The sequence below is a fragment of the Amblyomma mixtum genome, chromosome 5 (assembly GCF_055824585.1).
Source record: "Amblyomma mixtum isolate Tamu chromosome 5, ASM5582458v1, whole genome shotgun sequence".
In the NCBI taxonomy this organism is placed as follows: Eukaryota; Metazoa; Arthropoda; class Arachnida; order Ixodida; family Ixodidae; genus Amblyomma; species Amblyomma mixtum.
The window spans coordinates 156218851-156290939 of NC_143016.1; the positions used below are offsets into that span (position 1 = coordinate 156218851).

Below are 72089 nucleotides of genomic sequence, written 5' to 3' on the forward strand. Positions count from 1 at the left end.
CGTTAGGCTGTGCAACATCTTTTGCTTTTGACACGCTACGAGATCCACTTTCCTTCAACTCCGCTGTGATCTTATAGCGCCCGGTGACGCTATAAAGCGCTGGCGCTGAGATCGGCTTTCCCGCGATAGAAGTAAATAAAGATGGACAGCGCGTGCTCGGAGCGCACGCCCGGCACGCCCGGCACGGGCTGTTCGGAACTAGAAGTCTGCCACGCTGGTCATCTTGTTCTGGTGCTCCGCTGCGACCCCGCAAATCCTCAACTGTGGTGACTCCGGCCTAAGACATGACCGACCCCAGCAACCTACCGCCCTCAGACGACCTTCCGCCTGACGCTACCTTGCGCCCACGGGACGTCGCAGTTCTCCAGCTTCGCCTACCAACATTCTGGCCCAAGTGTCCAAAGAGCTGGTTCGCCCAAGTGGAAGCCGTCTTTCATCTGCACCACGTCACCTCGGAGGCATCTCAGTATCGTCATTTACTTTCCAACCTACCTTCTGAGGTGGCTCAAAAGGTAGCGGACATTATCGCTGCACCCTTGGGCGATACCCCGTACCAGCGACTAAAGCATGGCATTCTGGACCGCACCAAGGCGTCAGAGAGCGCGCGCCTCCAGCAGCTGCTCACCTACGAAGAGCTTGGAGACCGCCGCCCCTCCCAGCTACTCAATTGCATGCGGCAGCTCCTGGGCGAAAGCAATGCAGACCCGAACGGCGCACTGTTGCGGCAGCTCTTCCTGCAACGCTTGCCGCAGTCCACCCGCTTCGTCTTAGCTGCTGCGGGCGACTTGACCCTTGACCACCTCGCCCAGTTCGCTGATCGAGTCCACGACGCGCTTTCTCCTTCCGTCGCCGCCCTCTCTTCTCCACCGGAGGCCTCCGTCATTTCACGGTTAGAGGCCCGGATCGATCAGCTGGCCGCTTCTATCGATGCCCTTTGGACGTCCTGTCATGCCCCGCACGGTTTATCCTCAACACCTCGCCGCCGTTCGTCTTCGCCGAGTGGTCCGCAATCAACCAGTCCTCGCCGTCGGCGTCTCTGCTGATATCACCGAGCTTTCCAGCACAACGCTCGCCACTGCACTCCACCATGCAACTGGTCGGGAAAAGCGCAGCGAGATCACTGACGGCGGCGTGCGACCTCGCTCTTCAACCTGGCCGCCTTTGCGTCGTCATGGACCGCATTTCTGGACTGCGCTTCTTCGTCAACACTGGTGCCGAAGTCAGCGTACTGCCGTCCTCCAAGGCAGACCGTGCTTCCAAGTCACATGGACCTACTCTTCGTGCGGCCAACTCAACCTCCATCGCAACGTATGGTCTCCGATCCCTCACTCTGGACATTGGCCTGCGGCGCACGTTTCGATGGGTCTTCATCGTCGCCGATGTACATCAACTCATCCTCGGTTCCGACTTCCTGACGCATTTTGATCTGGACGTCAGCATGCGTCACCATCGTCTCCTCGACAGCAAGACGCGCCTTTGCATCACTGGCATTATATCAGCTGTCGCTTCCACTGGCATCCGAACTCTGCTTCCGTCAGAGAATGGGTCAGAGCCAAAGGTTCACAAAACAATGTTTATACAGCAATGAGACGATACAGAGGATTTCACAATCACTAGTACAGGCACATACAAAGTGATTAACAAAATGTAACTTGTGCAAAGTTACACTTGGAGAGATTACAATACAAAATAATTATTGCCCTTAAAGTGCACTACCAGAAGAGAGAGAGGCAAACAAACAAAAGACAATTTGTTCACTGAAGCTTTAACGGCGGCGAGGGCGGTCGACGCCCTTCTTATATAGGCTCGCTTCACGTTTGCTGTTCCGCGCGCCAAGGCAGGCGTGTACATATACACAGTGTCGGCTATCGAGTCGCCTTCTTCTCCTCGCGCTGGGCGCGCGTCCTCATTGTTCAAAGGCCAGGAGTGGCTTCGAGGAACATCTGTATCTTTCTGTCGTGGCGCCGCCGCCGTCCCACGAGGGAAGAGGTGGAGGGCATCTCTTAGCGCACACAAGGCTACGCCCTCTCTGTCAACATCGCGTAGGAACGACTCGGACAGTCGAGAGCAATCGACGGTAATATCCGAGCGCGCCGCGTCGGCGAGCGGTTGGAGAGGGGCACTCACACACGCACGGCTAGTAGCTCTCCAGCGGTTCCTTCTCACCCGAATTAAGACGTCCGCCGGCGACAGCCGTCCGCGCAGCGCTGTTTTTTTTGTTTCTTGCTAAGGAGGGGACGAGGTTGCGCATTTATCCTCTCGTGGTTACAACGGACAACAGGGACAACGACGCCATGAAATGCAGAAACGATCGCCTAAGGGCTGCGTTCTAAATTTGCAATCAACCTCCTTCTGCACCTACTAAAATAACTGGCGTGGTTTAGCTCTGGTTAAACCTGGTTGTTTGTGAAAGCAATACAATGCAGAAGCAGTAGAGCAACTAGATTCAGATAAGGACTCTTCGTCGGTGACTTCCATGGCGAGACTCCTCGAGGAACGCGGCACAACCTTCTCCTCCTGGCTGCGGTGTAGAGAGCAAGCTGACGTCACGCGTCGCCGTAGAAACGGAGAGGCTAACGTCACTTCATCTGTTAGGCACGGCGGCGGCTCCTCGAGGAGCAGGGGGGCCCGCGGGGCACGGACCACACGATGAGCGGTTAGACGTGGAGTAGTATTGGTTTCGCAATATACACGCAAGCAGGCACACGCATGGTATGGTTCCTTATTCCAAAACAAGAATGGTGGAGACCTATGTGTTAGCGGGCGCCATTTTGACGTGTTTTCTATGTGTTTCTGCGAGGACCGTCCGTCCCTTTTCTTTTTTTTACGAGCGACGTGGTGCGTGTCTTACACCCCCGTGCGAGAGTCGGTGGGCGGCAGCTGCGGCGGTGCGCGCTGTGCCCCGAAGCAGCGTTCCCGTTTCGGAGGGGCGGTCGAGGCTCGGACGCTGGACCGCTCCCACTCCCCGGCGTTTCTTGGAAGAGAGGCTCTCGCACGTGTTCGTCTTTTCTCTGTGTGTTTACGTGTTTTCTGAGCGTATTTGTGTGTCTGTAACTGTGAGAGTGTCAGCTTTGATACAGAGCAGATGCCCGTTGTGGGGCCCAGAAGAAGAGCGGAAAACGAGCGAGACGGGTTTTTTCAGTGCGGTAGTGTGTGTCCGAGCGTGTGCGCGTGCGGTTCGTTGAGCGGAACGTTGTTCTTAGTGTGTGTATAAGTAGGCTTTGTACATTGTGTATATATTAAACTTGCATATTCTTAAGTGTAATTTATAGTCCATCTTTCTATCTACATATATAAATATTCCTTCATTGTATATTAGTTAGCCGAATAAGCTAACATACTTCAGAAGTGGGATTCTTCAACCTGCGCGGCATTATCCCCCTGCACGGCATTCTTCAACCTGCGCGGCATTATCCACCTGCACGGCATTCTTCAACCGTCACGGGATCTTCAACCATCAAGCCAACCTATGCAAGCGTGAAGAACGACGAGATCTACTACCCCCAAACTCGACGAGCGACGATGCTCCACGGAACAGCGGGACGTGAGTGTGCGAACTAAGCGAATTACCCCAAGCGGACTGATCACGTTCGTCGCCGAAATTGAACAATTTTGGCTAATGAACGAAATTTCTGTTTCAAGAATAACTGTGCAGACATTTCAATGTGTACCTAATTTTGTCGAACTGCCCAGTGTTTAAGTTGACGAGATACAATTGTGCGTAATCTTGCTTGTTACTTTGTGTTTTGCGTCTTTATGTTCGTTGTTGTTTTAAGTTTAATTCTACTCGAGCTAGTGCAAATCGCCTCATTTTGTTTGTGTGCTTAACGTGTGTTTGAGAGCTTTCTGTTGTTCGAATCAGTGTGTGACGGATGTGAATTGCTGATTGTTGAACTGTAGTAAAAGGAGAGATATGGCTGAAGGAGAGAGTGCGCTTTCTATGGCAGATTTGTTAAAGATGGTGAATGAGAAGAATGACATTATCAATGAGCTTCTGCAGAAATTAAGCATACCACCTCAGCCAACCGTCTCGACATTTCAGATAATGCCCGACATGAGCAAATCAATCAAAGACTTCTCCGCAGACAGAGACTCAGAATTGGCCAGCGGTTGGCTCGAAAGTCTAAATGGGACGGCGACTCTACACAATTGGCCTCCGGAATTTAAGCTCGAAACAGCTAAATCACATCTGTTTGGAGCGGTATTAGACTGGTACCGAAGCCGTCGTGCGCGCATCAAGTCATGGAAGGAGTTCGAAGACCTCTTCCGCCGGACCTTCATAAGCCAGTCGAGCGCGGCAGATCGATACCAGCGAATGAAGGAACGCGTGCAACAAAGAAATGAGAGCACGAGCGCGTATTTTCACGCTAAAGTACGTTTGTGCGCCGAGGCGCACCTGGACTTCAGTGAAACGCGTGAGCAGGTGTTGATTGGCCTGAGGTCGAGTCAGCTGTGCTCAATGCTGATGGGGCGCACACACGACGATGAGGACGACCTCATTCATGACATCCAAGATTATGAGAGAGTGGAAAAACAGAGACAGGAGCGACGCGTACATGAGATGGGGTTTGAGACGAGCTACACACATCCCAAGCGTGTTGCAAGGCAAGGATACCCCGAAGTTCCAAAAGGGCCTACGATGAGGGACACGAGACCGCCGCTCCGGAATGACAAGGGAGAGCCCAAGTGTTACAACTGCAGCCGTTTTGGGCACATTTCCAGGGATTGTCCTGAGCCGAAGCGCGAGGTAACATGCTTACGCTGTGGGCAGACCGGGCACACCCAGAGGCACTGCGGGCAACAGATACCGTAGTTGAGGAGCCCAGTACTGCACGGCGAGGGCTCCTGCTAAAACATGTGACAGTCAATGGGAAGGTGAAATTAATTGGGATGGTGGACACCGGCAGTTCAAGCTGCATAATGCGTGCTTCCGCTGCTGCCCGCTGTGGCGTCGAACTCAGGGCCGAGAAAAAACCGCTTTACGGGTTTGGAAACACAAACACCCCGGCTGCGCGCACCATTGGGACCTGCAACGCAGACCTTGAAGTAGATGGCGTCGTCGCGAGGGCTGCCCCTGTTCTTGTCGTCGCGGACGAGGCGCTATCCATTGATGTGATTATAGGAAGGACCTTCACAGAACTTCCGCATGTCACGTATGGGAGCGCGGACGGTTGCTTTCGTTTTTGGCACAGGAATCAATGCCCATTCACTCACCTCAAGGCAGCTCCGGCAGGGCGGCTGCGGCTCGTGACTTCGGAAGACGCCCAGCTTGAGGGTGAATCCGTCAACTGGGTTACCCTCACTACACACAGCGACCTAACGGGACCAGTTGTTGTAAGTCGTTTGGGGCAGGACGTGCTTGTCGATATGGTAGGCGGTGAAGTCACGCTGCCACTTTGTCCGATCGATAGCGGAAGAACGGTTATCAAAAAAGGACACCTTTTTGGGCGCGCGGTGCCGGTTGACATAGCCGAAGCGGATCGAGGGTCCCCGAGCGATGTGGAATTAGAGGAAGGGAAGGAAAGGAGCGAGGAAGTGCGTTTGGTTTTAGAGAGACGACTAATTCTTGAGCACGAGGTTGACGTCGGAGAAAGCGTCACCGCTGAGCAGAAAGCAGAGCTGGTGAAGCTGCTCAACGACTATCGAGACTGTTTTGCGATGAGCCTCGAGGAGCTGGGATGCACAGACGTGCTCGAGATGGACATCCAGGAGGTCCCGGGAAGTTCGCCGGTGGCAGTGCGTCCCTACAAGACGAACTTGGAAGAGAGAGACACAATGAGAAAAATCGTCCAGGAATGGAAGCAGCAAGGCATAGTGAGTGAGACCCATTCTCCGTACGCGAGTCCGGCGATTCTGGTCAAGAAAAAGAACGGAGAAAAACGGCTCGTGGTCGACTACCGCAGGCTAAACGCACAGACGGTTAAGGAGAAATATCCCTTGCCAATTATAGACGACCAGCTCGAGAGACTGTCGGGAGCCAAACTGTACGCCGTGTTGGACCTCGCACATGGCTATTTGCAAGTGCCACTCTCCGAGAATGCAAAGGCGAAGACTGCCTTCATAACTCCTGACGAAACAGGGCAGTTTGAGCGCATGATATTCGGGCTCACCAACGCTCCGGCGGTTTTCCAGCGCCTCATGAACAGAGTTTTGGGCACACTCAAGGGAAACGTAGCAATGTGCTACCTCGACGACGTTCTGATTCCCGCCGAGAACTGGGAAGACCTGATCATCAGATTGAGGAGGGTGCTAGAGGCTCTTAGAGGCGCAAACCTGACCCTGCGTCTATCGAAGTGCGCATTTGGAAGGGAAAGCGTCGATTTCTTGGGATTTCGCCTGAAGGTAGGAGAAGTTCACCCCGGGGAAAACAAGGTGCGAGCGATCTCAGAGTTTCCCGTTCCGACAAATGTTCATGAAGTGAGAAGCTTCTTAGGGCTGACGGGCTTCTTTAGAAGATTTATTCACAGGTACGCGCTCATCGCTGAGCCCTTGACACGGCTAACAAAAAAGCACGCGGAATTCGACTGGGGAGAAGAGCAAGATGAGTGTTTCTCAATGCTGAAGCGTTTACTTACAACTGACCCAGTTCTTGCCCTGTACGACCCGAGTGCAGAAACAGAGCTTCACACGGATGCCAGCTCAAAGGGACTCACAGCCATGCTTTTGCAGCGAAGGGAAGGTGAGGATAAATGGCGGCTTGTGTATTGCGTGAGTAAGAAGACGACCGAGGCTGAAAGCAATTACCACTCATCAAAACTGGAGCTGATGGCCATTGTGTGGGCTGTCGACAGACTGCGGTCCCTCCTACTGGGAATACATTTCATCGTCGTGACAGACTGCCAGGCTCTCGTGTACCTGAACGCGCAACGCACGCAGAAGCCACAAATCGCCCGCTGGTACGACCTAATTCAGGAGTTTGATTTCTCTGTGAAACACCGACCGGGAACGCAGATTACGCATGTTGATTCCCTCAGCCGAAACCCTCTGGAACCCGCCGAAGACACCTTGGGTGCAATCATGAATGACAAGCTGGAGGTATTTACGGTTGGGACATTCGACGACCAGATACTGACTATCCAGAGAGGTGACAAGGAGCTGAGAGAAATAATCAAGATTTTAGAGAAACCGAAACAGGAACGCACGAAGGAAGAGACTGCAAGGGTTGACGGCTACGCACTCGACAACGCTAAACTTGTGAGAATCGACCGTGGAAGCCTAGTTGGCAGGTTCGTCGTGCCAAAGTCGATGAGGAAGGCAGTCGTTGTGAGGTGCCACGACCTGCAGGGACATTTTTCAACTGACCGAACGGTTGCAAAAATCAAGGAAAAATTTTGGTTCCCTAGGATGCACCGATATGTGCGAAGGCATATCGCTCAGTGTTTTGAATGCATTTACAACAAAGTGCCAGGAGGAAAGAGACCAGGACTTCTTCACCCCATCCCGCCCGGAAGGCGACCGTTCGAGGTCTTGCATATGGACCATCTGGGGCCTTTCGTGAGGAGTAAGAGGAAAAATCAATTTTTGTTGGTTGTCGTCGACAACCTGACCAAATTTGTGAAGATATTCGCCACACGAGACACGTCTGTGAAACATGTTCTTCGCGCTCTCGAAGAACTAATATATGAGAGGGGACTACCGGCGACGGCGATAACAGACCGTGGGAGTTGCTTCACATCAAAGGAGTTTGAAAAGTTTTGCAACGAGAGGACAATAAAACACGTTCTGAACTCCACTCGCCATCCCCAGGCAAACGGACAAGTGGAAAGGGTTAACCGCACTGTGTTGCCGGTCATCACAACATTGGTTAGAGATGCTGACCATCGTGACTGGGATGAACGGATAACGCAAGCAGAGAGCTTCATGAACAATGCTGTAAACAAATCCACGAACAAAACGCCGTTCGAGTTACTGCATGGCTACAGGCCAGACTTCTACGCTGCAGCCTTGCAACAGTTAAACGCAACCACAGATCCGCGTGAAGACCCAAACGAAATTCGGGCTAACGCTCGAGCTCGGATTTTGAACGAGCAGCAGCAGAGCAAGCAAGCTTACGACCGCCGACACTTCCCCGCAAAGCTCTATGAAGTGGGAGAGGTGGTTTTTATGAAAAGAGCACCTCAGCAAACAGGAAAACCGACGAAAACACAAGTGAGATACCGAGGACCGCTTGTTATAACTGAAGTCCTGCCGTCGGACACCTATCGAATTGCTGACTTGGAAAGACGAGGCAAGAAACAATTTGCGACGACTGCGCACGTGTCGCAGCTGAAGGGATGGCCGATGACAGACAGCGGCACCAGAGATGACGACGACAGTACTTCGGACGAGGAAGATGAAGATAACGCGTGCGATGACGCGGGAGAGACCTGCTTGAGTGCTCGACCGCAGAGAACGCGACGACCTCCCGAAAGGTTTCAGCCAAACTAAGGAACAAAAAAAAGGAGAGAAAAAACTACCTGAACGAGGCGGGAAGTCGCATTTAACCAATGTTTCGTCTTTTTGTGCATCTAAATGAGTGCTGCTTTATACCGTGTCAGCAAAACAGTGTTTGATGTCTGTCCATATACGTGCATTGCAGTTTATGAAAATTGTACCCCCTGTGCTTGTTTGAGTGCTTTTGAATTTCTTTTTTCTTCTTTTGCGTGTGCTTCTGTTTAACGAGGGCGTCAAACAAGTCAGGATGCCCGAGTGTTAGCGGGCGCCATTTTGACGTGTTTTCTATGTGTTTCTGCGAGGACCGTCCGTCCCTTTTCTTTTTTTTTACGAGCGACGTGGTGCGTGTCTTACACCGCCGTGCGAGAGTCGGTGGGCGGCAGCTGCGGCGGTGCGCGCTGTGCCCCGAAGCAGCGTTCCCGTTTCGGAGGGGCGGTCGAGGCTCGGACGCTGGACCGCTCCCACTCCCCGGCGTTTCTTGGAAGAGAGGCTCTCGCACGTGTTCGTCTTTTCTCTGTGTGTTTACGTGTTTTCTGAGCGTATTTGTGTGTCTGTAACTGCGAGAGTGTCAGCTTTGATACAGAGCAGATGCCCGTTGTGGGGCCCAGAAGAAGAGCGGAAAACGAGCGAGACGGGTTTTTTCAGTGCGGTAGTGTGTGTCCGAGCGTGTGCGCGTGCAGTTCGTTGAGCGGAACGTTGTTCTTAGTGTGTGTATAAGTAGGCTTTGTACATTGTGTATATATTAAACTTGCATATTCTTAAGTGTAATTTATGGTCCATCTTTCTATCTACATATATAAATATTCCTTCATTGTATATTAGTTAGCCGAATAAGCTAACATATGCTCTTGCCCCAACCTTTCTGTGGCAATTCTCAGCTCAGAAACTCGACGCGACGGCATTTAGATTGCCAGCCGGAAAGGAGCGCCTTCAAAACTTTTTGCAGCATTAAAGACGAAAGTTGTAGCTGTAAGATAGGGCAGAGTTCCCACATTATATTTATATGCTTCGGAATATCAGCGAGAGTATTGCTTACCTTTAGAAACGATATCGCGGACATGCACAACAATGTCATGCCTTCGTATCACCGCCAAGAGTTCGGCACGAGTGCTGCGTAACCGGTGCACTTCACTAGGTAGTCACGTAGAATAATACCACCCAAGCCTTATTTTAGACCTTTAAAGCGCGACATAGGTCTCCCGTTTTTGTGCCTAAGCATTGCACAAATATGCGCGCACAGTGAAACGTTACTGAGAGCTGAAATGTACCTGCGCCATTTACGGCAGCATTACGCGAACGTGCATACTCCTGCAAGCAGAAACGCACGCAAACCACAACACATTTCATTGCTGTTTACAGTCGAAGTAGTGAGTTGCAACAAGCGTTTAAGTGCGCAGCAGCGCACGCACCGCCGTGAGGGTTAAGGCAGAAAAGTAGCTTCCGGCTGCCACCTGACGGTGACATCTAGTTTCTCTTTCAGTGTCGTTCTGAAAAACATACTTTAAACATTTCTACATTATTTTGAGGGTTATCATTGGGTATTCGGACTTATCGGTGGCCGCAGAAATCGCTGCGATTGCCAACAAATGCCACTCGTAAAAACGCGCTGACTAACGACGGCTGTTTCTTCAGATGCGGTGGAAAACTACATGAGCTCTGATGGCAGCATCACAATGCTACTTTGCTCGTTCCCGTGATGGCAGGTCGATTTGAGTTTGTATTGGGAAGATTTTATTTTCAATAATGGCAGATCAGCCAGGTCTAATAATGTACTTTTGATAATGGTCATAGATTGTGAATCATCATAAAAACATGGTGAAGTTTTCCACAACATCTTGATTGGCAGCTAGACGGGCAGGCGGCAGCCTTGAAACGCACGTCTCAAGTACAATCTTTTTGCTGTGCTGCAGTGTCTCCATGCAAGCAGATAATTCTTCGCTGAACATCGTTATTCTCCAGCTTTCGCGTGAAAGATCAGATGCCACCGCCGGTTACGCTCTGGCTTCCTCCCTGCCTTGGCGCCGCGCGTCGGTTTCATGCCATATTTTTATTTTCCCAGTAAGAATACTGGAACCCTTTAAGACCGTGCATGCACCGCAGCCCGCGAACTCAACATGAACGCTCGAGTGCGGGGCTTGGACTGATATTAGATCTGCTGTATAAATGATTGCGAAGTGATGTACCTTTTCACTCAAAAGCATGAGGCCCCACTTTAGGCCGAAACACCTGATGACATATCGTCGGCCCTTAACACCCTTTGAATATTCTAGAGGCAAATTCACACCGTAATAACACCCATTACTGAGGGTGTTAGGTGTTTTGAATAATAACGCCAAACATGTGCATTTTATTTGCAAGCGTGGTGTAATCTGTCCTCATCAGGGGGAGGACGGGGGGGTCAGCACGAAGACGACAAAGGACGAAGCAAGACGACTACAGAGACGAAAGCTGACTCTAAACTGAATTCTTTATTGAAAGGAGCAAATATATATACACAATAATCACGCAATAATCAGCAAAGAGCATTGGTCAGCAATATCAAGATCAACAACAATCGCAACTCATCCGCACACGCAGACTTTTTTGTATGAAAGTGGACGTTCATAAACTACAGAACATGCGCAATCCACCGACAGTGGTCTGTGTGAAACCTGGCATTTGAACGGACTAACTCCTAAAACCTTTTCATTGCGGTTCCTAACGGCACGGCAGAGCCCGCTCAACATATATGCTGCCGAAAAACAATGTCAACATCAAACCTTCCCGCTACATTTTTAGATTATGTTCTTCTTTGTGCATGTAGAGAATGACCACGATTTTCTTACATGCCTTCACCTTCTTTGATTTGACGAAATCCGTCCTCACCAGCCACACTAACTTTTCACACGTTGCCGAAAAAACGAAATCAGGGAATCTTGCGGCTTTCAGCCTGCTGGCCTGTAGCAATACACTCTCTTCTATACAGATAAAACACGAATTCTGTAAGCTCGAGCGAAGGGCAGAGACACAGCAATTCCATTTCTAACATTTTTAGTGTCTGGAAGAATAGTGTATCATCTGTTTCTGGGACCTTGGGGAGTAAAGCCAACAAATATGGTCGTTCTTGAATAACAACTTAATACTCAAAAACTAGAGAGAATTCCAAGAAGGTGAAGTCTGGTAGCATTAGCGGAGCATGTCATCAAGGGATATGCAAATGAGATCAAGTGGACTCGCTGACGGAACCCATAAATGTTATCCCTTTGTACCCTTGTAGAAAGAGCTTAAGCTATCGCCATTTTTTTTCTAGCCAGCTAAAATAGTATATATCCGCACTATGGTGGCGAAATGAACATAAAATTGTGTTACAAAACATGCAATGCAGTTTAGGCACTGAAAGTCTGAAGCTTTATTCAAGATACTTCCTAATTGGTCGGTGTAACTAACCAGTGAGGCTAAACAGGCAAGTGCGTTAACCAGGGAGCGCGTGAGCACAAGCGCACGTTAGTTGAAAAAGAAACCAAGAGGGAGCCTGTCAGGTTGTTGCAGTAGAGTCACAAATGCAAGTCTATCTGCTAAACAGCCAAGTTTGACACCAAAATTAACGAAGGCCTAGAAAGAGAAATCATGGCGCACGGGTATCAGTACATCGTCCACAGAACTCAGAGAAAAGAAATGAGCGTTTACCGAATTATGCGTTGATAGAAATGAAGTAGTACTCTTAACGTCCTCCGATAGAGTATACGCTTCTCCAATATTCCACTCCTTATTCCAAGACCACCCCAATTCATTTATACAGACAGCAGCGCACGCCCTTCGCAGGAGTGGTCATACTCCTTCTACTACGAAGCCTTTGAGGAAAAAAGCGGCAGCCGAGCATGTAATCGAACCGATGCACCTGGCGTCGTGAGCCGGACGCGGTACCTCTTGACTACCGCTTGAATGAGTGATGCTCTTCTTGAACAGACATATATTCATTTTCGCTGTCACGGAGACTTTCAGCGTGCATTTCGCGAGCTCTAGTTGTTGAACTCGCCAGTAATTCACAGATCGCTGCCGCAATAGACGTGGCGTAGCACAGTAAACGCTGAAACAGTCTACGCAACCGCTGCACATCGCAGAAGATGTTAAGAAGCAATTTTACGATGCAGGTAAGTTGAAATCTGGCATTTCATGAACGAGTGTAACTGCCGTCCTCTTGTATAATGCTTTGAGTTACAAATAGCTCCACTTGTGCTCACGTCGATCATGCACACTGTACTAGAACGGTTGTACGAAGCATTTAGACTGACGTTTCGCGGCAAAGCGCGAAGCCCTAAGGGGATTTGACCAAAGTGTTTTCATTGAATCCAACTATTGGTCGGTTCTGCGAAGCGTTTTTCTTCGGGAGGCCGCTATTTTAGAATAGATGCATAGAAATGTGAGAGGCACCACCGAAGTTCCTAAAATATATTCACTTAGCGATAAAGGTTGGTTGGTTGGGTTTTGAGGTTTAACGTCCCGAAGTAACTAAGGCTATGAGGGACGACGTAGTGGAGGGCTGCTATTATTATAGACCACCTGAGGTTTATTAACAGGTAGCGCTGCTCGAACACGACAAGAACTGGAGACATAGGAAAGAAAACGACACCCCGGGCACAGACTGGCATATGCTGATTGATGAATGAAAGCACATGCTATACAAACACAGAACCGAGGCGCGCAGCCACCTTTGTCCATTCGCACATGTACTGATATAAGATACAGCAGTAAGAATACTGCGCCAATTGCGGCCAGCTTGCGCCATTTCGTTGCACCTGCTACACGCTGCTTAAAATCGAAGCTGTTTTATGAACTTGCGTCGAAATGCTATTCCAACAACCAAGAACTGCCGTGAATCCTAGGTGACGCAGATACGCGCTGAGAGAGAGAGAGAGAAAAACTTTATTTGAAGAGGATTTCGGGGACGCCCCAGGCTCCCCGCACGACCCCACTGCACTCAAGTGTTTATGTTCCTAAGGTCCATAACACTGGAAGCCCGGCCGGCGGCGATGGTCTGCACGGCCGGGTCCTCCGAGCGCAGCAAGGTCGCCCCAGTAAAATGCTCAGGCATGAGAACGGCTCCTTCTCTTAAAGTATGACTAGGAAGTCCATATGCGGAGTCCAAATCCGCCGTTTCACTTGTTTACCCTTTACCGCCTACTGTTAGTCTAAGGAATGAATGTATTTAGCATATCTGCCTCGGCGCCGCTGTCATCATTGTCCGAAACGAGTAAGACGAGTGCATATATGAAAAAAAGGCCGCACCATTACTTGCCCCTCAGGGCAAATGGTTGCACACTATTAAGGTTTGCCACGTGTTACTGCTGATACCTCTGTTTCACGGAGCTCATTCATGCCCTCTGTAGTGAATTCTGTTTGACTTTCCTTCGTAGCTTCATGACTGCGCTTGGGAGGATGCTACTAAATACTTCAGTCTGTTTGCACAGTAGGGTTGTGGACATTATTATTATTTTTTTTGCCCACACTTCTTCATGTATTCACAGTGGGACCACATAACTCAATTTTTTGGGGGTAGAAATTCGGTTTTTATAAAGAGTTCTTACCGAAGCACTTACAACGATGGTTTGATTTAGTTTATTGGGGTTTAACGTCCCAAAGCGACTCAGACTAAGAGGGACGCCGTAGTTAAGGGCTCCGGAAATTTCGGCCACCTGGGGTTCTTTACTGTGCACTGACATCGCACAGTACACGGGCCTCTAGAATTTCGCCTCCATCGAAATTGAGCCGCCGCGGCCGGGATAGAACCCGCGTCTTTCGGGTTAGCAGCCTAACGCCGTAACCACTTAGCCACCGCGGTGGTACTTACAATGATGGGGTTGGCATATCGTGACGACCGAACCGTGCACTGTGCTAATGCCGACAATACGAAGCCGACACCACATGCGCTAACTTTCAATGAAACAGTTGAAAGTTGAGTTGAAAGCTTGCGCATGTGGTGTCTACTTCGTGCTGTCTCTGTTTCCGAGCCTTGCATTCTTCTTATGATGTATACAGGGTGATTTAGAGCGCAGCTCTTTGGCTCCCGTTTCTGCGTTTCGCGGTGTCGCCGTCGCCGTTGTCCGTCTCCGTTGCCCGCCGCCATCGCCGTTGTCCGTTATCCCTTGTAACCAGCAGTGTAAACCTTAGTCGTGCTTTAATCTGGGGATAAATGGAGCGGGAGCATAGAAAGCATAGGTCAAAATGGGTAAATTGGTTTTTGATGAAAGTAAATGGCGCACTATCTGTCTCACACATGTCGGTGCACACCTGCACCAGAGGGAAGGCGCATAACTGTCCTCTTGGAACAGAGTACACCTCAGTCGTGCTTGAAGCTACGTAGAGGCAATGACCGATGAGCGCTGCATGCTTTGGCATTGACAAAGTTGTGCCAGAAACGCGGCGCTGAAGCCATAGGCCTTCGGCGTCCGTTGTGTTCATTGGCGTTGGAGTCAGAACGTTTTACACTCCGATTATATTGAGGAAAGGTGGTGGTGGTGAAAACTTTATTTACAACTGGGGAGTTTGGGACACACAGGTCCGTGGGCCCCCATACGGCCCCACTGCACTCAAACGTTCATGTCCCGGAGGCTCATGACGGTGTCAGCCCGGCCGGTGGCGATGGCATGCTTGGCCGGGTCCTCAGAACGCAGTAGGGTCTCCCAAGCCTCCCAGGTGGTAAGGTGCTCCAGGCCCTGCGGGGGAGGATCCGCCGGGACGAGGAAAAGGATATGGTCTACAGTGGCTTTGGGGTGGTGGCAGAGGGTACAGGAGGGGTTTGTGTGGACTTGGTGGTAGCGCGAGCGTATATAAGGGGCGGGTAAGGTGCGTTTTTAAAGCCGCCTCCAAAGTGTCTGATGATAATGGTCAAGGGAGGGATGGGGTGGAGGGCAGAGCCGACGCTTGGCTTTGCAGGCCTGCGTCATTTCACTGAATGAGTGCATGCGCTCCCGCGAGAACCCCAGGTCGGAGGCCGCCGGTGCCCAGTTGAGATAACCTCGGGCTAAAGTGTTGGCGGCCTCATTTCCGGGATTTCCGGAGTGGGCAGGCACCCATATCAACTCAATGTGGCGGGGTGTGTGTGCGGAGAGGGAGTTCAGTATGCGAAATGCAAGGACGTGAACTCTCCCGCGAGCAAAATTTAGTATGGCAGTTTTAGAGTCGGACAGAAGATATCGGGCCTCCGTGCGTGTGATGGCCAGGGAAATGGCGGCCTCTTCGGGCTCCTCCGAAGTGACAGTAGGGGTTATGTGAAGGGTGGCAATCGGTTGGAGGGAGGGGTTCGTGATGGCTACAACCGCGTCCTCGCCCGTGCATGCAGCATCCACCCAAACGGCATACGGTTCCTTGCCATAGTGGTTGTGGAGTGCCCGTGCGCGAGCACTGCGGCGGGGTTCGTGGTACGTGAGATGCATGTTTTTGGGCAATGGTTTAATAAATAATTCGCGGCGAATGTGGCTGGGGACCTGGAACTGTGTGAGATCCGTGGCCATTAGGTGGATACCGAGAGTGTGTAGGATGTGTCTGCCGGTGGTTGTTTTCGCGAGACTTATGTATTGAGCCTGTCGGTGGGCCTCGATAAGTTTCCCTACCGTATTGTGCAGGCCTAGTTGGAGGAGTTTTTCGGTGGAGGCATTTGGGGGCAGGTGTAGTGCTGTCTTAAATGCTGTTCTGATCATGGCATCCAGGGTGGAGATTTCCGCGGCCTGGAGTTTCAGGTAGGGAAGCGTGAAGAGAAAGCGGCTGAGGACGAAGGCATGAATGAGACGACATAGGTCATGCTCCTTCATGTCCCGGGGGTGTGCAGAAACGCGGCGGATTAGGTGGGATATCGACACCGTCGTCTGCTTGAGTTTCCGTATGGCGAGTGTGTTTTTCCCGTTGTTCTGGATGTGAAGGCCCAGTACCCTGAGAGTGTATACCTCCGGGAGGTGCCGGTTTTCCAGTGTTACCATGATGGGGGCTGTGGGGCAGTTTCGGGTTGTGGGGCGGATGATAAAGAGCTCCGACTTCTCCGGAGAGCAGGAGAGTCCGATACTCCGCGCATGTGTTTGGGTGAGGTTAGCGGCCGATTGTAGAGTATTTTCTATGTCTCCATCACTGCCATGGGCGGTCCATAGCGTGATGTCGTCGGCATAAAGTGTATGACGAAGGTTAGGGATGGTTTGTAGATTGCGGGCAAGGGGAATGAGAGTGACATAGAAGAGAAAAGGGGAGAGGGCGGATCCCTGGGGGGTGCCAACCCCACTAAGGGTGTATGGGGGGGGATATGTAGGGACCGAAGTGAATTTCGGCCGTGCGGTTAGTAAGGAATGCTTGAATATAGGTGTACATACGTTCACCTATGTTCAAGAGGGAGAGGGCTGCCATAATCGCTTGATGGTCTAGGCGATCAAAGGCCTAGGAGATATCCAAGGCTAGGACAGCTTTAGTGTGACCCGGAATGAGGGGATCGAAAATGTCTTGTGTGAGTTGGAGCATGGCGTCCTGTGCCGACAGATGGGGACGAAAGCCCACCATGCTGGGCGGGTAGAGGTCTTGCTCCGCCATGTGGTGGGTGAGTCGGGCGAGTGCGACGTGTTCGAAAAGCTTGCCTAGGCATGAGGTTAGCGAAATGGGACGGAGATTTGAGGGTTTAAGAGGTTTGTGGGGCTTTGGTATGAATATGATTTTGGCGTGACGCCAGGATTGGGGAAGAGTGCCCTCCTGCCAGCATTTGTTGAAGTATTTCGTGAGCTGAGTGATCGATTGATCGTCCAAATTGCGGTGCATGGCATTAGAGATGCGGTCAACTCCTGGGGTGGAGTCAGAACGGAGAGTCAGGAGGGCCGCTTTGACTTGTGCTTCCGCGATCTCTCCGTCGAGGATGGCATTCGGGGCGCCTGTACAGGGAGGCAGGGGGTTTGAGGTACCGGGAGTTGTATGTGTGTTTCTAAGTATATTGATGAGTGCGTGAGGAGAAAGGTCGGTCTTGTGTATAAGGCGTGTGACGTGGTGTTGTGTGGCTGTTTTGGATTGTGTGGGTTCAATTAAGTGACGGAGAAGTTGCCAGCTACGTTTGGAAGACAGATTGCCAGCCAAACTATCGCAAATCTGACCCCAGTTTGATCGGCAGAGCTCCTCACCGTGCTCAGTAATTTGTGTTTGCAGCGCGGCCAGCCGCTTTTTAAGGGTCCGATTGAGCTTTTGTCCTTTCCAGCGCTCTAGGATGCTATGGTGGGCCTCCCATAGGTGGGCCAGGCGAGTGTTGAGGGTGGGTGTGTCTGATGTTGTGACAAGGGTTCGCGTGTGTGTGGAGACATTGTTCATGAGCGACGCCACCCACTGGTCGATGTCTATAATGGGAGCGTCAGGGAGGGCCGCCCGTGCGGAGCGGACAGCATCCCAGTTGGTGATTTTGTGCGTTAGGTGACGGGCCTGTCTTTGCTTGTACGGTACTGTAATAAAGAGGATGTAATGATCGCTTACTAATGTGTGACGCGTTGTGGTCCAAGGAAAGGAAGTGCGTATAACGGGCTCCCTGGGTCAGTGGACGCCTGAAATGCGCTTATAGGTACTACGTAGGGTGATGAGCGAGAGATGTGGGCTAGCCGTATGCGCTAGCGCTGACAGCTCTCGCTGAGCGAGCTATCGCGATTAATCATGAATTGCCGCCGGCCAGGGTAGTTGGGGACTTTAATGTAGACATAAAGACAAACAAACAGAAATTCCTTACCACTCATCTGGAAGAACACCCCGTTCCTTTCGTTCGTGACGCCTCCCTCGGCTGTTACAACCTCCCGAAATACTTGCATAGACCTCTTCTTTGAGATCTAGGCATTGGTGCAGCAAGTCGAGATTATATTTATCTATTTCTCCGTGCACAAAACTTCATACATGACAATCAAAAACTGTTAGAGGAGTGTATCTTGAGGAAGGAATAAAAATACTAAGGTGTCTGTAATTGTAAACACATGTCATGCTCAAATTCTTAGCCTCAATCTATCGAAAAGCTGGAACAGCTGATGTGCTGCGCTGAAATTTCGCATTAGAAAGTAACCTAATCATCGGCAATTGTTTTTACCGTTTGCAGATTTTTAAAAAGAAGGCGCTGATAGTATCGTGAATGCCGCCTTCAAGGAAAGTGTATTCGGCTCGGCGGACACAAGATAAGGACATAGTGGTCAAATTTATTTAATTAATTAGCCAAATTTTGTCCATAAACTTTTTAACGCTTCACTTTACGCTACATATTGCAACCGCAATATTGAAGACTGTAAAGATTCAAAGCTAATAACAATTTGCAGCATGTCCTTAAGTGTAACAGATATTGAGATATTCACGATTGAATTTTCGCCCTTTTTGCATCCGATTCAAAAACTGAACGCTCATAGTGCGCCCGAAATCCTGCCCACAATACTACGCACGAGATTGACGAAATCATGACGGCAACCTAGGCACCGAGGCTATAGCTGCGACTGCGGCAAGCAGGCGCTCGAGAAGGGCGCATTGTCACTGCCTCCATGAGCAGCACGCGCTCTTTTTTTCGTGATTGGCAATGTACTTGAAGGCACATTTCCTGCCATGAGTGGCTTCGGAAAAGCAGCACGGTGATAACGCGGAAAATTTCCCTTTCCGCTCTGGCTCGGCCCAGAAAGGAACGGTGTGCAAGTTGTTTGCTTGTCCTTTATTATTTTTCATCCAAAGTAATTCCAAAAGACGTGAACTGATGACTGTTTCTCCGTCGTATCTCGGTGGGTAGGTTTTGTGTATCAGTAATGTTCAAAGTGCTTACCTTCAACCGCCAAGCACGCCATGAATCTCTCCTTCATGGACTGCAGCACTCGTTTCATTACCTGCGGGGGTATATTCGCGCATGCTTTGATGATTCCTTATTTGAGGTCTGTTACGTCTTCGGGTTCAGCTGTGTAGACTTCGTTCTTCACGTAACCCCAAAGAAAGAAGTAAAATTGAATTAGGTCGGGTGACCTTATGTGGCCAGAACATGATTGTACCGCGCCCTATGCACTGAACGCGGAAGTAACTTTCTAGTCAATCCCTTGCACGCGAAGAGAAGTGCGCAGGCGCCCCTTCATGCTGAAACGAAGAGCTATGGACTTGACTTAACAGGATCTCGGACATGAAGACGCTGACAGCGCCACTTGGAATGCTCGCTGTGCATGACTTAGTTGTTAGATTTTCTTCCAGAAAGTACGGTCCCACTATTCATTTGAGTAAATGCCACACCAGACATTCACTGACTGCCGGACTTAGTGGTGGTGTTCCCAGAGCTAGTGCGGGTTCTGATCAGACCAGATTGACTTCCCTAAGTCAATCCCCCCCAAAGCAAAAGTGGGCCTCGTCCGTCCACGCAACTTTCCTAAAAAAGTCTTGCTTCCTCGTAGCATTTGATCAACGACCAGTTGCTGAATTCATACCGCCTTTTATAATCGTCTTTACTGAGATCCAGATTCAGCGATATGTAGCAAGGAAACAAACTGATTCTTGAGCACTCTCCGGACTGAATAGCGGGAGAATCCTACGGCGTGCTGGTTTCGGGGTATGCAGGAACGTAGGCGAGAACATTTATCTGGAATTCTTCGCTCAGGATAACTTCCTTTGCCTTCCTTGAATGAAGCACAGATCGCATGCTCCAGAACAGTTTGTGCATTTTAGCGAACATCGTATGTGAGGGAACCGGGCGGCCAGGATTCTCGGAGGCGTCGAGTCTAAAGGCGAGGCGAGCGTTGCCATTCGTTTCTACACAGGCGACAATCATCTGCACCTTCTCGGTCAACAGTATCGCGGTTGCAGCTGCACTGCATTCAAACGCGCATTTAGAGTTCATATGCACACTCGCCGTCAAATATAAATGGAAGGCGACTTTCTAATAAACAACTTAGTTTCTTTAAATCTCAAGCGTAATGGACCATGTTTGTTGGTGCACACTGCAATTGGCACAGTCACAATTAGGCTGCACATATGTATTCAATGATGCATGCAAGGATGCAAGGATGCAAGGATGCCGGGAAATGATTAAATTTTTTTGTTACTATCGCCTTCAATTTACTTCTTACGGCATCTGTACAGTATTGGAGCAGCATTGTTTGTTTTGTACGAGAATCGACCGCCGGCAGCGGACCAGTGGAGATTTCGGTGAAAAATAATAAATCGCAAGCCGATAAGCGACCGGTCCTTTCTTGTTCAAGGCAGAGCGGAAAGGGAAATCGCGCCTTATCGCCGTGCTGCTTTTTCGAAGCTGCTGACGGCAGAAAACCTGTATCTAAGTTCAATGCCAATGACGAAAAAAGAGCGCGTGCTGCTCACGGAGGCAGTGACTATGCGCTCCTCTGGAGCGCCTGCCTGCCGCAGTCGGAGCTAGCCTTGGCGTCGTCCGTTGTCATCATTTCGTCAATCTCTTACGTAGTACCGTGGGCGGTATTTCCGGCGCACTCTGAGAGTTCAGTTCCGGAATCGAATCCGAAAAGGCTGAAAGTTCCACCACGAATATCTCATTATCCGTTGCGCATAGGGACATGCTGCATATTGTATTAGCTTCGAATCATCACAGTCTTCAATATTGCGATTGCAATATGCAGCGTAAAATGAGGATTTAAAAACACAATTAACACAATTTGGCTTATTAATTAAATAAATTTGATCGCTATGTCCTTATCTTGTGTCCGCCGGCCGAATATACATTCCGTGAATACAGCGTTTACAATACTATCAGCGCCTTCTTTTTAAAAATTTGTAATCGGTCAAAAGAAAACACCCTGTATATGCAAATATACTTTTTAAAGTGTCCTTCAGCGCCCTCCGGCTTCCTATATACCACGTTGACAACGTCCTCGTCCCTTCTCGGCTACCTGAGTCGCAACTATGCAAAACGCAAACGCTCCTGTGAGTTGAGCGATGTCAGTGCAGGTTAAGGAACCCGAGGTGGCCTAAGTTTACCCAGAGCTCTTCACTGCAGCGTCCCCATAGCATATGTCTCGTTGGGATGTTAAACCCGACAATTAACAATCTGAGTTAGTGTCAGTGCAGGAAAATCATCCGAACAGAGTCTCGTCATAAAGGATTAATATTTTTTGCTTCCCAGTAAAGCTAGAATCACTTTCCGACTTTGTTGATGCTCGTACAACAGCGAAACATGTGTTGATTGCTCAGGATGTTGCATTTAAATGTTTTTCCTTCACTCGATTCAAACTCGACCCGTATAGTTCGAATTAACTCTGCTATCTCTGTTTTGAAGGAAATGGCACTGCAGCCTAGTCTGTGGGATTCGCGCCTAAATTAACGACGACGCTCTGTTTATTTTCAAAATTCGCTGGTGGTGGCAACGCCTGTTTCTATTTTTTTGTCTTGTCTAGCTTACAAGAGCTCCGTTCGAAGTGAAAGCTTTTGTCGTTAGAACAAGATGAACTGTCAATGGAGGCCAATTTGTCAGTCCTTGGTGTCCCTTAAATTAAATATTTAAGAATCAGTGAAGCACGTGGCACACGCTTGGCATGTCCGAGACCATGAGCGGAGGAAAATGGCACTGTTCTTTAGTCAAAGGCCATGCATGTGGGACAGAACTCTTCCTTCGTGAGCGGCTAGGCCACATTGGATTGCCGGAAGTTATCTGTGCTATACGGCATGGTTAGGCTGGCTTTGGTGGCTACCATGGCGTGAGCACTCCTTCGCAGCACCTCAGTTCCCGTGTTCATCCCGGAACGCTTGCTGTGACCCTTGCCGCGACTGGTGGCGGCCTATTTATTAAGACGTAAGTGTTTCTTGGCCCATGAGTGGCGTTCGAGGAAGTTGTAGACGGATGTTTGTAGGCGGAAGCTTATGGACGGAAATTGTCCGTACGAACTGTCAATCATAAGTATATGGTGAATAAAGTAAAATGTATAAGCTGATTAAGCAGCAGTTGGTAAACAACGTATATGTAATGAAGTAAACAATAACAATTAAAAAATAAAATCAAGATAAATAATGCACACAAATGTAATAAAACAAAATAATATATGGTTTGGTTTGGTTTATGGGGTTTAACGTCCCAAAGCGACTGAGGCTATGAGAGACGCCGTAGTGGAGGGCTCCGGAAATTTCGACCCCCTGGGGTTCTTTAACGTGCACTGACATCGCACAGTACACGGGCCTCTAGAATTTCTCCTCCAAAGAAATTCTAGCCGCCGCGGCCGGGATCGAACCCGCGTCTTTTGGGTCAGCAGCCGAGCACCATAGCCGCTGAGCCACCGCGGCGGCCAAAATAATATATGGAGAAAGAAAGAGAGGGCACGGAAAATATTTCCCATTTCAGCTGTTAAGCAGCCAAAAGCAAACCTGTAATTTTTTGCTCTGACTTTCCGAAACCAATCCCCTTCAATCAGAACAGGTGTGAGCGTGTCAGCTAAAATTGCGACGCCGGGGTGAACAGTCTCGAAATACTTTTCAAATCTTAATGAAGCCACTAAATTTAAGCAGACGAAAACGAAAACGGCATTTCTCAACCTTCTTTCTAGCTTTCAGGAATAAAGTTTAGCACCAGCATCAGCAATACAAATGTCAGAAAATTTATCTTTGACGAGAAACTGCCATGTTGGGTCCATTAAAAAAAATATGTGGACCTGGTCAAAACGGCCGCCTACAACCCGGCACTGTTGATTCAAATCTGCACGTAGAGCGTTGTTTTTTTAAACGTTGGGACAAGTTAGTTGAAACATCCTGTATAATCGCATCTCAGGATTATATCTCAATGTCGTGCTCCTGCTAAAAAAAATGACGAAGTTGCTCCAAATCGAAATTTCCCCTGCTACAAAGCCTGCTCCAAAATGTTCTCGGCGATTGTGACCACCGAGGATAGCACACACTAATCATATTTTTCTTTCCTTAGGCAAACAAAAGTGTAGAACAAAATCAAATCAATAATGTGCTTTTTTGAACCGTTTTTTTGAACCGTTTCTGAACCGGACTACAAGGTTGTAAAAGTAGTCGGCGCGTTTTATCAGGCAATGGCTCTCGCCCTCATGTTTCCTCACACGTACCTTGGTGTTTCAATGCCAAGAGGAAAGAAATCTCTTCGCACGTGTCCACTCCCCCGCAGTGCTCACGAACACGTGGTTTCGGGCAGGCAAATTTTTCAACATGAAATTATCTGACTGTGGCTGATAGGAGTTTCTTTTTTGCTATCCTTTGTTCTTTGTGTCCCTAGTTGACTTCGGAATGAAATCAATGATTAGGACTGGTGGTTTATTATTTCTTCGTTGAGACCTAAGACGAGACAAGACAGTTTGCTTCGCCAGAAGGGAAAATTCCTGTTTTCAAGCAATGTTATTCAATTAGTCCACAAGTGATTCTTCTTTTTCACAATTAAGGCATTGTACTTCAGCCGCCGCGACGGTTCAGTGATTATGGCGTTCAGCTACTGACCTCAAAGACGCGGGTTGGATCCCAATTGCGGGGGTCGAATTTCGATAGAGGCAAAATCCTAAAGGCCGGCCCGTGTACTGTGCGATGTCAGTGCACGTTAAAGAACCCCAGATGGTCGAAATTTCCGGAGCCCTTCCCTACGGCGTTCCTGATAGCCTTAGTCACTCTGGGACGTGTAATTACACCCAATAAACCAAACCAAAAGCAGGCATTGTACTTCAGGGTTAAGATTTCTGGTATTGTATCACAGATCGTTAACCGCGGTGCAGATAGGCTAGCTATGATTTGACCAACTTTAGCTGAGGTTGTCTTAATTTGACAGTCGTGCTTTCCTATGTTTACAGGCCGTGCACAATTCTCATTCCTGGGAAATTTTGCCATGTCACAGCGTTAACCGAACCGTTCATAGGCAACGAAAAGTTCATACCCCTCTCAGGCGGAAGGTACTTAGCGTTTTTACTCTTGTTGCTATTTCCGCCAGAAAGCAAATGACAAGTGAATTCTCATCGACTTTTGCGGCTGACAGTCTTTCCATAAACACGTACCGCTTTCAGCAAGAGTACTGTATCCACATAACGGGGACGTAACTTCGAGTCGGATGCCGGAATAGCGCAGCATGAAGCCGTACATAGAAACAATTTTAGAAAGGTGATAATTTCATCGTGAAGATAAAATCCCTAAGGACTCGAGAAGGACTCGAGAGAGATTTTTTGACAGTCAGAAAGTTGCTTTGGCTACGGAGGAGCCGGGCTAGACCTTGAAAATCGAAATATTTTCTGATGCGGCACCTTCAAAATAGTCATAAAATCTTGATTGCTGACGTATCGAGCCCTCGATTGAAACTTGCAGTGCCCAGCCCAACACAAATTTAGGTACCTGAGAAGGACATATTTATTGTGGCATGATAACAGGGACAAAACCGATAAATACAATGCATCGTCTTCATCATCCTCAGCGTGACTACGCCCACTGCAGGGCAAAGGCCTTTCCCATGTCTCTCCAATTAACTCTCTCCTACGCCAGTTGCAAACATCGTATCCCTGCAAGCTTCTTAACCTCATCCGCCCACTAACTTTCTAAAGTGCATAAAAACTATGCAAAAAGCTAAAAAACCATAAAATGCACAATTAGTAGCAATGGACTTAGTAAGGTTTAAACTGAGCATATTATGGTCAGAGCTATGCCCCGGCATTTTGTAGAACATTCCACAGTGCATAAGGAGCAGAACAGACCTTGAACGCTCGTTGTCCAGCGATTAACGTCACCTTAAAATGAGGCAGGCAAAGCCTAGACTTAGCCTTGCCGTTGTAAAAGGGATAAGAATGACGCAAGAGTTGTGAAGATCTACCAATGTGCATGCTCAAGAACCTATGTTTCCGGTTACTTTTAACAACACAAGATGAGTCACTCGAAGTGCTCGGCAATTTGCGTGTAGTATGCATGGTAGCATCCTTCACGAGAGGACTCAGGCATATGAATTGGGTCTTGTACAAAAGGCAGCGGGATTAAAACCGACGTGGCCCACAGTTCCGCGGCCTTGGGACGGAGACGAGGTTGTGCGCGTCGCAGAGGACAAGAAAATCGGAGGACAGCAATGGTTCCATGTACCATGCCCCGTCGTCACCGTCTGGCGCGACTGCGGGAGGCGCGACGAGAGTGACGCGTTCCAGCTCAAAGCCAGGTCGCCATGTGTGCAGGTGTATGTAGTCGGTGGCCGGAAAGACACGGGCCAAGAGGAGAGTCAGGTGTTCCCACTCACTCGGCATTATACCGATCGACGTGACACAGAGCCGGCGAAGCCGCGGAGCGTGCCTCGGCCCTCGTCTGACGAAGGACCAATCCAAGGGAACGACGCTGCTCTCCAGTTTCAGGCTTTGTACCTGCTCCGTCACCTGTAATGCGCAACGCCAGAGTTTTGAGGCAGGTATTCGAGCAAATTTTCGAGCAAATTTTCTTCAAGTTCGCAACAACGCGGCTGAAGGCGCGGTGTGCCTTACTACATTCAACCATTTGTAAAGCACCGCTCCGGCGGCCTGGGTCGACATGCTCAGCATTCTAAAAAAAACGGCAGCTTCTTTTACTACCACACACAGCTTACAACCATCGCTTCCATGACTTAGCTGAAACGGTGACAGTGTCGCTGCGAGTGGCGAAGTTTTTTAATGCGAAAGCAGCCTGACTGCCCCCACTGCAGGGCAAAGGCCTCTCCCATGCCTTTCCTGTCCTTAACCCTGTCCTTTGACAGCTGCGACCACCGTATCCCAGAAAACTTCTTAATCTCATCCACCCACTCAACTTTCTGCCGCCCCCTGCTACGCTTGCCTTCTCGTGGAATATATGAGGATCCATAGCGCACAAAATTACCTTTAAGTACTAGTGTATACCTTGCCTTCGCGTAACCTGCGCTGCCCAGGCTCTTTTCTTCCGCTAGATTTCTACTAGGATGGCATTAGCTCATGTTAGTTCCCACCCCCACTCTGCCCGCTTCCGGCTGCTATCGTTATACCTACCATTTTTTTTCACAGCTATCAGCCTTGTCCTTAACTTTAGCTAAGCCCTTTTCCGTATCCTCCACGTTACTGCCCCATGGGTTAGTAAGATAGAGCTGCTGTATATTTTCCTCTTGTTGAATATTCGCGAACTGGCATTCATGATCTGAGAGACCCTGCTATATGCGCTCAACCTCATAATTACTCTTCAAGATGTTTTCCTCTCATGATCCGGATCAGCGGTCACTACCTGCCCCAAGTGAACATATTCCGTGACCACTTCCCACATCTCGCTACCATTTCAACTGTTGTTCACAATTGTGCTTTTGCATAGTGCGAAAGCACTACTGCCCTCATAAACCTAGAAAACGCCACGGTGTAGTTAAGCTTGTGAAGTTTGTCACGTGGTCCTGGAAAATGGCGGGAAAGAAACGAAACTGAATGAGGATGACCTTGCCCAACTCGGATAGGTAACAAACGCTCTCGAGACAGGATTTCGCACCGTCGGCGGCAAGGACCGATCAACTTCGCTGGTCACTGCTATCGCTGCAGCCAATCATGCATCGTGCTCAACTGCACCTCACTCTCGCGCTGAGCATTGCTCGTCGTCGTCTTTGTCAACTTCCTGATGTGCGCAATTGCGAAAAGAAAGAAAACGCGCCTTCAATCGCGCTTTCAGCAGCAAGTTGTGGGTGTCCCCTTGCAAAAACCTGTTTTCGGACTATATTTCATGGTTGTCCGTGCTAAACAGCCAGCATTTTTTTGTTTCTTTGCTTCATAACAAGACTTCATGCACCGGAAACAGGCTATTTCAGAATATATGCAAAACGCGTGTAGTATAAACACCGCCTGTTAGATATGTTCAAAACATTTCAAACTGCATCAAGTATAGCTTGGCCCTTTCATGTGTTCAATATTCTCAGCACATTCAATCCTCAAGCTTTATTTGCTAGAATACAGTCACAGATTGATCTTACTAGACGCAGCAGCACTAATGCAAAGAAACTGTAAAATAAAAGTCATTCCATAATTTACCAGGCTAGTGCCATCACACACACTCTACCGGCTCAGTCTAAGAATGTGTCTACTGGTGCTTACCTTTGCCAGAACCGTTGCGGTTTCTTCACCTCCAAAGCCCCCGAGGCCAAGGTTGCGCAGCCTGAGCTCACAGACCACGCAGCCCTCGAGGAAGCGTATGTCATGTACGTGCGGCAGGTCACACAAGGTGAGGCGCCCCAGGGGACACAGCAGCTGCATCGACTCGAACGCTTGTTCTGTGCATGTGGTAGGAGTTTTGCAAACGGTGCAAGTTAATCGCCGCACGCTCGGAGCCATGCGCACGTCTAGCTCGTTCAGCCTGAAGCGCGCCCTAGCCAGCTGTTCGAGGGACCCGCGCGAATAAAGCGCGCACGGGGGGAGAGCCAATGCGCGCAGTCCGATGAGTCCTGCATCGGCCAGAACAGAGCAACAATCGAAGTTCACCCCAAAATGGAATGACGCAAGATTGAGCTCTCTAAGGTTGTGGCATCCTGTGAAGAAGCTCAGGAAGGATGTAGCATCCCTGGCAGAGGCGAAACCTGTGGGCCCCACGGACTTCGAAGGAGACGCCTCCAACTTCAACGCCCGAACGGTGCGGTGCCAATGGCAACGAGCCGCTGCTTCCAGAGTTGCAAAGGCGTCATCGTTGACGGCGATGAAGAGGTTCGAAAAGTTTTCCGGCACTTGGTGTGCCGTCCTGACGTCCAAGACCACGCAGTTCGTTGCTGGGCTTGGCTTCTGCCTCACAATCACGCTCGAAGACATCTTCAGGCTTGCCCTAAACACGTCGAGAAGGGTTTTGGAGGCATGGGTCGTTCTCACCGCTTCGTTTGGTGCAGGGCGGCTGTCGTCAGTGAATGTGAACGTTTCAAACTTTCCTGCCGTGCCGTCATGGAAGCTCTCGAGAACTCTGTGCACGGCTGTTTCAACACCAGTGTTAAGCTTCCGCTCGTGGAAGTGCAAGTTGCGAAGGCTGGAGCCATGCTCAAGAATGATGCGCAAGAAAATGATGTTGTGCAGGGTTGGTATCACCTCAACGTACATGTCGCGCAAGGTTTTAGGGATCACGGCCGTGGGGATACTGTCGGGCAGCTTCCATAAAAAGCTGCGCAAGTCTTTTCCGTGCCTTGCGCTTGCTAGGATTGACCATTCGAGGAGCTGCAAACAACGAAGCCTGTCTCGAAGGAGGCGAATCATGGCGGATGGCAGAAGGCGGGTGTTCACGCAGCGCAGTGTGGTCAGGTTAACGCAGCTGTGGGCGCACCTCTCCACTGTTCTTGATCCGGCGGCCAGGAAGTCGTTCATGTCGAGTTCAGATATTGCCATCGCCCGACTCTCGTCGAGGTAGTCTCGGAATGAGCCTGCCGAGTAGCCCGGGAGAAACTTCGTGGATCGCAGCACGTACGAGACCCGAGTCAGCGCTGACATTTCGCGCGAAGTTCTTTCGACGGCCATCAAGTCTTCGGGACCAAGGAAACTTAAGATGCGGACAATCATCTCTTTCGGCAAACACAGAAGGCAGCACGTTTCTTCGTCAAGTTCCATATTCGCATACGGGAGTGCTTTTGTGGTTTCCTTGGAGCTAAATGCCCTGCTTGGTGATGTCGCATAACGGGCCCGGTGCTGGCAGAATACTTGTAGGCTAACCGCGAGTGTATCGCTTCCTTCCGCAGAATCAGAGTGATGCCAGTTCTGTTGCTCAGAAAATGATATGAAGGGCGCATGCGTAGCCTTCCTGGTATAGGAAACGGCCGCCTCGAAAGTAGTGTTCAAGGTGGAGCATAAATGATGCGGCATTTTAAAAGCATGAAATGCTTCCTATCGTCTTTAGAATGTTGTAAGCAAAGTATTGTGATGTGCACCCGAGTCGGCTTAAATGGGCGCATTTCGCTCTCAACTCGTTTCGCAAAAGACGCGAATCAGTCTTAAAATATAAAATAGAATTATTGATTAGGTAGCATTTGCAGTGTATGTATTCTGCTTGTCACTCTTCAGTGAAATTTCAAAGATTTGAGAGCCAAAATATTTGTGTCAGAACAAACGACTGATACTGCGCTTACATACTGGCTTCACACCGCACCTGTATAAGTCTACCATACTTTCAGAGCGGCATTGTTTGATGCGAAGCCAAATGAATGACACAAAACGCATCCCTAATAAACGGATCGGCCACTAGCTCTGCCATATTTTCTTTCAGTGGTAAAAATGAAATTACTTCCTTGATAGAGATATATTCATGCGTAATAATGCCATTAAAACCGATAGTGAAGCCGTAATGTGGCACAAAGTTAGGTGGGTGGATAAATGCATGGATGTTAGGTTGGTTTTGGTTAGGGTTATGGGGATTAAAGTCCAAAAGTGACTCAGACTATGAGAGATGCCGTTGTGAAGGGCTCCATAAAATTTGAGCACGTGGGATTTTTGATAATGCACTGACATCGCACAGTATACGGGCCTCTAGAATTTCGCCTCCGTCGAAATTCGATCGCCACGGCCGAGATCGAACCCGCGTCTTTCCCGGTAGGAGCGGATTGAAGGCATGGAATATTTTGTTATCTTTTCTGACATTTTTTTAAAGCTATAACTACCAATAAATGGATGGCTGCATCGGATATGCCTTTTGAAATCCTCTTACCGGCAGTCCTCTTGTTTTTTAGTCACGTCTGCCGAAGATGCGCTTACATCAACATTCTTTACTCGTAACCCAAGCAGTCCAGGATACCGACTTACTAACATGGACACCTGCATGAATTTTACAAGAGTGAGTTCACATGCTAGTTGGTTATGCATGGCGAATGTACAGAGCAAGGCACAGAGGTATGAAAATAAAGACTGAAAGCGCTCCTGTGTCTTTTACTCTTTCTGTTCCTGTGTGTTGTGGCTTGCGCTGTATATTTACCATCTGAATGGACGGTGTTACATTCTAAAAAAAATATATAGCCTACCATATCTTCAGAGCTACTCTATACTGCGCATGTATCATAAACTTGGCGATACTTTTGTTTCGTGCAGTTTCGAAGCAACACAAGTTCGATGGAAAAAACGCAATACGGACGGCTAAGCTACAATCAAGGAATTCCTTTGCGATTTCTCTTTACTCCTTTGTTTCTGTGTGCGGATTAAGATTTCTTTTTTTCATCGAATTCATCGCTTCTTCTGCCGCTTTTTGCCTTCATTTAGCGCTCTTTAATGTCCGAATATGGCTTTCAGCATGTCTTTTGGTTACTTTTCTGCTCCTGTTTGTCCACTGTCAGCCAAGGCTGTTTGTGTGAAAATTCTTGAATATCTTATCTGAGCATCTTATGCTATAACACCACCTGGAATGTTGCATGACGAACGGAATGCTGCCTGACCACATTGAGGTCAACCAGTGATGACATCGCTTGGCATTTCGTCTGCACCTGCGATATCTCTTGCTCAAACCAGCGTTGTCGCTTCGGCGGACGCTGTTTTGCGTCGCTTGTCTCTTTGTATCGCACCTCTTCTCTCCCGTGTGTACAGGGCAGCGATTGTTACCCAGCTCGGGTCTGACGTCATCACAAAATATTGCGTCATGTCACCTGATGTTGGTGGGACGTCATCGCCGAATTTACACTAATTAGTAATTGGTTATTAGGGACACCAATTAAAATTATTACTCAAATTAGTTACCATTCGTTAATAAGTAGTAGTAGTAATAAGTGTTAATTAGCCACCCTTATTAATAGTCGCTAATTAGTCACGCTGATTTGTAGTAACGGCATTACTTCAACTCACTAAGCAACTCTTTCTCAATTGCTTTTCCTCATTAGATAATTACTTTAATAAATTCGGTGATTAGCATTCTGACGTCATAGTTTCTATTACATCACATACAACATTCATTAATTCATTCCTCAACACTATTAAACTCTTAAACATTCATTCAAACTCAGTGACGTCATCGCGCGGACATAATTTGCGGACAAGTTATACGTGCGAAATTTAGCCATGTAATGCTCTCGCATTAATAAAATAAATATTGTCGCGGCTGGGATTAGAAAAGGCGGCGGCGCAAGCAGATCAGTTTCTCTGGCCACTGCACGACAGCGTTACGCTAACGCCGCGGACGATCACGCCTCGTGTTTAACTGCAACACACTCTGGCGCAGAGCACTGCACATAGTCGTCTTCATCGACTTCCATCTGCTGCGTGAACAGATCAGATCAGCATAACCTCGATCAAAGCTTAACCTGAGTCCAATATTGTCATCAGACCACCAGACTTGCCAACAACCCAGCAAAGCAAAACCCTGATCTGATCGCCCTAAGCGCATGCCTTCACACGTCTACTCGGTTTTACCACGTGAAAATCATGCCATTTTTTTACCGCACTCAAAACTTACGCCTGAGGCTGCTGTGACGACAATGTCAGACTCCAATACCAGCGAATGTTTATTATCGTAAGAGCCACAGCGTGCCCCCGCAGAAAATTTACTGAAGTAGTGCTTTCTGCACTGCGTGGAAGTTACGTTTATTTTCGGATTTTTTTATTAAGGATTGAGGCAACAAATTCAAGAATGCCTTTTCATAATAATCTGATGCTCACTACTTCCCGCGCAAGTGTTTTCCGCCTATCACTGCTCGATTTCGCAGAAGCATGGAGTCCAGGAAGCTGTCAGTGAACCTCTACTTCACGTTTCCCTGATTCTGCACCAGATTCTTGACTTTCTACAGGGCGCTGCTGGCTTATGTGTCCCTATGACGATGGGCGATGTTTATCCAACAAAATTCAATTAAAATAATCTCAGAAGACTACCTTGGTCACTCAGTAAGGTCCTATGTGCTCTTCTTCATCGGTTTTTTCAGAAGCGTGGAAGAGTGTCTTCCGTCTTAATTCCATTTATTTATTGATACTGTTAGCCCTTTTTGGGCTAACAGTTAGCCCTTTTTGGGCTAACAGTAACACATATCCAGATCTAAAATTCCTACATGCCAGTGGAACCTTAATCTTTTCAAGAATGCACTGATCAACCTCTTCGCTCATGGTACGTCGAACTGAGTAAAGGCGAGAAGCTCCACCAGCGGAGAATCAGCCCCGTGCTATAATGTTCCCGCGTTTGTAGTTTAACTTGGAAAGTTTATAACGGGGTCCAATAAATTAGGTCTGGGGTGACGTATACACCGAATTCCATCATTCCTGAACGCATAGAACAGCGATTCCTCCAACGAAATTAGTCGTTTCTATTTGCCACCCGTTCACACCAGCTGTTCCTCCTTTGTCCTTTGTTTTCGTCGCCGCCGAGTCATTCATTTGATTGTGGGCGCACGTCAGCCCTATTAACAGTTTTTTCTGGAAGCCTTCTTGCGCTTTCTTCCTCAGTGCTTTCATGCCGTCACCACAACATGACAATATTAACTGTTAAAAGCGCAAAATTTACTCCATCTGCATCTTATGTAGGACGAAGTTTATGTGATATTGCATCCCAGTATTTCGTTTCATGTAACCCCCACACGAGAAATTAAAGTGGGTATATACTTGAGGTGAACAAGGTAAACATATGCCTGAGGAGGGAAGAAGACTACCAAGACACAAACACCATACAAATAACACACAGGGTGCTTAGGGAATAGAGTAGACATGAAGTGCTTGCGAATATCTTGAAAAGTGCAGTGTTGCAAGCGCGTGGCCTGCGGCAAGCAGTGTCACGCATAAGATGAGATGTGCAACCGAGGTTGCAGTTTAATTCATGCTGACGATTTTGTATTCTTGGCTGATAACGAAAGATATCTTCTGGGAGATTAGCTTAGGCGCTGCCGGTAATACGGGGCAGCGCACTGCGCCGTGTGGTGCTCACCGTATCAAGGGCGTAGTGATGGAATTCTTGCGCCATTTACACCTAACTGCACCAAATGGCAGATTCCCCCCCCCCCCCCCCCCATGTTGCCGCAGAGTCGAGTGTTAGTTATTTCTGCTTCATGCCTGCGCCAAATGGTCGTTAAGAGTAAAATTTGAACAGTGTTGTGCTCAGTCTCAAATTTTACCACGAGATTCCATTTTTAAAGGTACAGAAGCCAAAACATCTCGAACAAATCTCTGTTTTTCTGCTACAGCATTCGAAGTGGCTGCAAAGAAGCTCTATTTTCTTCTGCAGAAAATCCTGCTGTCAGAGCCCTGGTTTTAATTCTCCTACTACGTGCGGGAAGCATAGCGTGAACTCTAAAATGGGGAGAGGCTAACAAACAATCAAGGAAATGGATGGGCAGCAAACACATTTAAGGATTTCCACGGAAAAAGTAATGGATAGCAGCGGCGAAAAAGAAATTTAACACTAACTAATACACAGGTGGGACACCCGAACGGGTAATAAAAAGGGCTAAAAACAAGGTGGAGGAGGGAGGTGCTGTGATCATTTCAATAAAAAAGAATCTCTATGCCATCTCGAATAAAAAGAAGAAATGAGAACTAAAGACATTATTATTTCACGATAATTCAGCCGGCAGTACCGCTTTCTTTTATGCGAGAACACAACGCCTTATGAAAAGAAATATGCCAACATGGTGTGCAGTAAGTCAAGAAATAATTCAAACTTTTTCGTTACCTTAGTGAACGAAGGCAACGTAAACGCATCAGCGTTAAAAGTGCGTAAAAACCAACAAGAGACTCGTGGCTTGGCTAGATCAATGTCCTCATTCGCAGGGTGTACAAGATAGCACTGGGTCTACCCGAGTCTACCAGCACGCATCGCTTGCTCCAGCTCGGACTTCACAACACGCTTAGCGAAATCGCCGAGGCGCAGCGCACTTCACAACTGGAAAGATTAACGGGAACGGCAGCAGGCCGCCAGATCATGGAAAGTCTCGGCATCCGTTACCACGTACAACAAGACTAGAAAGTCGCCATTCCAAACGCGATCAGACAAACGCTAAGAGTCGACCCGATTCCACGAAACGTCCACCCGGAACACAACCGGGGAAGAAGAGTGGCCAGGGCCAGAGCTCTCCTGCACAGCCATGGAGACGATACGGGGACAAGGTTCGTTGACGCCGCGGAATACGCAGAACGCTCGCGATTCGCGGTTGCGGTCGTCGATTCGTGCGGCAAAACGCGCATAACCTCAAGTGTAGCGTGCGAACGCGCAGAAGAGGCGGAGGAAGCGGCGGTGGCACTCGCCCTCACGAATCCGACGTGCACCGTGGTTCTCTGCGACTCGCGTCAGACGGTTAGAAACTTCGCCAAAGGATGGATCTCACATAGAGCGGCCCAAGTCCTGAGGAACCGGCAAGTCCAGCAGGAGGTAGAATTCCAAACCAGAATTCAATGGTTCCCGGCGCACATGGGAGAAGTATCGAGGACGTATCGCAACCGCAACGAGACGGCACACACCAAGGCGCGCGAGCTCGCGAACCGCGCCGGCGACCGTCGCCCGTGGAATAGCACCAAAGACTGCTTGACTAGCTACAACGAAATTACCAAGGCCCTCTGCCTGGCCCGCCGAACCTTCCCTCCGCCCAGCGACAAGCTGGACAGGGCGCACGCGGTGACCCTCAGACAACTGCAGACGCTCACGTACCCCAACCCGGAACTATACCACAGGCTTTACCCCGGTACATACCCGACAAATATATGCAAGGTCTGCAACGCCAATGTAGCCACTTTAACTCACATGCTCTGGGACTGTAACAAAAACCTTCACGGTGCTAATTCCGGAACCCTCCCGCCGCGGTTGGCCGCTGCCTTGCGCAGCCCCAGCCTCGGGGACCAACTCTGGGCCGTCCAGCAGGCCCGCGAGGCGACGGCGAGGCAGCGCCTCGACGTCCCCACGTGGGAGACCTAAGGCCCCGTCGGCGAAAGCTCTGCAGGACTATGAATAAAGTTGTTACCAACCAACCAACCAACTCGTGGCTTCAAAGCAGAGAACGTCAGTTTATTGGTAGCTGTGTCATTTCATTGCAATAAGAATTGCAAAGACGTATCTTTCAGGGTTCAGAAAGAAGTTACGAATATATGCGAATATTTTTTACAGCCTTCTGGCTGTTGCTATCACCCCGTTTCAAAGTGCTCTAACCATCAACGTGTTTATCCACCACGGGGCGAATTTCCTGTGCCGAATTAAACTCCTATTTCATAGTTAAACCAATTATACTAGGCCTGGTTTTGTCCTTACTAGGTAATTAATGTGATTTATACCATTAACTGAAAATAGACTTCGCTCAGTTTCCGGCTCATATACTGGACATGCGTGCGTGCCAGTCGCCGTGACTTTGCATTCAACAGTAACGCTCTGAAATTTCCTTAGGAATATGCAGATATGGCAAGAAGCTCCTGTGATAAAAATTTTGATACGGACAGCACTACTAATTGGTTTTTGAAACAATTAATATTCGCTCACCAATGCGCTAGAATGCGTCTAAAGAGTAACGAGCACTATACTTCCAGTGAAAATGCTACCTAATCGTCATTTTAATTTTCAGACGCTTGCTTCACCATTTATATGTGATTTTAGTAGAGCAAGGTGAAAGATGCACATCAAAATGATTTGTTGATAGCAAGCTAGAGAGGCTGCAAACGGTGTTCGATTATCGCCGTAACGTTTATGTGAAGTAGAAAAATGTCCTCATAGGCTGCTGCTGTTCGTTTGCAAGGCAACGCATGCGCCGAGCCGTGATATCTTGTACTGGTTGACAAGCTTGGCTTCACTCCAGTTCTGCGTAAGCGCGAGGTGAATAGGCGCTTCGCCTCCGAGTGCTCTGCATTCACCGGGCCTGTAAGGAAGTATCGGCAGCAAGGGAAGTGAACTACGCGCAAACCACTGAAGCCCTGACGCTTGCCGGAATGGCACCTGTCAATGAGACCTTCAACCTTCTGCGGCTGCCGAGAGAGATAATTACCAACATCTTGACGTTCCTGGATCCCGAAGACCTCATGGCCGTCGAAAGAACTTCGCGTGAGTTGGCAATACTTGCTCGAGTCCAGTCCGTGTTGCGAACGACGAGGTTCCTTAGGAGCAACTCAGCCCGTTCCCTTCGAGAATACCTAGACGAGAGTCGAGCAATGGCGATAAGAGAGCTCGACTTGAATGATTTCCTGGCAGCCAGTTCTGAAACAGTGGAGTGGTGCGCTTATACCTGCGTCAATCTCACTACACTGCGCTGTGTGAACACCTGCCTGCGGCCCACAGCGATGTTTCGCCTCCTTCGAGACAGGCTACGTTGTCTGCAGCACCTCGAATGGTCAATCCAGGGAAGTGTACTTCCGGAGGCAGATATAGATAGCTTTCTACGCAGGCCGCCGGAATATGCCACACCATCAATATTTCCGGAATCCCTGAGACGTATGTACGTGGAAGCGATACCGAGCGAGCGTTACGTCAGTTTTCTGTGCTATGTTCTCAAGCATTGTTCAAGCCTTCGGAAACTGCATTTCCACGAGCGTAGGATTGATACGCGAATTAGGGCGCTTGGCATAGCTGCATCCAGGTTGCTCGGGAGCTTCCACGACGGCACGGCAGGAAACTTCGAGACGTTCACCTTCACCGACGACTGCACCTCTGTGGCCCTCAGAGCGGAAATAATGGCGTTAGTAGACGCAGGAAATACAGTGCGCAACCCCGGAAGTCTTCTCGGCGTGTTCGAGGCAAGCCTGAAGATGTCTTGGAGCGTGATCGTTAGGCAGAATCCAAGGCCGGCAACGAACTGCGTTGTCTTAGACAGGAGAACGGCACATCTTGTCCCAGAAAAGTTTTCCAATCTCTTCATTGTCATCCAAGATGACGCGTTTGCAACACTCGAATCAGCAGCTCGTTACGACTGGCATAGAAGCACACGAGCGTTGACGTTGGTGTCTTCGAGAGTGGCTAGTGCATGTTCTGGAACTGCCGTAGATGCCGCGTGTTTCCTTACCTTCCTCAGAGGATGCGTCAGCCTGAGTGAGCTTAATCTCACTTCGTTCCATTTCAAGCCGAACGTCGATTGCTGCTATGCTCTGGCCGAAGCCGGCCTCGTCGGTCTGCGCGCACTTGCCTTACCCTCATGTGCCCTAAGCCGACAAGGGTGCCTCGAACAGCTTGCCAGGGCGCGCTTCAGGATGGAAGAGCTAGACGTGCGCGCCGATGTGAACGCACGGTCATCGACTTGCGCCGTCTGCAACGCTCCTTCCACATGCAACGAAGAGGTGTTTGGGTCTCTGCACCTCCTGAGCTCTCTGAGGCGTCTCACCTTGTGCGATCTGCCGAACGTCCAGGATCTTCGTTTTCTCAGGGGCTGCGTTTTCCGTGAACTCAGGCTCCGGAACCTTGGCCTTGCGGGCTTTGCGGGTGAGGAAACCACAGCGGCCCTGACGGAGGTAAGCGCTGGTAGAAATTTGGCCAGACTAAACCTATAGAACTGTGCTGTAGCACTACGCTATAAAATTAAGCTAACAATATTTTCCTTGCACTTTCCATACGTTCGCGCACCTCTGTGCGCAAAGAGGCAGATTTGGCATAATTTTGTAGATAAAGAACGGCATTTAGATCTGTTGCATACATTGACTCATGAAAGCTTCAATCTGGGCTTGGTTAATTTTTCAATGTTCTTATTGTGTCTGTCCCAATCTCTCTAGTTTTTGTCATACTAGCAGGTTACATAAGATGAATTCTGAAACCCCCGTTTATTCGGAGCGCAGCATGAAGAACTGGTGGTTATTATAATAGTGCTGTTGCTGAGAAATTCGCAACCATTTACTCCGCCGCAGTGGCTCAGTGATTACAGCGGTCGTCTGCTGACACTAAGTACGCGGGTTCGACCCCGGCCGCGGCGGCCGAATTTCGGTGAAAGCGAAATTCTAGAGCCCAATATGCGGCGCAATGTCAGTCCATGTTAAAGAGCCGCAGGTGGTAGAAATTTCCGGAGCCCTTCACTACGGCGACCGTCATGGCCTGAGTTCCTTCGGGACATTGAACCACAATATACCAATACGCAACCATTTGCAGGTACACCAATGTAGTACCAACTACCTCATGTATGGTAGGTTCGTAAAATTTACGTCATTCCAAAACAAGTTGCATCATTTGCACGGTCACTTTTTTTCTTAATTGCAAGCAATTTGATCGAGGGGACCGTCATGATGCCATGCCTCAAAGGTTGAGGCATACGAAGTATTTCACCATGTTATCAAATTTTGCAAATCCAACATTCTGGGAAACAAATTTTAAGTATTGTAAAATTGTAGGAACTGTTGTGGAAATGTTGATTGAAGTGGTCCATTCATCTTATCAGCAGCGATATATTTTTGTATCGCTCACACGGAGCGGTTAAGACTGCCACAGAAAAACAGTGGGAAATGCTTTTGGCGATCGCGGAAAGGTTAATAGGAAAAAAAAATGCAAGCCTGTTGACAGGAGATCTGCGCATATATTGATCTATATACTGGAATCTTACAATGTATGAAAAAAAAATTGTGCTCATAACCTGCGTTCAAAAATGCTTACACACGATTTCCGCAATGCGCATCACAGATGATGGAGCAAGTGTGCAGCCTCAAGCTGGAGAGCTGCATCGTGCCCCTGGACCTGTCTTTCCTCGGGCGAGGGCTCAGGAGGGCATCGCGGCTGCGCCGGTTCTGCATTACGTCGATCGGGATTTCGCGGAAGCAGCGGCAAGACCTGATGGATACTCTGAGTCATCTCTTCCCAACCGCCGAGAGCATTCACGTACACACATGGCTGTCCGGAATGGCGTCAGCGCCCGTCACAGTTGTCGTGTCCCGCGCCATCGAGGGAGACAGCGGCAACGGGGTAGTGTATCCGGATCCCGCGCTTTCCGCCGACCGAATTGTCCTCTGCGATACGCGCAACCTCGTTTCTGCTGAGAGGCCACACAACTGCGAACCACGTAGGTTTTAAGCCCGGAGCCTCTAGCGTATGGCGGAAAACGCCGCCTTAAGTCCTGCCCTCATCCACGGCAGCATAAAGTGTTGGCGCCCAATGCTGAACGACGAGAGTACAGCCATGTTTTGTCATCCGATAGTAACCTGGAAGATACGTTCTTGATGACGCAATTTGGTGCTTCTTCTCAAGGGCCGCGGCATTCTTTGCTCTTTTGAACGGCAATGCTCCGACCAGGCTTTATAAGCGTCGTTTTTAGCTTCTCTTAAGTGTACGACAACGAACATTGATGGTCCATTCTGCTCTCTCTCTACTTCTTATTGCTGCAGCTGTGATAATAAAATCATTTGCATCTTCAGGCGCTGTCACATTAATCGTTTCAAAACCTTTATCTGACGACGATAAACATAGGCTACTCAGGCGTCTAAATATCTGGTAGACCTACAACTGGATTTAACAGTTGAGGATTCGGAACCTTAGCTGCTTAATTTTAGTGCCGATATTGAAAGTGTCGCTGTACAAAAGATGTGCCTGTTGATGTTCAAACTGTGTTCTTGCTGAGCCTCAGCTGCTTCGCTACCGTGAACAGATCGAAGGTTTCACTTTCGTGCGCCGTTACTGATTACATCTTTGAAGCGAAAGATTGCCCTCACTGAAGTGGTTTCAGAACATCTGCTTCCCCTAGCATATGATTGCTTTCGGCTTTCTTCGGGGTTATAGCGCGAACTTAGGTTCCTGTTTGGCGGATCTAGTATTTTCGGTGATTGTAACTTGTGTGTCTGCGAATACTGCCAGCTAGAACGGTCCCAAAAATGTATTTGTGTCTTGTTTTATGACACACATTTCCAGCAACACTGGTATAAACCTACTTTAAACCAGCACATGTGATTTAGTTTGAAGTGCCTATATGCTGGACACTTAACGCTCTATCAAGGCAAAATTGCTAAGTTCGGTCAATAGTGCGCGATACGATGTTGTTAAACGCTGACTATGCCCATAAATGCATGGTCTGTAATGACGTTTTTACCGGTCCGTAACGCTGGTTTTTTCAATAAAGCTGTTGTGAGAGCATTTTTAGGCTTCCAGAATGTTTCTTTTAGTATTCCCTTCTGTTTGCACGAATATTAAGGCTGCGATAACGTAATATAACGGAGAGTTGAGCTTGTTGGTACAAGCGTGACAAGAAACATGGCGCAGGGACATGGGACGAAAAAGAATGCAGAACTTCAGTTTTATTTAAAGGAGGAGTCCACGCATTTTAATTGAAGGAACTGAAATTGTTAAAACAACAATCTTTCTAATGCAAAGCTAGGTTGGAAGAAAAAGCATCTTTTCAACCAATCAAAGCAACAAAAATGGTGGCCGAAGAAAAAGCTGCTACACTGCAGCTTGATTAGGCTCCAGCTACCCATCAGCAGTGGACGCAGCGAAAATACATTCGCCAGTAATAAAGCGCGATAAAAAATAAATCAGAAATACATTACAAATCAAACGCGCACCGAAAAGGACATATCAATATAGACTAATGAAGAATCACTAAAGAGAATGTACGTGATAATAGAAGGAGACGCAGATATGATGCACACCAGTTCTACATGAAAAGCAACTAAAGAAACAAAAAAACTTGCAACAAATGGTGTGAAAGGCAACATTCAATCTCGTACACAGCACCTGCCATATATTGAACCATACTGAAACAGTACTGAAGCATTCTGACGCACATAAAAAAGCGTAAACGCATATCTTGGGAAATGGTGCTAGTATGACAGGAAATATCGCACACATAAATATAAATATGGAATCGTCACCACAGAACATAAATATGGAATCGTGCCCTATAGAAATACACACGAACAAGTGCCAAATTTTTTAAATGTAAATAAACTTAGTATATGTTTTCGTGAACGTGATGATGTCGACATTATGTGTGTAATAGAGGTTCAACCTCGTAGGCAGTTTATGCTGAATTCTCTCTCGTCCGTAGTGCGTGCGAGAAAAACGAACAGGCCAAAGCGGTGGTCAGTGAAAAGTATATGCTCTAGGAGTGTGCTCAGGATGTGCAATGTAAAAAAAAAACATGTAGTCAACCGTGAACCGCCTTCTTGTAAGAACATAGAAGTGTGTAAGTGTACAAGTCCTGAACTCTAATGATCTTATGTTTTCCGAAAACCGGCCCAGTGTGTTCTAAATAGGAAGCATTTGATACCCGGCCGACTGCGTTTTTTGCATTAGAGTGAGCTTGCGTAAGTTTTCAGCGGTAGTGCTTCCCGAAACCAGTAGACAATAACACAAATCAGAGCTGAACAGGACATTATAAAGTAATCGCCTAATCGTCACCGGGAGAATTGGTCTTTGGTTGTTCATTATGCCAACTGCTTTGCTTAATTTACCCAATAACGACTGAATTGGCTGGTTCCAGGGCATATGTTCATTAAATACTACGCCAATTGTTTTCACACTTTTTTGATTGGAAACATTGTACGGACCAAGAATAAGAGATTCAGGAAGTTTATCCGACGTTCCTGGCGCACGAAACAGAACACACTTTGTTTTGGTTTTGTTCAGCGTCAGGCAATTTGCCTTGCACCATTCGTTTAAACTCTAGCAAAATGCATTGGTCTCGACAGTGACGTGCGCTAGGTCTTTTCCTCCCCTTACAAAAATGCACATTGAGATGCAATTAACTGTTTATAGAGTATTTGTTGAGTCAATAAAAAGTCTATTCATACTCAAATCTTAATGACTTTGGTCTATAAAAAGTCAGTATGTTCTTGACTGGTATGACCCAATATAAATTTAATTGACTACAAGTGAATTAAAACTCAATCAACAAAAATCAATTTACATCGGTTTCTCACTGTCATTAAAAAGTCAATAAGTTCTTGACTGATATGGCCCAATATAAATTTAAATAACTACAAGTGAATTAAATGTCAAGCATCAAAAAATCAATGTACAGCCCATTTCTCACCGTGTCATTAAAAAGTCAATAAGTTCTTGACTGATTTCACCCAATATAAATTTAATTGACTTCAATTGAATTAAAAATCAAGCAACAAAAATTCCATTTACAGCCCATTTCTCACGACTCATTAAAAAGTCAATATGTTATTGACTGATATGACCCAATATAAATTTAATTGACCACAAGTGAATTAAAACTCAAGCAACAAAAATTCCATTTACAGCCCATTTCTCACGACTCGCTAAAAAGTCAATATGTTATTGACTGATATGACCCAATATAAATTTAATTGCCTTCAAGTGAATTAAATCTCAAGCAAGAAAAAATCCATTTACAGACGATTTCTCACGAGGCATTAAAAAGTCAATATGTTATTGACTGATATGAGCCAAAATGAATACAACTGACTACAAGTGAATTAAAACTTTAGCAACAAAAATTAAGTTTACAACAGATTTCTCACCAATTATGGAACCAACCGCAACAACAGCTCAAACGATTCCCATTTCAGCTGAACAGCCTTTATTCATATTATATCTGCTATGGGAGAGGTCATGATGTTGAAGTTGGTTGTAGGTTGTGACTCGGAAAAACACTGCTCATGAGGTCGCTTCGCAGTGTAAAATTTAACGTATAACTGAACACAGTATTCTTTTTTGGTACCAAGTGAGAAATGTGGTATGAAACTCTCCTTAGGTTGGAATTAAATTGCACAATGTAAGGGAGAGCTAACTTGAGTTACTGATTCATAAATGTGACAGCATAATGGTGCGGAGGCAGCATTACCTGAATACCGGGCGTTTCAGCAATCACTTTCAAAAATTTTCAAAAATAGGCTTTTTGGGGTAAACATATCGTTTGTGCTATCACCAGTGTTGGCGGACAGCAGAAAGCCGGTAAATTGTCTTCAGTAAGCTGGTTTAATAATTTTTAATAAATAACTTTTTAATCAGTAGAGTTAGACGCCTAGTTGTTATCAGAGATTTGTAGCTGGTCGTAATAACCATATCAGTTTTTAGAATTTGGAAAACGCGATTACCCTTGGGGCTGCGGCTCGACAAAATTTGGCTTTTTCGACTAGTTACATGCACTGGAGGGCTTGCTTTGCCTGCATGCTTTCGAAAGCGAATGTATTTGCGCACGATGCATCCAAATTTTGTCGAGCCACAGCAGCAAGTGTAATCGCGTTTTAGAAATTCTAAAAACTGATATGGCTACTACTAACGACCGGCTACAAATCTCCAATTGCAACGAATTGCCTATCTCTGATAGTTAAAAAGTTAGAAATTAGTTTACCAGCTTACTACCTAAGACAATTAACAGGCTTACCGGTGTCCAGCGATACTGGTAATAATGTGCCGCAAAAGCCATGTTTTTACCCCAAAAAGCCTGTTTTTGAAAATTTTTGAGTCTTCCCTGAAAAACCTGATATTTATTTTGATTGAAGATGTCAGTCCAATCGGGGATTTTTACAGGTGTGGGTTATAAGGGCCCGTACACATTTGCTCACATAGGGAGCATTCACACGTATGTACACGAGGTTAACTAAAGACTATTACAACAAAAAGGAGGCAAGCGCGTGAAATACAATGGCATCATCTTGATTGGACCATAGAGTATAAGAATACAGGCTGTTGAAATGCCTCGTGAGACCAGTATTCAACACACCTATTCAGAAACCAATATACAGCATATGTAGAGTCTTTGTCAAAAGTAACCAGGCTGCGTGGTTTACTTCTAGCTCATGCAGTGGAGCTCTTAAGGCCGGTTCACATGCAAGCGACTGAGCGATTGAGCGACGCGTCGCAGCGAAAATTTCCAACTTGTTGAAACTTCGCCGCTCGTCGCAGCGACGACTCAAAAACAGGTTTTTCCGCCGCGGCGACAGGATTCGCTAGCATTTTCGCTGTCATGTGAAACAGGCTTTACAGCTTCGCTGAAGCTGGAATGGTCGTTAAAGGTAAGGACTGGGGGTCTTCTTATCTTCCAGCACCTTTTGACCTTAAATAAAGCCACGAGGGCTCCACTATACAAGTTAGAAGCAAACCATGCAGCCTGGTTACTTTTGACAAAGACGGTACCTTGCGCCAGCGCCGCGCTGACTTGCTAACTTTTTGTTTTTTCACCGGAACAGCGCGCACTAAGACACGGACAAGAAGGGAGACACGACACACACTCCCTTCTTGTCCGTGTCTTAGTGCGCGCTGTTCCGGTGAAAATGAGTTACCAACTTGCCCAAGCATCTGTTTTAACGACTTGCTAACGCCGTTCAAATCAAGCGCGCAGGCTGGCAGGCCACGTGACAAGACGAACACATCCGGGCACCACGCGACCACGCGGGTCGTTCCGGCTTACTGCCGTTTGTGCTCGCCGCTCGCTCGTTGGGGCATGTTTTGTGTTGTATTTATTTCAAAATCGCTGCTTCAAACTCGTGTTTGGGTTGACTTGTGATCATAGCTTTTGGCACCGCTGGCAGTACAATTTCCAGCCCTTCGTGTGCTTCGTGAAAAAAGTGACCGCGCCGGGAAGCCTCCTGGCTTTTCGTCATGACAGCACGTTGGACTTCACCGATGGAAGCTGCTGCGGCTTTTATCTACCGGAACCGCCTTACAAAAGAAGAAAGCGATTACTGGAAGGCGTCGAGTCTTCGTTTTCAGGTAAGACCTGTAATAAGGCGCAGGAATGCGCGCAATTTGCCACCACGAAAATTAACCACCTAGCACTAAGGCGAGAAGAAGCGGAAGAGATGAGGCGCTGCCGGCATTGTTAACCCGCCCGACATTGTGCACGGTTATTTCTGCTGTGGCAAAATGCACTCTACATTGAGTCACTAACTAGCTGTCCTGTCTGTGTTCACAGTGTATCCGTTGCGACGCGAACGCCGTGAAAATAATTTAAAAATTACGAGGAACTTTAGCGGCTAAAGTGGTGAAAGGCGAAAGCCTGAGTGCTGCTTTCTGCTACGCGATTGTTCACTGTACATTTTGTTGGCGCATTAATTAACTGCCAATTAATGACGCTTAAGCTTCGCCTTTAGGAGTGGAACGCGACAGCGTGTTGTAGCGCTGCCACGGAGTCCAAGGAACGCCACCACCCCTTCGGCGCGATGCGTTGCCCTTTGAACGCAACGCTTTTTGAGGAAAGGAAATGGGGCTGTAATTCTCTGTCATCTCGGTGGACACCTGAACCGCACCGTACAGGAAGGGAGGAAGTGTGAGTGAAAGAAGAAAGAGGGGTCGTAATGAAGAATATGAAAATTGTATTTTAGGAAAGGAAATGACGCAGTAACTATTTCACATATCTCAGTAGACACTAGTCGAAAATTGTATTTGAGGAAAGGAAATTGCGCAGTAACTGCCTCACATATTTCGGTGGACGCCCGTCAAAATTTGGGAGCGCGGACAAATACGCCTTGCTCGTCGGTAAATTGGTTTTTGAGGAAAGGAAATGTATCTGGCTTTGATATCTCGGTGGACACCTAAACCTCGCCGTAACGGGAAGGGAGGAAGATGGGAGTGAACGAAGACAGCGTATTCACTAAACGCACCTTTGTTCATTCCAAACCATTGAGCTGGCATGGCTTGTATATAGTTCATGTACATAGAACATTACATCATTGTAATAAATACCATATTGAAGAAAAAAAAAGCTGGCATGGCGGGGTGGTACCGGGCTAGGCTCGCACTCCGGAGACCGGGGTTCGATTCCCAAGCTCGGCCAATTTCCTACTCGGTTTTATTTATTTATCTGGTCTGACTAGAAAGGTTAATTAGACTGATTGGTTGAGTAAGCAATTAACTAAGCTCAGTCAAACTTACTTGCAGCATCACTATACGATCCCTTTAATTGGTTGCATGGTTAGTAGCCAAGGTACAATTGGCCCCGTTTGAAATTCGCGCACTGTGACGTCACGACCGTTTCGACCAAATGAAAAGCGTGACATTTCTGTCGATAGGTCCTGCTTACATTAAAGGCATTAAAGGCTTCTGCCTTAAAATCATTGTTCGACGTGGTTGTGCATTTCTGCCTGCACGCATGTTTTTCGTCGCTATCCGCTCGCAGCGGTTTGACGATAGTGCACGCAATTTTACCTGTTTAGCGTTGCATTATGTGCTGCGCGTACGCGCGTCGATACAATTTCTTGAAGTGGCTTCGTAAGCTTTGAACACACCTATGCGAGACGATTAAACCTGCGGTCGAGCTCTAGGGGTATGCTGTGTTCGCTCTGCATTCGACGCAGCTAACCCATAGCTGCCCGCCTTGGTGGCCGGTAGTGCGCGTCATTCGGACTCTGGCGCTGCATACTGCGCTACCCGAGTACGCGTCAGGGCTCGGCATTTGGCATACTCTGCTCGATACGACATCGAGTCGTGTTCGCTGCAGCGGACTGTGCGGCACCAGACCCGCCGCGGTGGCTCAGTGGTTGCGGCGCTCGGCTGCGGACCCGATAGACGCGGGTTCGATACCGGGCTCGGCGGCCGAATTTCGATGAAGGCGAAATTCTAGAGGCCTGTGTACTGTGCGATGTCAGGGCACGTTAAAGACCCCAGGTGGTCGAAATTTCCGCAGCCCTTTACTACGGCGTCCCTTATAGTCTGAGTCGGTTTGGAACGTTAAACACCAATAAACCAAACCAGACCAAGCGATACGCGCTACTGGCCACTGTGGTGGGCGGTTAATCGCGTTGGAATCAAAAGCAGACTGAATACGTCGTCTTCCAAGGCTGAACTGTCGGTGCAATCGCCTCGCAGTGGTGTCTTACAAGCTCAAAAAGCCACATCCAGTAACAGGCTGTATGAACGCGTATTCGCGTAAATAGAGGAGTGATGCGGCTTCCCCAATGAGAAAACTGCCTGTTCGATCATTAGTGTAGCCGTAAAGTGCTTTTAGTGGCAGGCGACCGTGAAGAAAAATCATTGTTGGATGTTGAAGAATAACCAGTCCAAAAATAGGCTCGAGCGCTTTGCAGCCTTTTCATACAGCCCTTTCAGATTAAATATTTCTGAAGAACCCTAAACAGTGCAGAGCTTACCGTGGATTCAAGTGTGAGCAAGTTAACTTTTTTTCTGTTTAAACTTTGCCTTGTGTTTGTGTGAAACTGGCAATACGAATTCTTACCCATTAACACAGTCATTGTGGGTACTTCATCTTCCATAGATTGCACAGGTGAAATTCAAATTATGATGTTATGCAGGTGAAGTGCCTGCTGTCCAATGGTGAAGAGGTCTGAAAAGGATGTCTCCGCTGTCCAACTGTGGGGCTGTCTTCCTTGTGTGTGCCCGTTCAACGTGTATTGCAGAACACATGTAAGTAATGAGTTTTCTAAAGTGCGTTTTTCTAGAACTCTGTGTTGAGATCATTGTGTTGCACCACTGTGCTTTGAACCAGTGTTGACGGCATATGTTGGCACTTCCCTTTGAAATAGTATATGTGTGTTTCTTCTCAATAAGGCGTCATCCAATACTGCAACTTTGATTCTGGATTTGAAGTGGCGGGCTACAGAGCAGCATTTTAAGGCGATATTACAGCAGGAGGACAGCCTTGTTATCCTTCTACTGTAATACCTGTGTCACATAGCACTCCTCCTTAACAGTTGTAGCAGTAGGATAACTTTCATTCTTCTACTGTAACGCCAGTGTCGCATGACACTCCTCAGAGACCCATTGTAAGAGGCTGCGCAAAAGAAACCAGGATGAAAGGGAAGACACGTATACCAAAGGACGAGCGCTGAAGTACCAACTGGTAGTTCAGCGCTCGTCCAACTAGAATTTGGTAGTTCAGCGCTCGTCCTGTGGTATATGTGTCTTCCCTTTCGTCCTGGTTTCTTTTGCGCTGCCTCTTACAATGATGCTTAACCGACTAGCCCACACGAAGTTATTGATCCTCAGAGACCTTTCCAGCGAAGGCATCTGATTTCACTTGAGGGGCGAAATATGAAAGGCATTATATTGCAGCTGAAATAGTAATTTAACTGTAAACCTTAAGATTTTTGCCATTTCAGTGAGTATACTTGCTCTAATCCACATATATTTGTCTAGGAGATTGTAGCAACCTGGTTGACTCAGATTTTTGGCTTGCTACCTGATGGCATGGCTAAACAACTTGGAAAGAATAAAATATAAGACATGAATGCATGCTGCACTAACATCTGTTTACATTATCAGTTTTCCACATTATCTGGGTTGCACTGTATATACTCAGAAATAGAAAGGAGCCAAGTACAAAGAAAAGCAAACAAAACAACAAAAAGGTAAAATGCGAAATGTCAGTCCTGTCCTGTTGTGTGTGTTGTCTCCGTTTTTTAGCGCCAGTACGCCTTTTCTGTTAACATGTCATGCTACAACCAACTAGCTCAAATCAAAGTATTGCGAAATGTTACCCTCTTTTTCTCATGCACTTAGCAGCAATGGTCATAGTGAAAAATGGCATAGCAATAAAGAAGCACTTGGCTTGTAACATGCACACCTTTCTGGAAATACTAGAGTGTAGTTGTGCTTTTGCCACTCTTAAGAAACTGGATTGTCTTACATGGCTCTGCATCTCAATGTGACTAATTGCATCATGTTTTGTTATGAAGGCTAGTGCGTTTTAGTGCTGGTTATTGCATTACTATTTCTACTTCCTCTGTCTACTAGTGAGTCGTCAGTTTGTGTTGCACTTCCTTCTTTATCACATTTAATTTTTTTAGGTATTGCACATTTCAGTGTTGTGTCAAGGGCATGTGGAAGAGCTGGAATTACAGAATTGCTCTTAGCAGGCCCAGCCTCTTGTGTGATATACAGGCAGTGCTCCTACTGTGGCATACTATTTTTATTTTTGAATATTTGCTATTACACGCACTAATCTGTGATTTTCATCGGCATGAAATCATTTTCCCATATGATTTGTGCAGTTAACGTTATAAAAAGGCAAAGTACACAATTACCGTTTTCACTTCTTTCTTACATCGGAACCTACTACTATTGCATGACACCATTATTGTGAAGGTGTAAGTTTTGTTTTATTTTAAACAACTACATGATTTCTGACTTGCATGCTTCAACAGGCATGAAAGCATAGCACCATATGACACTATGCAATCAACAAATGCAATTCGATCTTGGCCGCGCCGGTGTAATGTCGATGGAGGCGAAATCTAGAAGCCCGTGTACTGTGCGATGTCTGTGCATGTTAAAGAACCCGAGGTGGCCAAAATTTCCGGAGCCGTTCACTGCGGTGTTCCTCAAAGCCTGAGTCGCTTTGACGTTAAACCCGCAATTAACGTCTCATTCCTGGCTGTGACTGTAGCATAGAAATTTTATTCCTGTGTTCTGGTTCCTGCAGGTGCATGCATTCATTTATTGTTTCGAGATTGAAAGGGCTGTGTACAAACTCTGGACGGAATCCAGAAGGATGCAGTATTTCTGAAGTGGGCCACCACAACTGTATGGTGAAGAGAAGCAGTGGTACAGCGCAGCTTCATTGGCAACTGCTCAGGAGAAGGATATTGGAAGGCAAGGAAAAGGCTCTACAGAAGGCACTCAGGCAAGTGAAAATGGATGCACTCACAGGTGATTACTGGTTCTAGCTGGATTTAGCACAGATGTATATATTCACTCCGTCAATGTATTCGAGAATTTCAGTAAAACGGCGAGTTGAGCGAGTAGGTACATCTTGAGAAAAAAACAGCGCAGGAACAGGGACACAAGAAAAGAAGACGACGGGACAGGCGCTGACTAGCAACTGAAGGTTTATTGCACGGAAAACGAAAAAATATACTCTACAAACAACCAGGAGCACGCATGATCGACGCCAACAACACTGATTAGATGTTACAATCAGCCATGATCTTCAAGAAACGATATCTCACAGTCATGAACGAGGACGGATGGAGTGCTTACGCATGTGTCGTGGTTTTTCTGAATATGAAATGCTTCGCTAATTTCCCTAGTTAATCTATCTTTATTATTGTACAAGACCGTTGTGTCGTTAAAAAGTGGAAAACATTGTTGGGCAGCAGGCGCGGAGGTGCTGCTATTACATTATTTGTAGTGCAAGGCTAGGTTAGAGGAAGCGGCCCCTTTCAAAGAGCTGTTATGTTCACGCAGGCGGGAATTTAGGCATCTTCCCATCTGGCCTATATAGTTCTTGCCGCACGTGAAGGGAACCCTGTACACCCACACCCTTGGCACAAGGGACGAACTTTAAATCATGATTTACTTCACTCTTTTTTTACTTTGTTTTTTGTCTTTTTTGTTTTTCTTCTCTGCTTTCCCTATCAACCCCGGCGCAAATTTTGCCCACCTTATTAGGTGCTGAAAAAAGCACATCTACCCCATATCTGCGGCCTACCTGCTTTAAACGGTGGAAGAACTGGTGAACGTAGGGCCCGACAGCAAATTTCTTTTTAACCTGACCTGAAGGCTGCGGTGTCTCGTGCCTACAAGAGGACTTAGTTTTTTTAAGTATTTTATTGCATGCCAGTATTGTAGCATCATCCGGTAAGCCTGCTGACCTCAGCCTCTGAACTTGTTGACTAAAACTGTGACTGATAGCATGCACGCAAGACTTGTTAATCGCAGAACCTAAACAAGAGACGGCTATACCACATTTGACTATCTTGAAAAGCATGGAAGTCTGTCACAAAAAACATTAAACCTGTGCGCACTGGTGTGAAAAGACATAGGCGCGAAGCATTGCGCCTACTGGAGGAAATGAACTTAGAGCGCTTTCACTCCTTGGTTAAAAAAGCAGATAAGGACTTTCTGGAACTATTTTTTTCAGCGAAAACCCGCAAACCCGACATTCCATTCCGCTGTATTGTTACGGAACACGCTACCTGGCAATGTGAGGTGTCAAGGTTTTTGCAAAAAAATCCTGTGTTCTTTGGCAATAGACGATCCGTTACTAGTGTCTAATTCCTTGAAGGTGGTTGAATACCTGAAGTGCCATAATCCCGGGTTGTGTAACGTGTTTAGTGTCGATGTACAGGACTTATTTTATTCTCTTCCGCACGATACTCTTCTGCAGTGTGTCAGCAAATGTATAATAGATGCTAACGATGAGGAAGATTTCATTTCGAAATGCGGAATCTCGGTGGGTGCCTTTTTGCAGCTGTTGTCATTTTATCTAAAAGCTACTCTTGTTGAATGGCAAGGCAGACTGTTTACTCAAAAATCGGGCGTATATGTATTGGGTCAAAAGTGGCTCCGGTACTGAGTAATATTTTTCTTTGTTATGTCGATAAGGCCATTGAAAGTAATTTGAGCTCGCAAACAAAACGCGTCTTCAGGTATGTAGATGATTACCTTGTTTTTGTTGAGAACGTTGACTTCCAGGGACAGATAGACAGCATTTTAAAGGGTTTTGACGATTGTGGACAAGGCTTAAAATTCACCTTCGAAACACCGCAAAAGAATGAACTGCAATTCCTTGATATTAGATTGGTGTTAAAGCCAGACCATGTGTGCTGGTCTTTCTTTCAGAGGTCAGTGAAACCCTTGCTCAGTTACCGTTCTGGCCATTCCAAGATAGTCAAATGTGGTATAGCCGTCTCTTGTTTAGGTTCTGCGATTAACAAGTCTTGCGTGCATGCTATCAGTCACAGTTTTAGTCAACAAGTACAGAGGCTGAGGTCAGCAGGCTTTCCGGATGATGCTATAATACTGGCATGCAAAATACTTTAAAAAATGAAGTCCTCTTGTAGGCACGAGACACCGGAGCCTTCAGGTCAGGTTAAAAAGAAATTTGCTGTTGTGCCCTACGTTCACCAGTTCCTCCACCGTTTAAAGCAGGTAGGCCGCAGATATGGGGTAGATGTGCTTTTTTGAGCACCTAATAAGCTGTTCAAAATATGCGCCAGGGTTGAAAGGGAAAGCAGAGAAGAAAAACAAGAAACACAAAAAACAAAGACAAAAAAGAGTGTGAAGTAAATCATGATTTAAAGTTCGTCTCTTGTGCCAAGGGTGTGGTGTACAGGGTTCCCTTCACGTGCGGCAAGAACTATATAGGTAGGCCAGACGGGAAGATGCCTAAATTCCCACCTGCGTGAACATAACACCTCTTTGAAAGGGGCCCCTTCCTCGAACCTAGCCTTCCACTGCAAATAATGTAATAGTAACACCTCCGCGCCTGCTGACCAACAATGTTTTCCACTTTTTAACAACACAAAGGTCTTGTACAATAACAAAGATAGATTAACTAGGGAAATTAGCGAAGCATTTCATATTCAGAAAAACCACGACACATGCGTAAGCACTCCATCCGTCCTCGTTCATGACTGTGAGATATCGTTTCTTGAAGATCATGGATGATTGTAACATCTAATCAGTGTTGTTGGCGTCGATCATGCGTGCTCCTGGTTGTTTGTAGAGTATATTTTTTCGTGTTTCGTGCAATAAACCTTCAGTTGCTAGTGAGCGCCTGTCCCGTCGTCTTCTTTTCTTGTGTCCCTGTTCCTGCGCTGTTTTTTTCTGCATTCGAGAATTGCAACTCAGGATTTGTTAGTTGTTTATTAGGAAGCACAAAACAAAGGATAATAACAAATGTACGGGATGGAAGCTAGTGACCAATTCACTGTAGGTATGTCATGATGTGAAGGTTTGTGTACTATCAGCAACGAATGAAATGCGAACAAGAAAACATCGGTGGCAACACAATAACACCAAAGTATTAGCTCCTGGATGAGAAATACTAGCGAGGTTATATAACACGTCTGACGAAAAGTCTTCGCGCCTTGGAAAATAAAATAGCGGAAGCCAGTATTCAGCTTCCCCTGGCTAAGAGCTGCGTATTTTGCTGTCCGTGGTTCAGCTGTCTTGTTCGCGTTTCATTTCTTGCTGATAGTACAAGAGGTTAATTGATGGGCATAGTTTGTAGCTCATGTGAGGGACAGTATAAACAGCTTAAATGGCGAGGTTCTGAGAGCAATGGGGCAGTGCATGAGCAGAAAAACTAGCCAGGAATTAACAACTTTTGATGAATTCTCAGCTTTCATGCTTTGGAAATAAGGCTGTTGGTATTTGGCAGCCATGTGCTGTGAAGCTCGGTATTTTAAAAGTGTTGAGGCCTAAGGGATTCTGATTCAGTGTTGGCATTCATGGGTGCTGTCACATTAGCCATCCTCCTTTAATGCAAATAGCAGCATTTGCTAGTTGTGTTTGCATTGGGATCATTATAGCAGTGCATATCATAATAAATATATAATTTTTCTCCCTTAATCTTCAGGAACTGTCGCTACACACAAATGGATTCAAGCTGCCATCAAGGCAATGAAAGATATTCGACTTTCTCGGAAAAGATGCACGCTATGACGCGAGGGGCCTCCGGTGTGACTCATTCGCTGCTTTTGTCTACTAATAATGCTAAGGTAGCTCTTAGGGAAATGTGAGCGTTTTTTTTTTGTTCTTTCAGTACGTACTTGCTCTTCGTGTTTGTCAAGAACATGAATCATGTAGTAATTATTTGCATGCTGCTATGTACATACGACCGTGCTCAAATTTGAGAGACCCCTGTGAGTTCTTGCCGAATTTTTCCAAACTGCATGCGGGCGCCGCCTGACGAAGCAATCCTGTTGTCGAGACTGATGCCCATATGCAATATGGCACGTTTCAGCATGCACTTGCATTGGTTTCTTAATTTTGCTCACGATAGTACGTCCAAACATTGAGCATCACTATGAAGACATGTTAGGTAACAAATTTGTTTCTGGATGCTTCACCCTTCCTTTGACATCATCCCGGAATGCTACACCAACCGCACCAGGAAACAGTAAACCAAAGCACACCAGAGCTGGCATCAGCCGGCTGGGTCACACCAGATGAGAACACACTATGCCATGTCACAGAACCCATTTCTGAAACCCTGGTCTGGAAACATCAGGAAGGGTAATTTGCCAATTTTCTTTTGTGCGAGTGTATCACAGTGTTGCGATTTTGAGATCACCACACGCACATAGCGGTTGCACTATGTAGCTCGGAACACTGTGGCAAGGTAATAAACAACCAGTAAACATTCGACTGGATGTATTTAGATCTTTTAATAAACAGTCAGTTAAATGTGAACTGCAGGTCATTTAAATAAAAATGCCAAGTAATAAACTGGCAATTAAATGTGAACTGCAGGTTTATAAACAGTCAGCTAAATATGTATTGCCAGTCAATAAAATCTCAATTTGGATCTATCGAGTTAAGTTAAAAATAGCCGATTGGAATACTGTGGCCAATTTTAAATTGAAACTCAACACGAAAAAGTCTATAAACTGTCAATTAAACCGCAAAAGAATTCATAATAAACTGGCAATTAAATGTTAACTAAATATAAATTTAGTATTAATTGACATGCAATTAAATGTTAACTGCAGGTTTATAAATAGTCAGTTGAATATGTATTGCCAGTCAATAAAATCTCAATTTGGATTTATCGAGTTAAGTTAGTAAACAGCCAATTGGAATATGGTGGCCAATTTTAAATTCAAACTCAACAAAAAAAGTCTATAAGCTCTCAATTAAACCGCAATACAATTTATTGCCGAGACTCAATAAGTATTTAAATAAAACTGGGTACAAATTTTTGTAAGGGAAAGAACACGGAGCAATTATCTGCGTAGATAACAAATTAGCAAATTTTATTTATTTGTACTATGTCGTTGATGTAGAAAACGAACAGAATACGTCCCAAAATACTTCCCTGCGGCACCCCTGATACCATCTCTCTCAAGCGTGATTTGTGATTTTTTATCTCGGTAGATTGCGATCGCCTTGTGAGGTATAAATGAATTAGTTCTATTGCTACTACACTGAACCCATCATGTTATATTTTATAAAGTAAGATGGCGTGATGTACACCGTCGAAAGCAATGCTAAAATCTAAGTACAACCCCAGTGCCATCAATTTATTTTCAATGTTTTCTAATATTATTTCTTTTCAGACGAAAAGAGCACTTTATGTGGAACATTTCCCAAACCCAAACTGGTGACGTGTTAGGAGGCTATGTTGGCCACAGACACTTTCAATTCGAGCGTTAATAACCTTTTTAAAGCCTTTCGAAAACAAACGTAAAATTGAGACGGCACGATAGTTCGAAAAAGTGTTCTTATCCTCACCTTTATAGATTACCTTCACCTTAGGTACCTGCGTGTAATTTGGAAGAACGCCACTAGAAATTGCTATGTTGAATGTGTGCGAAACGACCGGCGCGATTAATCTATCACATACTTAATGGGCTTTGTTTTTAAGTCATCGGCATCCCGACTAAGGCTATTCTTAAGGCCTTCAGAAATTATTATCACTTCAGCAATAGAAGTAGCCTGAAGGAAGAGATGACGCGGACATCGCGGGATACACGTAGCAGATACAGAAGGGTGCAGTGCATTACCTACACGAGCAAAAAAGTCATTAAAGTCGTTCGCTAGTTCTTTTCCCTTCAATATGGCGTTATGAACGACAAGGTGGTCACTACAATCTGACAGACTTTCGGCTCAAGATTGCGTTTAATTTCTTCCAAGTGGCATGAGTGTTACGTAGGCACTCATGATGAAAAATTCGTCTTTAGTACTCTTGTTCTGACTTCCTAATTTCTTTGTTAAGCTCATTTGTAAATGACATAAATCCTCTTAATTTACTGCGGTCACGAGACTTAAGTAACGACTGAAACATCTTGCCTTTGAACTTGATAATTTTAGCAAGTGTCAGCTAACGGATGTTTTTTTTATTTTTATTCTACCGGAGAGTTCTTGTCGGAAAAGACATAATAGCACTGCTTGAAAAATTCCAAGAACTTGTCATAGGACGCGTTGGTGTCTGTTAACATCAGTACTTCGCTCCAATCAACGTGCAATAACTTCTCCCTAAAATGTCAAACGTTAGTGTTAATAAATCAGGATAAGTTATTTCTGCAGCTTCAAGTTTCTGGATAGGCTACAGTTCTTCCGTCATTAAGAAAATGGGCATATTATCGCTCAAGTCAGAGTTTAACATATTGGAAATAACTTCTTCGACAAGAGAATTATTAATAAATATATCTAGTAAAAATGCACATGACGGCGTAATTTGTGTTGGTGATGTCATCTCATTCCGAAAACTGTTGCACTCCCGAACTAGTAGTAGATAAAAAGAGGGTCTTGAGTCCTTTAGGACATCAGTATTCAAATGCCACCTAACGTTAGTGTATACCCATTACCATTTGCATACGGTAGCAAATTGCTAAGCAAATCAAGAAGCATCTGGAACATTATCATTTGAATGCCTATATACGACTACAAGCATATTTTTGCCGTTTCGAATGCACAAAATTTTGTAGTCAGAAGTACACGTAGCAAATTCATTAAATAGCTGGAACCCTGAAAGAGGTATCTGCAATGACGCACCCCTGTATCGGCTGTCCCGCCGATTCAAATAGAAATGTCCATATCCAGGGAGCACCAAGTGCTCAGAATCTTCATTGTACCCAGTTTTGGTGAGCATCAGCACATCAAAGTTATTACCACAGGAATCGAAAAGCCTCAGTATGTTGTCTTGTTTAGTCCGGACAGAGCTTGCGTTTCAGAGGAAAAGTTTAAAGCACTTTCTGTTGCCTTCTTCCTTCTTACGATATGCGCAAGTTTTTGTGGGGGAATGCTTTCATTAGCGATGGTACACTAGAGAGCACACGTTTTCATGGCCAGGCTAAAATCTTCTAGCTTGGTGGCGTGTTTAAGCATTTCCCGGGTTGTCCTGTATGGTTCTTGCCGCAAATAAAAGATGCGACATAAACCGCATGGTCCGCACATTGCGCGAACTGCAACTCATGTTTTACTTTACACATTTTTTTACTGTTTGTTTTTGATCTTGGCTTCTACAGCCAAAGATAGCGGAATATTAAGAGCCAAATGCAAGACTTCTACCGTACATCGAGAGCCTACGTCCTCTAGCCGGTATGAAAGCTTAGGTCTTTTGGTAAGTATGAAAAACCAGTTCCTTCCATTAGACAGGAAAAGAAGTGTGCGGCAGTACCGTACATTCATCAGTTGTCCCCCCGGCTAAAGCAAGTAAGCAGTAGATATGAGGTAGAAGTCTTGTTTTCAGCTCCTAGTAAACTAGGAAAAATTCGCGCTATCATTGACAGAACACCCACATAACAAAAAAAAGTAAAAGAACGTGCCAAATAAAACATGAGTCGCAGTGTGCACCATGGCCTGAGGGTGTGGTCGATGTCGTCCCTTTTACTGGATGCAAGAACACTATAGCGCAAACCGAGAAATGTGAAAACACGCGACTACACCAGCCAAACACACATTTAAAAGGTTCTCGTTCCTCCAACCTAGCTTCGCATTACATAGATTGTTGTCTTAACAGTTCCAGCTCCTAAAAAAAATGCAGTTAACAAGAGAAATATGTGAGGCATATCGTGTTTACAAGAACAGCGACATGTGTGTGCGCACAGATGTTCGACGAAATATTGTACCCGGGTTCCGATTAGTAACGCATTCTGTATTTTGTTGAGGAAGCAAATGCGCTTTTGTTTGTAGACTGAGTGTGTATTAGGCCCTCTATGACCCAAAAGTGAGGCCAAGATTGTGTATTAAGTATACAAAAGTAAATTATCGTTGTTAGTTAGCTATATGGGGTTTTATGGCGCATAAGCAACTATGGCTATCATGCGCCAAACACAAGGTTAGATGATGTTATGTTAACTGTATAGAGCTTATACATTATAATAGATTTAAAACATTCGCTTTCTTTAGAAACTTACAAACAAGTGAAAACTGGACAAGTGTTTTCTCGCCTAAAAGCAATGCGGGGTGAAATGCAATGTGTTCATTGTAAAATACCGTGAAAAATTTTTTTTCTATGTTCTTCGAGATGCGAACAAGAAATTAAAATGTGATTTACTGTGAGCTCCTCAGCACACATTTCACACACAGGTTTGTCTTTTTTTGTTAATAAGATGTTATGGGTGATCTGTGTGTGACCTATGCGTAAACGACATAAAATTACTTCGATAAAACGCTCTTTATGGCGGCATGATTTCCATTCTTTTAAAATGGGCTTTATGGTATGCAGCTTGTTGTTTTCTTCATTTTCCCAAGAAGCTTGCCACTTGGCTCTTAGTTTGCTATGTACTAACTTCATGTAATCCCTAGGAGGCAGATTCACATTTTATTTCCATGGTTCTGGCCTGTGCAGCACACAAGTCGGGTCTCTCATTGTCCCTAATGTCAACGTGACTGGGAACCCAGCAGAATTTTATAACATGTTTTTGTGCTGTGACCTTTACTATATTGTGTATGATGCTTCCTATCAGTGGCTCCGTGGCATTTTTGGAGTTTAATGCTGTAAGTACGTTCAGTGAATCTGTATAAATGATGCTGTTTTTGATGTTTTCATTTGTTATTTTCTGTACAGCAACACAAATGGCATAACACTCAGCGGTGAAAACTGTAGCACATGAGGGCAGTCGTACTGCATTTTTATTTTTTCCTTGTATTACTGCGCTTCCTATATTTGCATGAGTTTTTGACCCAGCAGTATAAAATACAGTATAATTTCTGTATTTTTCCTGTAGTGCTAGATATTCTTGTATTATATGGTCGTGTGGCGTACAGGTTTTCCTGAGGCGTGTTAGTGTGACGTCGCACACTGTGGGGAGAGTGTACCGCGGTGGTAGTGCTTCATGTCTTGGGGCAATATTTTTAATTTCATTTAGTATGTTCAGAGCTTAGCATTTTTCTTCGAAGCGCAAGAGCAACGGCTGAATCGCGTGAGGCTTGTTGTTGAAGAGTATTCGAGATGAGCATTTTGTGACAATTGGGTAACAGAGATGTTTGGGCTGAGAAAGGATTTTCAGGATGTATGTACAAGTTAGTGCAGTTCTTCGATCTTCTAAGGAAGGTTCATTAGTTTTCACATACAGGCTTGCTATTGGGGAAGTTCTGTAAGCACCGGAAGACAACCTTAAACCAAGATTGTGGACAGGATCCAGTCGTTTTATGTAGGACGGTCTTGCTGAGCCATATACTGTGGACCCATAGTCTAACTTAGAGCGAACCATAGAACGGTATATATGTAACAGGCATGCCCTATCAGACCCCCAGCGTTTTCTTGACAGTAGTTTCAGTACATTGAGGGCCTGAGAACCTTTTTTTTAAAGCTGTTTATATGTGACAAGAAAGTCAGCTTTTTATCGAAAGTTACCCCTAGAAATTTATGCTCTTGTTTGACAGGTAATGGGGTTTGGTTTAGATATAGTGTGGGGTCGGCCTGTAGGCCTCGTCTCAAAGAGAACAGAACCGCTACTGTTTTCTGAGGAGAAAATCTAAATCCGTTTCTATCTGCCCAAGTAGCCAGTTTATTTATTGTTATTTGTATCTGTCGCTCACAATTAGGTATGCTGGAAGAGGTGCATGCTATTTGGAGGTCATCTACGTAAACTGAGTACATTATGGATTTTGGGATTACTTTTCCTACGGAGTTCATTTTGATGATGAATAAGGTCGTGCTGAGGATGCACCCCTGGGGTACGCCAGTTTCTTGAATAAAATCGTTAGAGAAGGTTGCGCCTAGGCGGACTCTGAACGTGCGGTTGGTTAGGAAGTCGCTCAAACAGCTCAGCATCCTGCCACGGATACCTAGGTCCGTTAGGTCCCGGAGGATACCGAACCTCCACGTGGTATCGTAAGCCTTCTCCAGGTCGAAGAAGACCCCGATAGTGTTGTTTGTGGATGACCGCTTCCCGGACTGTGTTCTCAAACGAACAAGGTGATCGGTTGTGGAACATGTCTTTTTAAACCCGCTTTGGTGTATATCTAAAATTTGCCGGGACTGAAGTATGAAGGTTAGTCTGATGTTTATAATGCTTTCGAATGATTTTGCTATACAGCTAGTGAGTGCTATTGGCCTGTAACTGGTGGGACTAGTTGGTGGTTGGCCAGGTTTTAGGAAGGGTACTATGATTGCTTCTTTCCATGCTTGGGAGATTTCTCCACTCATCCATTTTTTATTGAAAAATTTTAGGAGAGCCTCTATGGCAGTCTCAGGGAGGTGAGCAAGCATGGCATAATGTATATTGTCTGGGCCTGGTGCTGTCATTTTACCGGATGTTAGTACTGTGTTTAGCTCCTGCATTGTAATAAGCTGATTGTAGTCTTCATGTATGCATGTTCCAAAGGGAATTTTTGTTTTTCTACTATTGTTTTGTGCTTTTGAAATGTGTGTGTGTAGTTGGATGAGCTTGAAACTGTGGAAAAATGCTCACCCAATATGTTGGCCTGCTCTTCTAATGTTGTTTGAGTACCGGGTGTTGTTAGCATTGAAAATGTGAATGGAGTAAAATTTCCTGTGAACTTCCGCACCTGCTCCCACATTTTCTTTGATGATATTGAGCTGTTTATGGAGTATATGTACTGTGTCCATGATGCCCTTTCAGCGTTGCGTCTAATGTATCGTGCTTTGGCTCTAGCCCTTTTGAAGATGAGCAAGTTTCCTGCAGTCGGATATCTGCGAAGGTTGCCCCAAGCCTTGTTTTGCTGCTTTTTAGCCAATGTGCATTCATTTGACCACCAAAATTTGTGTTTTTCGTGCAATTTCAGGCGTTTGTGGGATTGCTTCTATTGCTGCAGATATTAAGCATGTGACAAATTTTTCATTCATTTCTTCTATCGTAAGGGTTTCGGCATTTTTTTTTTCCAGTGTGGCCTTCGTTCTGAAGTATTGATGATGCACAGTATTGATATCTAGACAAACCTTAGAAGAAATAAAAACAGATGCCAGTTTATTCTGTAACAATCTACAGGAATGGTGCCGAAAAAATAGCTTGATACTAAATGAATCCAAATCAAAATGTATTCTTTTTCGTGCACCCGGAGTCCTACCTGGAATATCTCCCACCATTACTTTCGGTCCGTATACATTTGGGCTGGAAACGTGTGTGAAAACGCTTGGCGTGTTCTTTTCCGAGCACATGTCCTGGAACGAGCATGTTCAACATCTGTCGACAAAGCTAAGTAAGATTGTAGGTACAATAAACAAACACCGTCACACCCTCCCACTAGCTACAAGAAATCTCTTATATATTGCCCTTTTCCATCCACAACTCCGCTACTGTATACTGCTTTGGGGAAATACCACCAAGTAAAACATCAATAAACTTGCCTTAATACAAAAAAGGGTCATCCCCATTATTCAAAACACATCATTTTTACAACACACAGGACCCCTTTTTCTGAAACATTGCATTCTAAAAGTGGAAGATATGTACTCTTATAACATGTTAAGTAAGTACAAGAATGCAATACAAGGAAAAGCTGAGACATCTCTGACCTTAGCTAGACTGCAAAAAACAACAAATACCTATTCATTTCGCTATCAGTCACCATGGCTCATTTCATTTTCCCGTACAATGTACGGAAAACAACGACTAAACACTCCATACCGCATGCGCTCAATGAACTGGATGAAAAACAAATAGACATTCTGCAAATGTCGCACAAGGGAATTTTTAAAATTTTTGTTTAACCTGTACCTCAGATTTTTTTTAATCTTGTTTCAAGTGTCTATTTTTTTCATTGTTTCTGCACGTGACAATTGACAATTGACTGCTCTTTTCAGAGGACTGTTTTATCGATTTTTGTAAAACTATGTGCTGTGCAAGTGCTTGCTGTCTGGATGGCGGGAGTTTTGTCAAGCTGCAACTAAGCAGCTTTTTCTTCCGTCACCTTTTTTGCTCAAGTAAAATAAAGAAACTTCTTCTTCTTCTTAAAAGTGCCCAATCGGCAAGGTGAATATTCCATCGCCGTGGCTTCGTAGGGAGGATGAATGTAGCTGATGTTAGCTTTAAAACCGTATGTAAGTGATCACGTCCCCGAGGGTCGACTAAAACTTCCCAAAGGATATCATTAAAAACCGATGGAGATGCAAATGCTAAATCGAGGCAGGACATTTTTCCAGAGCTGGGGCAGCAGTACGTGGCTTTTCCCGTATTCATCAAACTGAAAGGGGGTTCGCGTACTAGTGAACTCAGCTATACAGTTCACCAAACAGCTGAGCGGACGGCAGCAAAATCACAGTCAGTCTACACAGACAGAGAGCTGGAGCCGCGCGCCGGCACACTTCGTCGTCAACTTCTTCGTCTGCCATCGAGGCAACCTGAGGCGCATTCATAATAGTTCAGGCGCGTTCATTGTAATTCACTACAATGGCCCCGGGATGGAAGAGGAGCCATCCTGGCGACCTGTGGTGATGGCAACAGGAGCGGGTCGTAATAAGTCTTGAGGCGACTGACATGGACAAGCTCATGGACAAGTTTGGACAACATGGACAAGTTTGGCCGGGTCGGGGAGAACCCCTTCCTTAGATACAATGTGACCCAAGATGGTTAGCTGCCGGGCGCCGAAGTGGCACTTCTTCAGATTAAGCTGTAGGCCGGCGTCGGTGAGGCAAGTCAGAACCTGCTGCAGGCGCGTGAGGTGAGTGGAAAAATCTACCGAAAAGACAACGATATCGTCCAAGTAACAAAGGCACGTATGCCACTTCAGCTTCCGTAAGACGTTATCCATCATTCTTTCAAATGTAGCTGGCGCGTTGCACAGGCCGAATGACATAACGGTGAACTCGTAAAGGCCGTCGGGGGTAACGAATGCGGTCTTCTCACGGTCAGCGGCAGCCATCGGGACCTGCCAGTAGCCCGAACGCAAGTCAAGAGAGGAGAAGTATTCGGCGCCTTGGAGACAGTCAAGAGCGTCATCGATGCGGGGAAGCGGATAATTGTCTTTGTGGGTAATTTTGTTCAGTCGCTGGTAATCGACACAAAATCTAATAGAACCGAATTTCTTCTTGACCAGCACCACCGGAGAAGACCAAGGGCTGTGAGAGGGACGGATGACGCCACGGTGCAGCATGTCTTCAAAGTGCTCACTTATCACTTGACGCTCAGCCGCAGACACGCGATAGGGGCGCTGCCGAAAAGGCGGGTGGGAGCCGGTCTCAATGCGATGAGCCACGGTTGATGTACGGCCTAAAGGCTGATGGGCTGCATCGAAAGCGAAGCGGAAAGTGGAGAAGAGCTGAAAGCTGCTGACGGTAGGTGGACGGAAGAGTATCGTCGATGGCGGCGCGGAAAAGTTCGTCAGGCTCAGGTTCAGTAGCGAGCTCGGAATGCATGGCGTTTAGAGAGACCGCTGGCTGCCTCGTGGACATTAAGGGCAGAGAGAAGGCAGACAGGTTGAATGCAGCCAGGGGACTCACCAGGTAGCAGGGTAAGGGCACATATGTTATTCGAAAGAATAAAATCCTCGATGAGCTTACCCCTGGAATCAGTATGCTCACTTCTCCACAACGGGAGTGTGCGTTAAAATCCCCAATTATCACATATGGTTGAGGCAACTGTTCTAGAAGTTCTTCTAGATTATGCATGGCAATTGTGTTGTGCGGTGGTATGTACACAGAGCATATTGTTATCCTTTTATGGCTAATAATGCTAACTGCGACCCCTTCTAAGTTCGTCTTTAATGGTACCTCTCTTGCAGGGACATCGCTTTGCGTAACGATAGCGACGCCTCCTGAGAGTCGGCTAGCTTGCACTCGGTCTTTCCGGAAAATATTATATTTTTTTAAGATGTTTGTGTGCTGTGGCCCAAGGTTCGTTTCCTGCAGGCACACAGCTGTAGGTGCCATTGTTTTCAGCATATCCGTTATGTCTGTGTAGTTTCTGTGTAGAACTCTACAGTTCCATTGTATTAGATACGCCATTGTAATAATCTGGGGATTGGGGAAAGTTATTTATTCTCAGGAGCAGTGATTCGTGGTTTCCCTTTTTTCTCTAGGGAGTCTCGCCGCCGCTGCGGCGGTGGGGAACCAGGAGTTGAATCTATTGCCACTTTTATGGCGCCGGATTTCCGCGGAGACGCCGCGGATGCGTGTGTTTTAGATGTTGGCGGACTTTCGCTGACATCCATATCCTCAGCGGTGGACGTGGAGGATTCTTCTTGGTTGCGATGGCCCGTGGCCTTCGCATTCGTCTTTTTTGTTGGCACCGCTGAACCAGACCCTGCTCCAGGGGCAGAGTCTCTTGGGCCAGCAGTTGCCTTCTTAGAGGGGTGGGGCGACCGGTCCAGTTCAGCAGAGCTGTTCTGGGTGTCTGTCACCGTGGATGCCGCTGCTGAAAGTGGGGCCTGAGGGCCTCCGGCGAGGATTGTGTGGTCTTCTCGCGAAATTTAAGCCCTGTGAACGGTACCACCGACTTCTGTGGTGGGGACTTGGGTGTCGACACCAGGTCCACCGAATCGACCTGTGTGCTGACAGAAACTGAAGGCGGCGGCGGTCCCAGTGTCACCGCTTCAGAGTATGTCCCTTTCTGTTGGAAAGAGACGCGTTTTTTTGCTTCAAGGTAGGACAGGTTTTCTGTGGTCTTCAAAGTTATAATTTGTTTTTCTCTTTTTCAGACTGGGCACGACCTGGAGTACGCGCCATGTGCGCCATTGCAGTTGATGCATTTGGTGTGCGTTCGCATCATTCCTCTGTATGTGCGTCTTCTGCGCGTATGACTTTAGAAGAACTTTTTGTTGGGCTAGATGGTGCATGTTGTAAGAAAAAAGAACAGTAGCGCAATAAAGACGAACACAAGAGGACCACACAGGACTAGCGCTAAACTTCATCTAACTTTATTCACTAACAGCGCAGCAAATATAAAGAAAAACCAGGATACGTGCCGACAGATACCAGTTTCCACACTATCTACTGAACCGTTCAAGATACGCCATCTCCGATTTGTAGAGGTTCACTGACGTATCGCTAACACACGATACACCTCTTTTCCTTATATGATATGCTTCCAATAGTTCCCTCGCCCTTGTGTCTTTGCTTTTACCTAAAATCTTTATCTCATGAAACCGTGGTTGGCACTTTCTGCAGTACTTGCATCTTGCCTGTGGCAGATGTTCTGCCGCTCGAGGGCATTCATAACACTCAGCGCAGTGCTGAGAAAGGTGTGCACCACTTACGTCTTTCACTGACCGGGCGTGCTCACCTGCCCTTTCATTAATGCACCGCCCTGTTTGGCCCACATAGGCCTTCCCGCATGACAGCGGTATTTCGTACAGCACCCCGATGCAGCAATTCACGAACTTCTTTGCATGTCTGATGCGGCACCCACTCTTGTCTTTGCTCGCGATGCGCGCGCAGAGCTGTGACAGCTTGCGTGGGGCCGAGAAAACAACCGGTACGCCATGTTTGTTGGCCACTTTTTTCAAGTGGTGGGCTACCTTGTGCACATATGGCACTACTTCAGGTTTCACAGCCGCTTTCCTGTTGTAACATGGCTGCTGCATCTTGACGGCTTTCATCTTGTTCAACAGGGCTTCAGCAACCGCTGTGATGATTGTGCCCGGAAATCCTGCTGAACGTAATCTTTCCACCTGCTTGTCATAGCTCGCTTGCATGGAATGACAACACGATTTCATGAGAGCCGATTCCAGGCTAAGCTTGGCAATGGCGCGTTTCACAGTTTTTGACTGGGCCGAAGCATACGGTAGTAGCTCCTTCTGTGCTCGAGGTGCATATTGCCAACAAGAATGACCTTCACCCACAGTGATGTTGATGTCTAAAAACTGTAAAGAACCCCCCACAGGCAGCTCATGCGTGAACCTCGCGCGTATGACACAAGTGGGTTTACCCCGGCAAGCCAACATGCTGTGCCCAAAGCGCTGGCACTTGAAACATCGTCTCGGATTCGGTATGTATGGGCGGACTTTAGAATGGAGGTATGCGGCGTGGATGCAATCAGGCAGAGTTGTGCTATTGAAAGTTAGGACGATGTGTTTTGTCTTGATTTCAGCGTTGTTTCTCCGGATGGTTATTCGTCGGGCTGCTATTACTCCTTGTTGAGCTAGTTCTTCCATTTCCACATCGGTACTCTGTAGGAGTTCATATTCAGATATGACGCCCTTCGAGTGGTTGAGAGTGCGGTGCGGGGTTACCTGTACGCTCATTTCTCCAACACTCTGTAATGACATCAGTTTGTTGCATTGTTCTTTTGTGTTTATTTCGACAAGGAGATCTCCGGTTCGCTGCTTTTTTGCTTTGTAGTGTTTGCCTACGCAGCTTTTTAGGGTGTTGGCGATGACAAATGCAGACAGGTTGGCTACAGGGTCATCAGTGTTTGAGTGAACCACAAAAAACTTCGCAAACGTTTCTGGCTTCTGTACATTCAATTTCTTCACATCGGTGCGACCCCTTTTTGGGAGCCGATCAGATTTCTTTGCAAATTTATCCATAAGTGATGCATAAACTAAGGGTTCCTAATACTTTGTCGCCTCTGATTCACCTTTATACACAGAGGAAGGTCCCGGGACTCCCCGCCTGGTAGACAGACGAGGAGCCCATCGGCCGAGGACTGACCACTTCCTCGACCGCCACCGTTCATGGTTTCTTTCCTCCACCTCTCAACCTATCGCCACTGTACGGATGACAGTTTCGGTATGGGAGCTAAGGTTCCGTGGTGGCACCAAGCACTAACACCTCGTTACACAAGTTGCGCCTGCGGGAAATTATCGTTGTCTTTTCGAATAAACTTAAAGGTGTTGATAGCGCCTGTCCTTCCTTCTTCGTGCACTGTCGCGGTGATGTATTTGTAGTCTAAAAATATAACGTATTGTGTGACAACTGCAGCTAACAATTATTCACTCATTTATGGATATGAAGCCCCGCTGCGGTGGCTCAGTGCTTACGGCACTCGGCCACTGGCCCGAAAGACTCGGGTTCGATCCCGGCCACGGCGGCCTAATTTTGAATTTCGATGGAGGCGAAAATCTTGAGGGCCGTGTACTGTGCGATGTCAGCGCACGTTAAAGAATCCCAGGTGGTCGAAATTTCCGGAGCCCTTCACTACGGCGTCCTTCATAGCCCGTGGCGCTTTGGGACGTTACCCTTACACAAATTTTTAGAAACTTTCTTTAGAAAGTCTTTATACAATTGTTAATAGAACCTATCAACATTGAACAGAAAGTCTTTTAAATGTCTTTATACATTGTAGTAACAACCTATCAACCGTCTTCCGACAATTGGCCACCGATATCCAAAAGACTCAAGTACATAGAAAGTCTTTATACTTCCTATGATCTCCTTATCGACAGTTTCTATACTTCCTATTGACCCCTTACCGACAATGTCTACCAACACCCTATCAACGGTCTTCCGACAATTGGCCACCGTTATCCAAAGGACTCAAGTACATAGAAAGTCTTTATACTTCATATGATCCCCTTATCGACAGTTTCTATACACTTCCTATTGACAACTTACCGACAATGTCTACCAACACCCTATCAACGGTCTTCCGACAATTGGCCACCGTTATTCAAAAGACTCAAGTACATAAAAAGTCTTTACACTTCTTATCAACCCCTTACCGACAATGTCTACCAACACCCTATCAACGGTCTTCCGACAATTGGCCACCGTTATTCAAAAGACTCAAGTACGAAGAAAGTATAATTCCTACATCAACGTTTGGAAAAGTGTGCGTTAACTACACAGTACAACACTTTTATCAACATAGTTTTATCACTTCAAAATCATTTTGTGAACACTGTATCCTGGTCTGCTGAACGAATAATAGAAGCAAAATGCAAATTATTACATTTATTGTGCACAAGTGTACATACGCACCACAAGACATGCATGATGCATCAAAATATTTTATGGAGAACAATAGAGGAACAGAATACTGCCTTCGGCACAGTTCCCTTTTAGTAACAATGACTGACACACACAAATTGAAAAACATAAGTTTTAATTCACGATGTTTCGGCGAGAGGACCAGCCTTTTTCGAGTAAAGTACAGCATTCGAAATAAAAGCTGTGTGTTTCAAATGCTGTAGTACACCTGAAAACGGCTGGCCCTCCAACCAAAATGTCGTGAATTACATACCGTTAGGTTTTTCTTACATATATACGAGGTGTTTCATGGAAGGCTAAGTAATTTTCAAAAAACAGGTATTTCGAGATGAATATATGGCTTTTTCAGCATAGCATTACTAGTGTTGGCAGGCATCAGAAAACTGGTCAATCGTCTTACATAGTAAGCTGGTTAACTAATTTTTATTGATGAACCTTTTAACAATCAGAGTTAGGCATCTAGTTGTAATTAGAGATTTGTAGCAGTTACATGCACTGGAGGGGTTGCTTTCCCTGTGTGCTTTCAAAAGCGCATGTGTTTTCGCACGATTCAGCCAAATTTTGTCGAGCCACAGCGGCGAAAGTAATCATGTTTTGTACATTCTAAAAACTGATATGGCTACTACTAACGACTGGCTGAAAGTCTCTAACTGCAACCAGTTGCAAACCTGTGTTAGTTAAAAAGTTAAATATCAGAATTTAGTTAACCAGCTTACTAAATACACCTCACCAGCTTTCTGGTGTCTGCTAACACTGGGAACACTATGCAGCAAAAGCCATATTTTTGAAAACTACTTATTTTTCCTTGAAACACCTGGTGCATATAAATACTGATCACTTTCCTGTACAACACAGAAATGAAATAATTTCTTCTGTAACATGAAGGCTCCATGAGCCACACAACAATCCCGTGGAAAAAAACTGTGCATGCATACACACACACTACTCCAAAACAGCTAAAAAATCCCACACAGTGAAACAATGCTTACACTGTCTTAAGACCAACATTAAAGCCTGCAAACACTAGTGAATTAAAAGTCAAACAGGATGCCAAACATATGCTAAATGTCCACATGAATTTAGATATCAAGCTATGAGGTGATTTTAATAAACATACATCAGCGCAGAAATGCTTAAGCGACTTTGTTGCTGCACTATCCTGACACTTGTCCTCAATATCAGGCAGCCTGCTTGTTCATCATCATCATCAGCCTCAGTATGCCCACTGCAGGGCAAAGGCTTTTCCCGTGTCTCTCCAATTAACCCTGTCGTTACTTGTCTGCATCACCAATGGAAGAGGTAGCGTCCTAGTGATGAGACGTATGCACCAACAGGTAGGATCCTCCATGGCGGAATGCAGCAGCAAGAGAACTGCACAAAAAACATTCAAGGTATACAGTTATAATAACTTCTAATAGAATAAAACACAGAGAAGGAACAATCAGTTAAATGTGCACTAAAATGCAGCACTCCGAGTGAGTTTAATAAGGCTGCTGAGTAACAGCATAAGCACCAGTCACAACACTAGAGCTAAATTCAATGCTTCCTTGAGCAAGAAAAAGCCATAACATGCTGTTGTGTTCAATTCTGCCCTCACATTCGAAGACTGAATGATATTCACAGAACTGATATTAACATGTTATGCCTAATTAGGCTACCACAAAGAGATATTTAGCCATTCCAGTCATGTGAAGATAACATGCAGGCCATCAAATATGTAAATTGTTTTGTGTTTCTGATTTGTCTGTACAAAAATTCAGCCAGCTTTTGTTTTCAAAAGTGATGGCACAAACACATTGCAATATAACGCATATGCTTCTCTAGGGTGGCTAGGAGGGAGTAACTTAACTTTACTTGCTGTTAATTTTATTTACCTGCTTGTAGATAATGTAACATCATTTGGAGCTATACCAGGTGTTAGGGGAAAATGTATGAACAAAGAGTACAGAGGTGAGCAAGTTCGTCAGGGCAAGAGTGGCACACTCTAAAGCAAATGAATCAAAATATTAAGGCACACACTGCGTCAGATACAACACTTGTAAGTAAAGATGCATAGAACTACAAGTGATAAAAGCCTCAGCAACGTGCCCCTAAGGGAGCAGCTGTACTGGTAGTTTTTTATTTGTCCCGCAGCACATCCCTCCAGTGCTGAGGCCTGCTCATATCTGTTTAAGTTAAGAATACGAGGGAAACAAGCAAGCAATTGTTCCAAAGGAGTACTTAGGTTGTTCTTTAGGAAATTACCTGTCACTAATCGAAGCAATAAATGCCTTCAGAAAGTAAATTAAGTTATTTACACAGCTTATTACAAACCTTGATGGTACGGGAGAGAGGCAACATCAAACGCATTGGTTCAAGTAAAGCAAGGGGTCTTGTTAAGGTCACAGCAATATTTGTTGACTTAGGCTCAGCTAGTGTGATGCAATCAGTAAATAAACGTCGGCATGAGTAAAAATAACAATGCACCAATACATAATTCGAAATGCTTTTCAACTGTACAGTGCAGTCAGCTGTGACAAAGGGAGTGTGAAAGAAAACCTCAGCAATGCTCATGACATATCGAATAAGAACCTTCCTTCTGTACAGCTTCAATATAAGCTTTACAGCGTTTCATGTAATGCAAGAATAATCTGATAAGGTATCAATTATTGATGCTAGCAACACCTATGCTTCTAAAGCAGAGTGCTCCACTTGAACGCCAATATTCAATCATGCATTGCCCGTTAGGCTATGCCTGCCATACAGTTATCACACCACTGGTTCACTTCAAACATGCCATACTTTGTAAGAGGTAGGTACTGCTGAAGTAAACCTATAAAATTTATTTGCTGTTTTTAGATTACTGTATAAAGGTCATGAAGCAGATAATTGTTTTAATTTGGTCTATACTGTGATCAAGATTCCCAAGCACGAAAGGCATGACGGAAAAACTATAAAAAAGCATTTCACACTAAAACACCATGCACTTGACTAGGGGAGTGCTTTCATGACGCCAGCAATATCTTTTCCCTTTCTGTTGGTCCTCTTTTAAAAGATAAAAAAAAAACAAATGAAAGAGAGAGGGAGCCTGGACCAGAACTTGTCAGGCTAAAAAAGACAATGAAAAATACTCACTCATGTACCTATCCTTTTACAAGTGGCACATGCTAGATATCCAGTGTCAATGGCTGATAGGCTGCACCGGCAGGTCTTGATGACATTTGCCTCACGTTGAGGTAGCACTGGCTCGATGACAGATGAAAGCTGGTGCAAAAATAGCGTGATGATACCGGTGGAGCAGCTGTACAGGGCTTGACTGCGGGTGCATTTGAAGAAAGGCTGCATTAGAGTCATCTTTTCATAAACATCACCAAAGAAGCCACATCCCATTAAAACCTCTAGCTATTCAGTTCAATGCGTTCATGAGTGGAGGCTAACAATTAATTGCCTACGCCTCCAATAGTTTGCATAAAAATGGTATAAAAAGCTAGTCATACTTTTCTTAGAGCTCGTATTCGCGAATCACGTTATAATTTATCGCTTCGGGCTGAAAGTATGGGAATGACATGAATGTACTGAATGTAATTCAAATAAAATGACAACAAACTTTCCATTGTTCGATTACCTCAGCTGCACTGCAATGGAATGGTTCTGCCATTTTTAATCGTCGTTTCGTTGACCAGAGGTATCAAGAACCACAGCAGCTGACGTGACTGAGATGTGGAACGGGCAATGTTCCATATCCAGTAAACACTCAGACAGCAGAATCAAAAGACGCACGCCGATACAAGCACTTTTCGTTCTTATGGTCTCCTTTTCACGCGCTGCTCCTGTTCAATCGGAATAACGAATCAAGCAGCACCCCATAGTTCTCAGCGTGCAACCAAATTCTATCACATAACTTCTCCGCCGAGGAGCTGACGCAAAGAGCGCAAGGCGGCGGGTTAAAAGTTGCGTAGTTGGCAAGCGAGTGTGTCAGAACACCTTCTCTCTGCAAACGATCGCGTGGTGCTCGCATTTTGCACCTCACTGCGAACAAGACGTGAAGTACAACCCAAATGCATTTGCAGCCCTCATGCATCCCCCCAACACATCGCAGAAGTCACTTTCCAGTTCTGTACTTACATTCGTCAACGTTCGCGGCAAGCCGTTTCTTCTATCGGGCATCGGGCGCCGGCCGCTCTCGGCGTGGTTGGGTGCAGTACGTGAGAGCAGGTTTTGAGCACTGCATGCGCGTAAGAACGTCTTCCGCAGCACTGGAGCCATCTGTCACCTTCCGAGTTCAGTCACACTACCACAACACTAACGAAGCCGCACATTCAACACAAACAAACTGAAG

At 46.2% G+C, this 72089-nt stretch overlaps 2 protein-coding genes and 1 long non-coding RNA gene across 3 annotated transcripts; 2 read left to right on the forward strand and 1 right to left on the reverse strand.

The window, feature by feature from the left end:
- Window positions 1-25334: 25334 nt before the first annotated feature.
- On the reverse strand, window positions 25335-28901 carry LOC149344230 (uncharacterized). Its single transcript, XM_089547183.1, has 2 exons — window positions 27417-28901; window positions 25335-25721 (listed from the first exon to the last, which is right to left on the reverse strand). The coding sequence occupies exons 1-2, from the start codon at window positions 28899-28901 to the stop codon at window positions 25335-25337; spliced, it is 1872 nt and encodes a 623-aa protein (XP_089403309.1).
- A 7248-nt stretch (window positions 28902-36149) lies between these two features.
- LOC149344231 (uncharacterized) lies at window positions 36150-39198 on the forward strand. Its single transcript, XM_089547184.1, has 3 exons — window positions 36150-36261; window positions 36784-37658; window positions 38812-39198. The coding sequence occupies exons 1-3, from the start codon at window positions 36150-36152 to the stop codon at window positions 39196-39198; spliced, it is 1374 nt and encodes a 457-aa protein (XP_089403310.1).
- Window positions 39199-44487: 5289 nt separating this feature from the next.
- Window positions 44488-49849, forward strand: LOC149344232 (uncharacterized). The gene is made up of 3 exons (XR_016282759.1): window positions 44488-44802; window positions 47340-47451; window positions 49469-49849. It is a non-coding gene; the product is annotated as an uncharacterized LOC149344232 (long non-coding RNA).
- The last annotated feature ends 22240 nt before the right edge of the window (window positions 49850-72089 follow it).

Bases quoted from the DNA above. Each gene is read 5' to 3' on its own strand.
- LOC149344231 (XM_089547184.1), top strand. From the start codon at position 36,150: ATGGCACCTGTCAATGAGACCTTCAACCTTCTGCGGCTGCCGAGAGAG. The intron at 36,262-36,783 runs GTGAGTTGGCAA...CGCTTGGCATAG, and splicing joins GGCCGTCGAAAGAACTTCGC to CTGCATCCAGGTTGCTCGGG. The intron at 37,659-38,811 runs GTAAGCGCTGGT...TGCGCATCACAG, and splicing joins CCACAGCGGCCCTGACGGAG to ATGATGGAGCAAGTGTGCAG.
- LOC149344230 (XM_089547183.1), bottom strand. From the start codon at position 28,901: ATGGAACTTGACGAAGAAACGTGCTGCCTTCTGTGTTTGCCGAAAGAG. The intron at 25,722-27,416 runs GTAAGCACCAGT...TGCGCATTACAG, and splicing joins CCGCAACGGTTCTGGCAAAG to GTGACGGAGCAGGTACAAAG.